The 60,948-nt window shown below is 43.5% G+C and overlaps 3 protein-coding genes across 3 annotated transcripts in view; 1 reads left to right on the top strand and 2 right to left on the bottom strand.

Annotated features, from left to right (window-relative positions):
- Positions 1-721: 721 nt before the first annotated feature.
- On the bottom strand, positions 722-16,391 carry wfs1a (Wolfram syndrome 1a (wolframin)). The gene is made up of 12 exons (XM_015954188.3): positions 16,264-16,391; positions 15,619-16,008; positions 13,000-13,079; positions 8,166-8,310; positions 7,897-8,070; positions 7,739-7,816; positions 7,524-7,660; positions 6,997-7,110; positions 6,657-6,902; positions 5,198-5,476; positions 4,607-4,770; positions 722-4,520 (listed from the first exon to the last, which is right to left on the bottom strand). The coding sequence occupies exons 2-12, from the start codon at positions 16,001-16,003 to the stop codon at positions 3,329-3,331; spliced, it is 2,994 nt and encodes a 997-aa protein (XP_015809674.3). The 5' UTR covers positions 16,004-16,008; positions 16,264-16,391; the 3' UTR covers positions 722-3,328.
- Positions 16,392-18,438: 2,047 nt separating this feature from the next.
- crmp1 (collapsin response mediator protein 1) lies at positions 18,439-30,391 on the top strand. The gene is made up of 14 exons (XM_015954190.3): positions 18,439-18,841; positions 21,220-21,308; positions 21,389-21,573; positions 21,682-21,846; positions 22,232-22,293; positions 22,392-22,472; positions 23,706-23,774; positions 23,869-23,989; positions 24,080-24,236; positions 26,874-27,015; positions 27,086-27,256; positions 29,318-29,497; positions 29,912-30,077; positions 30,159-30,391. Exons 1-14 carry the CDS (start codon positions 18,494-18,496, stop codon positions 30,248-30,250), a joined length of 2,028 nt encoding a protein of 675 aa, XP_015809676.3. The 5' UTR covers positions 18,439-18,493; the 3' UTR covers positions 30,251-30,391.
- A 21,980-nt stretch (positions 30,392-52,371) lies between these two features.
- The window catches only part of pcdh7a (protocadherin 7a), a 75,333-nt gene continuing 66,756 nt past the window's right edge, over positions 52,372-60,948 (bottom strand). The window contains exons 4-5 of the mRNA XM_070553421.1: positions 58,745-58,946; positions 52,372-53,111 (exon numbers count right to left, since the gene is read on the bottom strand). Coding sequence (XP_070409522.1) covers positions 52,573-53,111; positions 58,745-58,946 — 741 coding nt within the window. The 3' untranslated portion in view covers positions 52,372-52,572. The remainder of the gene's footprint in view (positions 53,112-58,744; positions 58,947-60,948) is intronic.

Genomic DNA, 60,948 nt, shown 5'->3' with positions numbered 1-60,948 from the left:
ATTACCCCGACGCATGCAGACAAACTGACATTTTATTCTACGCACATCGCAGATGTAGCTAAATCACCCAAGAAAATATTTCCTTCTGAACATCTGAGCTGGACAATGCTCAGCGCAGCTCGCTGTCAGCGCGCACGTAAGGTGAGCTGAAGATGTGGAGAGGGGCTTGGAGCACGTCGCAGAACCAGAGCGCATGCAGGAAGATTCCTCCGACTGAAGAGAGACTTGTCACTTAGAAAATGTTCCCTGATTATGAAACTTTGGCTGAATAGTGCTTGTTCATGTCTCCAATGTGGCGACACATCCAGGAGCCGTCTGAGGAGAATCCCAGAATCTCACATCCTTGTCAGCTCAGAACACGCATATGATTACGCACAAGCGTGACCCGTCAACCCGGTCTCACAGTAAGACCGGGTTGGACCTGTTCAGGTTTACGCAGACAATCTTTACATTTAGAATTAGCATAGAGATGTAAAATTAATGCAGTAAAATATAAAGCATTTTATTTAAATATCCATTCATTATTTTACAAGCACAGAGAGCCGCATCAGATGGATGGAAGAGCCGCATGCGGCTCCAGAGCCGCGGATTGCCGACCCCTGGCCTAGATGCTTTTTTACAAACTCAATATCAGCATGGATTCATTTTTATATGTAGTTATAATTTCTAATATAATACACTGGACTAAATGATAGATTCAAACTGATCAGGAAAGTATTAAATCAATAGAATAAAATAGACTTTATTGATCCCACAGTTGGGAAATTCACTTGTTCCAACAGCACAAACAATTAGAGAGTAATTTGAAGAAAAATAATAGCAAAAGTAAACATATAAACATAAGCAGTAAGCTATTATTGTAACCTTCAATCACTAAATGCCACAAATAAAAGCAGATGTTCTTTCTGAAGGAAGTATTTAGGGTTTAGTTAAAAAGTAAAGTGGTGTGGATTACAAATGCACTCAACAGCCAATTCTTCATTTGTTTCTGTCTGTTTTCGTGTTGTTGATTCAACCAGAGATCTGTATTAGATTTTTATTTTGGTATTTTCATTTGGAGTGAAAAATGTTCTGAAAACAACGGAGAGAGGAAGATTAAAATGTACAAATGAACTCAGTAACTCATAGAGATTCCACACCAAAGAAAATAGAAAACATGAACAACCATGCATATTTAAACTCCTGATGGTTAAGGACTACTTCTGAAACACACACAGTCCTTTAAACTATTCTCTTTATTAATAAACACATCACCTGTTGATCTACACTCACTGATCACTCTGTTAGGAACGCCCGTTGGGCTGCTTAATGCAAAGATCTAATAGACCAATCAAATGACGGCAGCTCACAGCATTCAGGCATCTAGTCGTTTTAAGGATGGCTTGCTGAAGATTGAACTGAGCATCAGAATAAAGAGGAAGGAGATGTTGAACATGACATAGTAGATAACACGAGGCAGGTTGGTCTGAGTATTTCAGAAACTGTGGATCTGCCGGGATTTTGAACCACGATCATCTCTAGGGTTAACAGAGAATGATCTGAAAACGACAAATATTCTGTAAGCAGCAGTTGTAGGATTGAAAACCTACTGCTGGTGTCAAAGATCAGAGCACAGTGGACAGATGGGTTCTTTCAGACAGAAAGACAACAGCAGCTCATAATAACCATTGGTTCCAACAGGATCTCAGGACCACGGCGAGTTGAGCCATGAAGCAGATGGACTCCTGCAGTAGAAAACCACACCAGATGTCACTCCTGTCAGCTAGGAAGTGGAAACCTAGGCAACAACCTTTCTTGGTCTGATGAGTCTGGATTTCAGCTGCAACATTAAGATGGTCGGGTCAGAATACGGCGTCACCAGCACGAAAGCATGATACAATCCATAAAGAAGATGTTCTGGTTCACATTGGACACCTTAGTCCAGGGATATTCAATTCCAGTCCCGGAGGGCCGGTGTCCAGCACGTTTTAGCGGTTTCTCTGCTCCAACACACTTGATTCAGTAGTTGAATCACATGTGCAGAAGCCTGCTAATCACCTGCATATTGAAACCAGGTGAGTAGAAACAGATTTGAACTGAATACTCCTGCCTTAGTCCCACCTGTGCCTGGTTTCACCAGCTCTGTGGCCTGTGAGTGTCTGCCCTGAGGCGGGAGATCGTGGATTCAAATCCATGGCCGGGTCATACCAAAGACTTTTAAAATGGGACCCAATGCCTCCTCGTTTGACACTCAGTATTAAGCTTGGTTTATGCTTGACGCGTCCGCGAGGTCCGCACGGCTCCGCGCGGCGAAATTGCGTCATTTTAACAACCACGCCCCTCCACCGCGCCTCCGCACGGCCCAAAATTTCCGCAACGCGCACCTAGGAAAATTTCTAACCACGAGGACGGTCGGACGCGGAAAAACATGGCGGACCAGCAAGAACTAGTATGGCAGAGGTTCGTAAATACAGACATTTGTATGATTCAGCTCTCAGAGATCACCGTGATCAACATGTTGTTAATAATTCTTGGAGAGAAATAGCTCGCACTGTCGGAAAAGACGAGGACGCTGTTAAAAATGCTGAAATACCATGTTGTAAACAAACATTTTTACTTCTACTATGGTGTAGTGTTGGATGCATGCCGTAGAGCTCCATGCTGCCCCCTACAGTTTGGGAGAATATTGGCTCACCGCAGAGACAAGCCGCATGAACCATAAACGCTGCGAGTTGTGAAGCGCGTTCCATCCGCGAGCCGCACCACCAAGCGGAAAGTGAATGCGTCAAGCATAAACCAAGCTTTAAGGAGTTTGACCACCAAACAGTTCCTGAACGCAGCTGTCTGCAGCTCACTGCTCCCCCGGGGGATGGGTCAAATGCAGAGAAAAGACGAGACCTGAGTATTGTTGCCGACCATGTCCGTCCCCTTGTGACCACACGGACCTATCTTCTGATGCTAAGCACCCCATCACAAAGCTCAGATCATCTCTAACAGAACATGACCATGAGTTTACCAACATCCTCCACAGTCACCAGCTATCAATCAGAACCTTTGGGATGTGGTGGAACAAGAAATGCACATCATGGATGTAACTGTGTGATGTCATCATGTCAACGTTGACCAGAACTGCTGAGGAATGTTTGTTGGATCTTTGAAATGAAGAATTAAAGCATTTATGAAGGTAGAAGAGGATTCAACCCAGTCCCAGGTGGGTGTGTCAAATAAAGTGGCCCATGAGTGTTTATCAGATCGATTTGTAAACCAAACTTTAAATGAAATGGGTAGCATTATAAAAACATCACAATAAAAGTGTCCAACGTTCTGAAGTGATCCCATCTTGTTTTTCTCAGGCAGGGATTTTTGCTGAAAGAAACGGTGAAAAGAAAAAGTCAAACGCAAACTTCAGGGCTCTCATTGTGTTGCGCCTCCAGTCTCTTTCAATTTTCACCTGCCGCCCTCCAGTCAGCCTAGAAGAATCACAATCTAGACAGTGAATAGCCTTGAGCTCAAAAGTAGGAGCTTTGGCTCCTAAACGACCTTCCAGTTTAGTACAAAACTCCACTTTGTTACCAGGCCTCAGGTTTAGCAGGACCTGTCTGAACTCATGGCTGGCCATCAGGATTATGTCCCTGGCTGCATCTTCTGCTGCTGCACGTCCATCTTGGACGATGCCGACTGTCACCTCGAATCGGTAGCTGTCGAAACGCTTGACATGGCAGGAGTGTTTGGCCAAAGCCTTGACCTGACACAGCTCTTCCTCCTCCTGCATTCTGAGCAGCTCGGGAAGAGAAACCGAGTCAGGAGACGAGCCGTTTACCACTTCTGAGTTTGGGAGGTTTGCCAGCGTGACGTTCTTTGCCTCACACTTTGGATACGTTTCACCGTACAGGCAGCGCAGCCAGTCCCCCATGAACACTGGCAAAATGTTTATGATGGACTGGGCTCCGTTCTCTGTCTCGGCTATGCGGGCGTGTTTAAATTGTCCCACCCAGGTGACTCTGTGTCCATGCAGGTGGCTGCAAAAGATCTGAGTCTGGGCCATGCCTTTGGTTTCCCAGGCAGGAGGCCCACAGGCCTGGCTGTACTGGCTCCAGGTCAGCGTGGAGTTGTACACTTTCTGCCCTTCTGCGTGATACACGTACACCGAGAACAGCAGGATCACCATGGAGATGCAGAGTAAGATGAACTTGACTGGACCCCACTGTGTGAAAGAGCGAAAAACATCCAGGATGGACATGCTGTACCGCGTCCAGAGCCGCAGAGTGACAGGGATGGCACAGATGGCCAAGGTGACGATCATCTTGGTCAGCTCTAGCCCAAGGAACCACTTAAAGAGCTGGATGAAGAGCATGGTGGCGAGGCCGAAAGCCAGGACGGGCAACGCAAACAAGAAGAGAAAGTACGCCACACAAGTCCGGATTAATCCCACGGCAGAGGAGTTTTGGAGGAGGACCACGGAAAACTCACACCACATGAAGCACACCAGATAGGGAATCAGGAAGCAGTACGTCCCCCGGAAACCTCGGGTTGTTGCCATGCTGAGGAGAAGGAAAATCAACTTTAACACTGAGTATTTAACTTAAAATGTAAAAATCCAACATGATGATATAAAAACTCTGCTCACCTGAAGAACAGGTAGAACAGGTAAACATAGAGGAGGCAGGGTAGACTGAGCGTTAGAACCACAGACTCTCCGAGCGGCAGAGTGGTGAAGGTCCGTCCCAGGAAACGAAGTGCCGTCATATTCCCTGGCAGGAGCTGGGTCAGGCTGCACAGATTTGAGGCAACCTGAACAGAAACCAAGATAAATATTGTTTCATCTCACAATCAAAAAACAAGATAATATTCACGTCAAACTTTTGTGATCTATTTTGAGAATGTATGTGTAGCTGTAGGACATATTTGGGCTATCTAGTCTTCTTCAAAGTCCTCAGTTAGAGACAAAGTTGTTACCATTCTCTAGGATTGATAAGCTAACTGCTAGTGTGATCCAGCCAAGAGCAAATTGTGTTGCTGATCTCTTAAAACAGCTCCAATTCCCAAAATGTCCTTGTTCTTCCTGCAAAATATTGTTTTATAATGGTCATTTGTACATAATTTTCTGCTTATTTATGGTATTTGTTTACTCTTACAATACTTTTAATTGTGCCAGGCTGATGCATGATTGCAGAAGTACCCCTGTGGTACTTTGACCAAATAAACCTATAGCTGTCACCTCTATGAACATTGCTCGGCGTGCATATGCTGCAGCAGCTGGGCTCAGGCTGTGGTAGCTAACAGCCGTGAAGAAGATGGCCACAGTGGAGAGCTCAGAACAGGGAATCCACTTCTTATCAGCCACGGGGAAGGAGAAGATGACAAAAAAGACAGAAAGGATAAAATATAGATATTGCTCTAGGTTGTTGTAGCCAAAGTTGGTCTCCGCCTGCTCCACATCAAGGCCAGGTTCAAAACGAGACAGCAGAGACGTCAGGGCTCGGAAGTTCTCCCAAGTCTGGGAAAAGGGAAGAAAATTGTTCTTCGGTCACAACTATGGCGGTGACTGCAATCAGATAAATGATCAACAGGCAAAAAGTGTTTTCTCATCAAAATCAGCTCAAAGAGAATTATGGCATGAGTCATGTAATCCTTTAATGAATGATTGGTCTTTAAAGGTGTGGTTCACTGAAAAACTATTTTTAACTCATTCACTGCCAATGACGACTAAAGTGGTCATTTGCATTTTTTTTACTGTTTGAGCATCGGAACGAGCCCCCGCGCTGAGAGAACAAACATCTCAGCCCTGAAGCCGATCTTCATCTGCGTACATCACACGTCACATGATCAGGAAGCAACACATCCATGTGTTTGGAGATCGTTTTGGGCCATTCCTGAAAAAAAAAAAAAAAGAGGCGCGAACCGGAAAAGCGTCTGCCGATCACAATTCGACAACGGATTATGAAAGAACGGATAACACTCGAAACACGCGGCTTCTTCCTGATGTAAGAGGTGAGTCTCCTCTTTGTTTTGGTTGTTTTGGCATCGACATCATGCTAGCGTGCAACGTTCTGTGACTCTTTAAAAAAACAGTAAAAACGGTGAGAAACGCTGGCAGCGAAGGCCGCTAGTGATCAGGAAACGGATGGCAGTGAATGAGTTAATGATTATTTGTGATTATTATCGGTCACTCTGAGTTTTCCATGCAGGCTGAAGATGAAAACAGTCTTCTACACCTATCTCATACAATAGCTTCTGATAGAAAATAAATGTTGAACTGCTAGGATTTGAAAATCCTCACATATCTATGTCACACTGTGAATTTGCATTCGTGGCCTCGCCCATCTTGGCTTGCGACCCACAGGAGGGCTTTCTTTTTTTGCAGCAACGAGAAAGAGCAGAAAGTTTCTTGGTGATACTGACTTTCAACATGGTTGAGCGCGTCCTCTTAGCCAATCAGAAGCAAGGTGTGTGCATATCATTAATAATTATGAGTAACCCGGCTGATTTCAGCCCACCTCTGCACCAGCTAACTTCTGCATCTCAGAACAGGAGCATCGTAGCTTTTTATTTGAATGACTCATAAGGTGTTGGTTTACACTAGAGAACACTGCAAATGCACTGAATAAACAAGTAAACCACACATTTAAGTTCAGTGAAGTAACAAAAAGAAAATAACAGAAAACTTTAAGATGAACCTTGCTGCTCTGGAAGATTCTCAGGGTGCAGATAATCATGGAGACGAAGGAGAGGTAGAAGACGAGCAGAGGGATCACAAAGGCAAACAGATCTATGGTCAGATTGCTAATGATGAAGAAGAAAATGAGTGCGTTGACGTGTTGCGTCGGGATGATGGTGCTCAACCACAGAACACCAGCCCGGGAGGTCCAGTCAACAAGGTGCTCCTTCATCTCAATGAGTGCATGCAGCGGGTACTGCAGCATCTGAAGCACAGAAAGGAACGTGAAGGTTACTTCAACAAATTCAGCCTGAATTCATCAAAAACACATGAGTGAGTCAAAATCTGAGTTTGAATACCATCAAGCCAGACTTCATGGCGCCAGTCTGCTTGGTGTCCAGCATCATCCCACTGCAACTAAAACTCCAAGGCTGTTTATGGAGCTTCCTGTTTCCTTTTGAGACAACCTCGGTCTTGTGCAAAACACAATCAGAAAAATGCTTCAAACCAAAACTCTGGTTGAAATCATTCCTACAGGTGAAACTCAAAAGTTAGAACAAGTCATTTATGTCAGTAATCCAACTAAAAAGGTGAAACTGAGATAGACTCATGACATGCAAAGCCAGACATCTGAAGCCTTTGTTTGTTATAATTATTATTTGTTATGATCGCTTACAGCTTATGAAAACACTAAAATCTCAGAAAATGAGAAAATTATGAAAAGGTTCAGTTTTCTAGACTCCAATCAGCTAATGAATCCAGAACACCTGCAAAGGGTTCCTGAGCCTTTAGATGGTCTCTCCGTCTAAGATGAATCACTTAGGCAGCATGTTCTAATTTTTCCAGGTTCATCTGTAGATCTGCCGTCTGGGTGTGTGTTTGTTACCTCCTTTCCACTGCCAGTTGGCACAGTTTCTATTTTGTCTGAGACCTGGTTGCTCTTTTGAGGCACAGGTGGGACGATACCTTCTGCGTACTTTTTCGTCATCTCAACAAAGTCATCCAGGTCCACCAGCTGATTAGCTGTGAGGACAGAAGTTCTTTTACAAAACATGATTGAAACAACTTTAAGTCATTGTCTTTCTTTTTCCTGATACCTACAATCATTGCTGACCATGCTCTCCAACACTTTCTGGGTTTGGCCTGAAGTAGGGACAGGAACTTTGTTTGCAGCGACTCCTAGTTGTGAGAAAATACCACAATATCTTCCCAATGACTTTGCCTAATGTTGGCCTGATGGGTTTGGGTTAGGGCCCTACCTGGCACGGCGTTGACCTGGCTGACGTTCTGCAGCATCTCAGACACAGCCACCTTCTTCTTCCTGTCTGGGTTGAGCCTCCAGTACATCATCATGGCTGCTTTCCGCACTGCCAGCTCAAACCTACTCTCAGTTGACAGCTTACGCACGTCCGCCTCATTCTCTGGAGTGATTCCTGGTGGGAGATGGCAGATGGTTATGCAGCTGTTTAAATAAAGACACAAAGGTGTGTGTGTGTGCGTGTGTGCGTAGGTGAATTTAGTGTTTAACCTTTTTTCTGGATCCAGCACTGCCGAAGCAGTCTCGCTGCAGTCCTTCTTCCCTGTTTAGCTGCTTTAATCAGCCAGTTAACAGCCTGGCTGTTGTTGACATCTGTATCCTTCTCATCAGCGAGAATCAGGTAGTGCTGACCAAGCTGAAAGGTTCAAGGTGGAACAATGGCTTCAGCTTTTAAAAGAAAGTTTACAGATGTTTTAAACAGCTGCATCAAGTGTAACATTTAAGAAGAAGCAAACCACAAAAATCCCATAGAGTCACCTCTTCACCACTCCACGAAAGACTGCATTAGAAAAATCAGAGTTAATCAGCCTAATGTTAGGAAGGTCTAGTCTATTATTAACTAGAAATTATAGCTTTAATCAACTCAGAAAACAACCAGAAACAAGTCAGACTGAACTTAAGACAAAGGTTCAAGGACAGATTAGATGACTGTAAACAACAGCTGCAAAGCCAAAGAACAAGGTGCCTTTTTAAACAAACCAAACTAAATTTGATCAATATTTCTAAAAAAAATAAACAAATACTGAATTAACATTTTTGAACCCTCCCCAAAAAACATATTCAGACAGAAATGACATGAAACCATACCATACCATACCATACCATACCATACCATACCATACCATACCATACCATAGCACACCATACCATACCACACCATACCATACCATACCATACCATACCATACCACACCATACCATACCATACCACACCATAGCATACCATACTACACCATACCATACCGTACCATACCATACCATAGCATACCATAGCATACCATACTACACCATACCATACCATACCATATCATACCATACCATACCATACCACACCATACCATACCACACCATAGCATACCATACTACACCATACCATACCGTACCATACCATACCATAGCATACCATACTACACCATACCATACCATACCATACCATACCATACCATACCATAGCATACCATACCATACCACACCATACCATACCATACCATACCATACCATACCATACAATACCATACCATACCATAGCATACCATATCATACCATACTACACCATACCATACCATACCAAACCATACCATACCATACCATACCATAGCATACCATAGCATACCATACTACACCATACCATACCATACCATACCATACCGTACCGTACCGTACCGTACCATACCATACCATACCATACCATACCATACCATTGTCATGATCCACCCCGGCCTCCCTGACTGTGTCTCTCCTGCCTTGATTACCCTTATTGTTCTCACCTGTCCCTCATTACTCTGCCCATGTGTTCCTGATTCCCTTGTGTATTTATACCTCCCTCCTTGTTGCTGTCTTCATCGGATCATTGTCGTTTTGTGCATGTTAGTTTGTCCTGTCGCTCCCAGTCTACAATTAAACAATTTTTTTTATTTTTTCATCCGTTGCCTGCTCTTCTGCCTCCTGAAACCCACCACCACACATGGTCTGCCACCTCCACCCGCAGAACATGACAACCATAGCATACCATACTACACCATACCATACCATACCATACCATACTACACCATAGCATACCATACCATACCATACCATACCATACCATACCATACCATACCATACCATACTACACCATACCACACCATACCATACCATACCATACCATACCATACCATACCATACCATACCATACCATACCATACCAAGTTTATTTATAAAGCACATTTAAAAACAGCATGACAGCTGACCAAAGTGCTGTACAGTAGTAATAAAAAGGAAAAACCCCAGATAAAAACAAGATAAAAATCATATAGGAGATAAACGGAATAACCTAAAAATTTAAAAGAAACATACTAGAGTAAAAAAAGACAGAGTCAATAAAAACACAAAAACACTACAAACTTGGTCATTGATCAAAAGTTAAATGATAGAAGTAGGCCTTCAGTACAGACTTGAATCAACCCAGTGACGGGGCCTGTCGAACACTAAGGGGGAGAGCATTCCAAAGTTTAGGAGCAGCGAACGCAAAGGCCCGCTCCCCTCGAGATTTATATTTCATTTTTGGGATGCACAAAAGCAAGTGATCTGCCGATCTCAGGTTTCTGGTTGGAGCATAAGGCTTAAGTATTTCTGACAGATAAGCAGGGGCTTGACCATTTAGGGTATTGTAAACAAAGGTTAAGACCTTAAACTGGATACGATATTTAACAGGCTGCCAGTGCAAGTGTGCTTGGACAGGTGAAATGTGACAACGTCTAGAGGTGTTTGTCAGGAACCTAGCCACCGCATTCTGTACTCTCTGAAGATGCTCAATTGCTGAGACACTGACACCAATAAGAACTGAGTTGGCATAGTCCAAACGTGAGGTGACAAAGGTGTGAACAACAGACTCCAGATGTGGTCGTTTGACTATTGACTTTAAACGTGAGATGCGACATAGTTGAAAAAAAAAACAAGACCTGACTGTAGCGTTAATTTGTAAACTCATTGACAGATCAGAGTCAAGTTTCACTCCCAGACTGGTTACACACGTTTTCAAATTTAAAAACAGTAGAGGGAAGTCACCAGGTGCATGCTTTGGATTTATTGGATTAAAGAAAATGGCGTCGGTCTTGTTTTCGTTAAGGCAAAGGAAGTTCTCTGACAGCCAGCCTTTATCTGCAGTAATACAGTCGACGAGATGGCGAGTTGAGTCAGGTTTACTTAAAGCCAAATAAATCTGGCAGTCGTCAGCGTAAAGGTGATAACTTTATTCCAAGGTTTGCTAAAATCATCCCCAATGGCAATAAGTAAATCGAGAACAGGAGTGGCCCCAGAATCGAACCCTGAGGCACACCCCAGCGAAGTGGCGTAGATGGAGAGGAAAAGTTGTCAATGTGAACACTAAATTGCCTATCTGACAAATAGGACCTGAACCAGTGAAGTGGGGTCCCTTTCACCCCCACCCACAACTCCAGCCTCCTAAGTAGGATGTCATGGTCCACTGTGTCGAAGGCAGCAGAGAGGTCCAGGAGTAACAGAAGGACATGGGAACCAGTATCAGTTGCCACCAGGATATAATTTGATACATGATGGTGTGCAGTTTCTGTGCTGTGGTGAGGCCTAAAACCAGACTGAAAGTGGTCAAGGAGGCTTTGATCTCCCAAGAAATTGGAATGTTGAGTGTGGACTACTTTCTCAATAATCTTGGATAAAGCGGGAGTTTGGAAATCAGATGATAATTAGGAAGATCAGTATGATCTAGGCCAGGTTTTTCCAGTAGTGGATGTATGACTGCCTTCTTAGAGGTGGTTGGAAACACTCCAGTCAAAAGGCTGTTGTTGACAATTTCCAGAATAAATGGCGCACAACCTCATTACATTTTTAGAACATTATGGTTATAATTTAGGTGTGAACAAGTGAACAAATGGAGCCATGTGTGATTTTATCCATAACTTGCAGGTTTTTTTTCCCTGATGACCTGTAGAAAGCAACTCTTCCCAGTCAGATTCTTGCCTCACCGGACTACAGAACCCATAATCCCACTGTGGCTGTCAGAGTTCCTGCTCTGACTAACTAACAGGGGCAGCTGAGGCCGAGCAGGCAGATCAAGTGTCTGTTTTCTAATCTTAACCATCGCCACATATCTTTCTCCTCACACAGCTATAAACAAACATCTCCTCGTCTTTGAACATGCGCTGCTTCAACGATACTTTTCCTTTTTTTATCTGCATGTAGACAAACATCATGAAATGTTCATGCATGGCAGATATTACCAAAAATATTAGGATTAACTAATGAAGACTGCCTTCCACTAGTGTGTGTGTGTGTGTGTGTGTGTGTGTGTGTGTGTGTGTGTGTGTGTGTGTGTGTGCTGGTTGTTTGTAGAATACCCACTAAAACAGAGCTCTTGTCTGACTGGATTGCTGATACTGATGTACCTTGTTCCAGTCTCTTCCAGCAAGTTAAAATAAACACCAAATGGTTCTAAGGATTCTTCTTCTTCTTCTTCTTCTTCTTCTTCTTCTTAGCAGTAACTTTCAGTATGATCAATGCCTCAAATGTAGCTATAAAATATTCAAAGATGAAAAAAGTAATTTTTTTTTCATGTATTTTTAACTTTTTATTAAAGAGCAAGTCACCCCTACAAGAAACTTACTTCACTCCCACTTCATGTTTGAAAAATGCAACAAATGCCGTTGCTTGGCAGACCGAGAGGGCGGAGCCGCTAACAAATACAGACACACACAGGCTCACAATGGCATTATGACATCATAATGTAACAGATGACATCATAGCATACCTCTTAGCCAATAGCGGTGGCAGATTTAAATACAAATACAGTGCAGAATTTTTCCCTGACGACGGCGCAACACTGACAGTTTTAGGCAGAATATTTGAATTTTAACCAAGATGCACTGAAGTGCCAAATTATTGACGACACATGTCTGTAGCATGATTAGACACTCCTTTATATAGTTTATCAGCAAAAAAAGTGATTGGGGGTGACTTGATCATTAATTTAATTTAATCTTTACATTTAGGGGGTCTGAACTTCAAAGGATTTAGATTACATGGATAATCACTTAAATATCAGAGGTGGTAGCTCTATTCATGCTGTATTTGTCTCTGATGACTGATAGTTATGAGTCAATCAAGCATTTGTTTATATTTAGTGTGAATTCTGCACATGTGGATTGTTTTCTTAATGGTTTATAAACATGGCTGGATTCTATGTGTCACACTGGAATCCTGCTGGGTCGACTTTCGCGCTGCAGAAAATAGAAACACACTCGCACCATGACTGAGTCAGCCAGCAGTACTCACAATGCCTAGAGCCAGTCAGGACACGTGATTCCACTCACCTGGGTCTGAGCCCTGGCGTCGCCCATGCTGGCCTTCTCCTCCAGCAGCTCCACACTTAGCTCTTCCTCTGGTTCCTCGTCTGATGAGATAAGACACTAAAATGAGCAAATGTCCTGAATGATCTCATTCAGTCCCTGTTTTTAAATTCATGGGTCCAGAAAACCCCCTTTTGTTGGGTCACCCCTCACCAGACACGCTTCTTATAACTTGTACAAGAGAGTTAAAGGTGAAAGAGATGTTTGAGTTTGGGAATTTAGTTTTGTTTCTGTTAAATGCTTCTTGGAAAATGAACATGAGCACATGGCCACAATCAAAATGATTCACATCAAGATTAACAGACGATGACGGCAGCTTTCTGAACCTCTGATCTTATGTGTCTTTGTGTTTAACCAACATGTTCTCAGCCACAAAACTAATGTCATGTTCACGATGTTCAACAAACATTACCAAAAAGTCCCTCAAGGTCACTGGTCTCCCCTCGGGATCCTCGAGGACCAACGTCCTGCATGATTCAATCACGTTCTTGCTTCGACCCTCATGATCCAATAATGACCTCTTTAGGCCTCAACCTTTGCAGGAGCCTGTTAAGCACCTGTTGGTTTGAATAGCTGTGTTGGAGCGTAGAAACACCAAAAATATGCAGCATGGTGGCTCTCAGGAACATTTGAATCAAGCTGAGTTTCAAACCAGCCATTTGAACGTGGAGATTTTTACTGAAAACCATAAATTCGGATTTTTTCTGGTTTGCAAATTTTCAGAAACCCAGAACAGAAGAATAGATTCAGCGAGACGCTTCAGCAGAAGGTATGTAGAGACTACAGCTTGACTATGGAACATGTAACAGCGAACCATCAGTCTGGGTAATCAGCACAGCTCTGACTACTGCACAGCATCACTGCCCATCATTTGTTTACTCATGCATTGTTTGTTCTTAATTCAATGTGCAATTGTTTGAAATGCAAATATGTGCTGCAACAGTCAGTATAAAGTTTCTCATGACGTGCTGTAATAACAAGCATCATTTTATACTTTATACATTTTATTTTTTTTATAAAGCTAGAATGGGGATTTGAATATATTCCCATACATTTCAAACATGATGTAAAAATTATGGAATCGGTACTCTATTCTAAACATTTGTTTGAGTTCAAAGGGTTTGGGGGGCTGGGCTTATAAGCTTATGCTTCTGCCTGCACCCATTCTTAGCATTGTGTAAGTTGTGTGTTTGCTTGTAAACCTGCAAATGTTTCTTTGTTATATTATATTGTACTATTGATTTTAATTTCTCATTTAATTTAATTTAATTTCTCATACTTAGATTTTCAGTTTTTTCAACATAACAAACAATTTTTCCTGGATAATATTTTTTGCAAGTGCAAATGCTGACCTGACCTCAACACCACTCACATCTTAAGCAATTAAGTGTTGTGTAGTTTTAGCTACATGGTTATTTTAATCCTTATGTTTAGGCCATGTCCTGCTGTTGTGTTACTCTCATTCAGAACTTTAGTTTCTCTTTACTCAGATCGACTCCAGTTTTCCCCACCTGCAGGTTGAATGTTTCCTGTGCCAGCAAACACGAATCGCCTAATGCTAGTTTCTACAGATTCCTGCTAAAGTTTCATCAAGGTTGCAGAAGCAAGAAAACCATTTTCTTGATGCCCTTCAGACCTTTTATGATGGAACAAAGTGAATTTTCCTGATTAGAGAAAAACAAAGGATCAATTCAAGCTTTCATTCGTTTCTCGTAGATGTGGATGCAGACGCATCGGCAAACAGTTTGAATGTTTATTAAGGTGTGTTCTTTTGCAGTCACAACACATCAACTCTAAACCTGTGATGTTCCTGAGCCGAGGTGAGTGACATCACCCCCATCTCACTCTATCTGACTGATCTTCCACAGGTGACAGCGGAGGGGGCCGCAGCTGCAGAACATCTCCAATCAGGGACGCGGGTATGAAAGGCGGATGGTGACACCTCATTACGCCGGATGATTGCTCCTGTATAGGTAGTCCCAGCCACTCGTTCTTGTTTTGTGAACTCGTCACTCGAATATAGGATATTTTGGATTATTGAACTTGGACCGCTCTGATTACTCTTTGGACTACCCTGAAATCTGGATGTCGTTTGTTCTCTCCAGAATCCCGTTCAACCTGCCTCAACTTGCTGTTTTACTGACTGGACATTCACACCACGTCCCATCCTCCTCCGCTGTGCCTGGTTGGATCCCTTCCGCTGTCTAACCTGTTTCCTGATCACCCCTGGACTGACTTGAGCTCACCTCGGCTTCCTCACCTCGTTCTCCCCGAACGTTTATGGACTCGAGCTACTGCTCACCCTCTCCACAGGACTTCCCTGTGCACCTTTTGTTCCAGTTAATAAATAAAGACTTTAATTTCATCCTACCTGCTCGTCGAGTCAGATTACTGCATGTCTTGGGTTAAACACATTCCACGAGACATGACAAAACCAGAGCAAAAAGGCTCAAATTGTTTCCCAGTCAGACGAAAACACTTCCTGAGTCAAACAGTTTTGCATTTCTTAGTTACATTTAAACCTAATAACTAATGGTTCAAGAAATAAAGTAGTCATTTCATTCAGAAGGAACATATTCTCACCCTCCTCTTCATCTATGGCACCCTCTTCCTCAGCCTTTCTAAGCCTTTCCTGGAGGATCACTCGCTTGGCCACAGAAGCAAAGGAGCGCTTTGTGGTAGCACCTCCAGAGACAGGAGAGGAGGAGACAGGGTGAGGGGTGCAGTCAGAGGAGGAAGGATTAACGGTGGCAAGTGTGGATGATGGAGAGGAGTCAGATGCTTGTCTGGGATTTGATGAAGATGTGGACCTTTCACTCTGGGGAGGTGCCGGAGAGTGGTTACTGGAGACGGGCGGAGAAGGAATCTGGCTCGGACGGGAAGCTGAAGGAGCCGAGCGTTCCTTCAGGAGGGAGCCTGACCCCTGAGTGGTGACAGTGGAGGGTGTTGACGGGAACATTTTCTCCATATCTCCTAAAATAAAAAAGAATCAGATTGATTAAATGAAATGTGACAAGCGGCCATTCGCTCTGAAATAACCGCAGGTCCAACTTCACGTCAGAGGAACAAGGAATGAGCCAATAAAACCCAAATCACTGATCAAAATGTGCCAGAAGTGCACATCTCAGCTACTGACATGCTAGTGAGCATAGAAGTGAAATAGTAGCACACCACACCAGCACTTAGATCAAAGAAAAACAAATGACCCATAAAACAAAGATGCCTTACTTGGTTGGATTTCTTCAGGACAGACCTTTAAATGCAGGATTTATGAGTTCATTTGGATCCCAGTCTGTGTCAGAAGGCTCCTCATAGCTAGAGACGCTTCTGCTTCTGCTGCCCTCACCCTCTGGTCTAAAAACAACTCCACCACTTCATAACCCACCCTCCTGAAATGGGATCTCCCTCATAGGGAGGGCTGACCGCCCATCATCACTGTGACTTAGCTAATTGGTAATTAGCTCCTATTTCATTTATTAATCTGTATCTAAAACTTAGTTATGGCTTTAATCATCTTTGAAATTATAATTACTTCAGTCCATACATGTCCAGAAATTCTGCCAATCACCAGGAAGTAAGCAAAAGAAGATAAGCCGTAAGTAACCTTTGTAATTACTAGGGATGTAAGAAAATATCGATATGGCAATATATCGTGATATTTTCCCAGCAATATTATATCGATATTCAAAAGCCGTGTATTGGAAATATCGATATGGCAATATATCGTGATATTTGTTCCTGCGATTATTACATCGATATTCAAAAGCCGTGTATCTAATTCCTGAAACAATTTACATGCAAACTTTTGTGTATTTTCTTTTCGTTTTGCGCAATTCAATCGCCACCCACTAGTTGGCAGCAGTGTGCAACGGGTTTTGTTTCCACCACTGAAATGTAAATCCCTCCATCATGGTTCAGATACCTCATGTTAAACATGTTACGCATCAGTTTGGACTGTTTATTGAACATTCTTACAATAAATTCAGTAAAAAAATTGCTTGTTACATCTGAATGTATCGCAATATATCGTGATATATCGTATCGCCAGAATTTCAAAAATACACATCCCTAGTAATTACTGTCCAATCAAGATGTGCTTTCCATCAGTTGCAGTTAAAGTCTGTAGCAAAAGTCTCTATTTAAGTAGATTATGTGGTTTCAGGTCAAACTCTGTTGGGCTGAACCTAATGGAGAGTGGCTGCTCCCAAATGGCACCAAAGGAGAACAGAGCTGAGCAGGGAAGATGAGGTTGGCTGCAACAAGACCCAAACTCGTGGTTTGGCACCGTGCAGCAGTTTCTGGCTGATTTAATGCAATAAAGGAAGGAAGCACCCCGCCATGCGCTGGCCACTGAGTTCTGGTGATTGTGTCGATGAAAACCAAGCGGGTTAGGTCACTGCTTTCCGTTGCCAAATCATCACAGTTGTTTTGGAGAGATTGTTGGTTTAAGTTAGACTTTTAATTGTAATGCGCACCAAAAGGTTGGTGATGTGAATTGTAAGTCAAAAGTCTCTTTGTAGGTTTAGATATAAGAGATCAACCACTCATCACAACGTTTATTTTCTATAAGAACTACTATAGAGACAAAAGAAAATGGTCATTTTTCATAATCTTGCTGAAAACATGAAGCACCAAACACACACAGGCAGCTTTACTTCTGGCCTGAACTTTGATGCAGAAAAGAGAAACAAGTACAGATCATTTTAAAAATCACATTTTACCTCAGAAACACATCAGTTTATCTTTCAACTGCTGTAGAGAAACACGTTCATTTGAAAAGGGATGATGAACGATTAAAACATTTATTGTAACACAAATGTGTCACTCAGCTAAAACATCACCAATCTAAAGGTTTCTGCTTTTATTAATCACCAGGGATTAGATTATTTTAGAGATTTGCTGAGATTCTCATGAGATTGTTGCTCCGATAAAGAAAAAACATCCACTGCATTTCCTCACATTCCTTTTTCACATTCCAGAAATGTCCCTTCCGACTGCAAGATGCACCTTAAAAAACTGAGAATTTTTTTTTCTAATCTCCGTGTTTTATTTTTTCTTTAATTTAATGCATCACACACTCCTGCCATCTAACAGCTCCGATGGGACCGTCAAGTAGCATCTTTCACCATTGGACCCAGTAAGCACAGGTGTCCCCCTTTCCCTCCAGATGTGAGCTGACATGGAGCTTTAATCCTCTGAAGGAACGCCTGCCCCCCACCCCACCCCCACATTAACAACAGAAACGCTTTTTGCTGTCTGCTGCACTGGTTGTTGCATCACAGATGCATGAACAGGAAGACTATTAGGTTTGCTTAAAGAGGTTTTGTTTGCAGAATCCAGTTGAGTGCGCGCGCGCACCTGGAGAGGCGGGACCCGGTTTGACAGAAAAAAATAAATAAATAAAAACAATCCGAACAGAACCGCCCCCATCTCTCCAGACAGGAGGGAAGGCACCAAAATGTCTGACTGCAGGAGGCAGTGGAACCGGGAGGATGAGCTCCCGGTTTATCTGGCGGGGCCGATCAGCAGCGGGCCGAACCAGCGCAAAAGCTACGGCATGTTCAGCTCCGTGGAGGGTGCGTTCGACAGCAAGACCATAGACTTCGATAGCTACGCGGTGGGGAGGAAAGGGAGCCGCACCCCGAGAAGCAGGAGTCGGGAGAGGATCCTGGACTCCGGCGACCCTGTAGAGAAGACGCCCGGTGATGCCCGGGAGGGGTCACAGACCAACTCCACCGGAGAGATTGACGGTACTGGAACCGGTGCTGAGGTCCAATTTGCAGAAGAGGAAAATCTACCTGGAAAGGTAGGAAGGACGAATTCAGTTTTCTTTTACCCTGAGTCGGCCTAACGCTCCTTACAGCATCAGACACACTGGTTCACTTTCAGAAAATCATTTATTTGTTTAGAAGCCAATAAATTATCTCATGTCACCACGTTTGGACACAGGCGTCTCCCTGCCATCAGCTGGTTATTGTAAAACAAATGCTCAGTTTGCATGAATAAACAACTGCGTGCTGCGATGCAGTTTGTTTATTTTAACATTCAGCGCGCGCCGACGTAGCAAATCTATCAAAACATGCAGAAATCTGACGCCTCAGATTTCTGTGGTGCTGAAATGAACAGCGACCGTTGTCTCGTTCGCATGCGAGGTGCTCGTGTGCACGCGCACGCTTGTCTTTTTCTCCCCCCTTAAGTGCATTTGCATGCAGGCTCTTTTTACGGCAAGCCGATAGTGTAACAATTGTAACGTCACCAACCTGTCCCGTGAAAAAATGGCAAACAGGCAAAGAAAAATACAAACAATAGAAAAAATTTAATCATAAAAGCAAACCAGCATCAGTAAATCTGCACGAGAATGGAATATTTTAAACCAGTAAGAGAGTTTGAAATGCCCCGAGAGGCTGCATTTTGTCTATATGCAGAGTTTTTATTTCACTGATCTGCAAAACTTAAAAATGAACAACTTTGGCCAGAACTTAGGTTTATTGTACACAACAGCATTATGTTTAGTCTCCACCGTAGATCTACATGTGAAAACATATGTTTATACAACTTTTATTTATGTACAGACATTTTATTTTCATCCTTGCAAAAAGTAAAAAACTTAACCCTTTGATGCATGAATTATGAAATCTTCAACCATGATTTTTTAAAACATTTTTTTCATTCATCTTTAGGTGTGAATGAAACACATTTCAACAAATATTTTTTGTAACATTTAATTTACAAATAATTTATTACATATCCACCTCAGTGGACAGCATGCATTCTGAACATGAAATATGTTGGTCTGACTAACTGAAGTCCAAATGGAGCGGCTCAAATGCAATAAAGTCTTCAACAGCTGCAGCTTACTAGCAAAAAAATAAATAACTATTTTGAGTACCTGTCCACTGTAGTGACCATTATGCATCAAAGGGTTAAACATCTTTCTACCTTTGTAAGTAAAATTCAGGTTTATTTCAAAACACCTTTTCAAGAGAAAAATTCTCCAAAATGCATTCCTACAGATTTAATCATTTGCAGACTCCTACCATGTTATTAATTATCAAATTAATACAGGTTTAACGTTTTATTGTTAGACAGTTGGAAAATTTTGCATTTTGCCACTTTCGGCTTGCCATATTTTCGCTTGATCTGTCACTTGAGGCGCGCCACATAAGCTGACGCAGCCGCACGGGGCGGCTTCATCCCGACACAAAAGCCAAGTTCAGGTTTAGATACCTCCAGAGACGAAAGGGCACCCAGAACGCCACACGGGCGCCTGAGTCATCTCAGCCTGGTTCAGAGTGGACAGCGGATGGAGCATGTCTGGAATCAGTTATCAGGGGAATGACTGCATCCCCCATCAGAGGGTGAGAGAGCGGGGTAAATCCCTGCTGCAGGGTGGAGACGGGATTAAACTCTTAGTGAGTGGCACAGAACAGAAGGCCTTTTCCTGTCAGCTTCTTCTTTGTGGATCTGCAGAGTAGGTGTCAGTCCTCAGACTGTGTGTAGACACCTTTGGGTCACACATTCTTTATTTCTCTCTTCTGTAAATCAGTGAGGGATTAAACCCGTGCGTTACTGTCACAGCGGGGTTAGCACCAAAAACGCTCACGGCATGCTGGCATACATTCTTTCATTCTAACATGGCATCTTTCCTCATGGTTGAGCAGACTGTCATCGTGTGGAGCTGATCACTGGTTGCCATGGGAACCTTGCATCTTCTCAGAAGCTGTTGCCAGGCATCCTGGGTGCAAGGGTGTGGATTAGAAGCTTCATCCTGGATGTGACTTTAGAACAGAAAGAGAACTTTGTTGAGATCAACTCGATGGGGTACTCTTTGTGGCGTGAGGCATGAAAAAGGGGCCTCATAATAAAACACATTTATTTAGACTTGAACTGTGTAATCCAATTAATGGTGTTAAAATTAAAATTCAAAGTCAGTTTTAAGCATTCAAAGTTAAAATTAAACATATAAAGTCACATCTAGATTTAAATGTAGCTGCAAATGTGGTTTTTAAAATGATATTTATCTAAAACTCAAAATCAGACTTCCTTTAAATGGCAGTGTCCCACCAAAATAAAAGCATGCTTGTGTGATTGTGTCAATACTGCTTTAGTTTGTGGATTGCTAAACAGATTATGCAATATGCCAAAATGTCAGTACTCCCCCCATGTGCTCCTCCCCTCCTGCAGGATGGAAGGTTGCTGATCAAAGGAGGCCGAGTCGTCAATGATGATCAGTCATTCTATGCAGATGTCTTCATCGAGGACGGCCTCATCATGTGCGTATCGTGATTATTATTTATGTCAAGATCAGGCCTCACTTTCAGCTCTTTCTTCTCACTGCATGTTTCCCCACCAGGCAGGTGGGGGAGAACCTGGTTGCTCCAGCTGGTGTCAAGGTGATCGAGGCCAACGGCCGCATGATAATTCCCGGGGGGATCGACGTTAACACATGCCTGATGAAGCCGTATCTCGACACGCAGCCTGTTGACGACTTCCTGCAGGGCACCAAGGCAGCTCTTGCTGGAGGCACCACCATGATCAGTGAGTGAAAACACCTGAAGCATCTGCAGCTCATTCCAGATGCAGCAATCATGCACACCACGGTTCCAAAACGTGGCTGAGTCGTTTCTCTTTTTTTGGACCTTTCAGTTGATCATGTGACCCCTCAGCCAGAGGGCAGCCTGCTGGAGGCGTTTGAGCGCTGGCAGGAGGCTGCAGATAAAAAGGCTTGCTGTGACTACTCTCTTCATGTAGACATCCCCAAGTGGAATGAAACCGTTAAAGATGAGCTGGAAATGCTGGTGCAGGATAAAGGTACGTATCTTTTTGTTTTTAGTGCTGTAACATTTCAGAAATGTGCGTTGGAGACCTATCTAGGGAACACAAGTGAGAGATTTAGACACTTTAGTGCTGAATCCTCTTACAGTCATGACTCAGAGGACATCTATTGTCACCATAATGCTGCTGCGGCAGCAGAGCACAACATTTGCATGTAATCTTTTTTAAAGTAAAGTAAACAAAACGAAGAAAATTACCAGACCAAGCTGCTGCTTGTGAGGCCTTTTTCTGCAGCTGGGCTGGGCTGTGCAACTTGGCTCAAGCGTCAGTGACAGACATGCACTAGACATTACCTTCCATTTAAACTGTCTCAGTGAGTCTTGCCTCTGACGGCACCCTATCATCATTTTCCCATTTTCAGGTGTCAACTCCTTCCAAGTGTTCATGGCCTACAATGACCTTTATCAGATGACAGACTCTGAGGTTGGCACTAGTATAAAAATCTCCCTCACATCACTGTTTTCCCCATGAATCATCCACTCTGTGGTCCTCTAACGCTACATCTTCTTCTACCGTTGCAGCTGTACGCGGCTCTCTCTTTCCTGAAGGAGCTGGGTGCCGTGGTGTTGGTTCACGCTGAAAACGGAGACCTGGTAGCAAAGGTAAGCTTTAAATCTCTCCTCAAGCTGCACAGCAGCTGAGAAATCTTCTCATTACACAACTCGCCATCTCTCAAATAGACCGACTGAAGATTAATGTTGCTGCCGCAGACCCAGAGCACATAACCGTGCACCTGTTTTATTAATGATGATGATGATGTGATGGTGATTAAGATGGAGAATGGTGAGGACAGAGGCAGCGGCGACAACAAGTGTCAGATCTGGTCATGGCAAAGACTGTTGAGATTAAAGGATATTAATATGTCAAAAATATAGATGAGTGTGAGAATAAATCAGGATAATTAATAATGATCTGAACACTGATGACTAATAATGAGTTAGTGGTGAAGTAGGGAGATGGAGATGGAAAAGCCCGGTTATCCAGTGGAGACGGTGCTCACTGGGCAGAAACATGTCACAAGTACAATCTTTCTTGACTGACACAATGTGAGATTTTCTGTTTGCCTTGAACAAATCACACATCTACAGTGGTTCCTAAAGCTGGGGTCAGGACTCATTACCTCGATAATATCGAGGTTATCCGAGGATCTCCAGAGTTTAAAGTAAACCCTGTTCAGCACCACTGTTGTAAAAGCTAAAAAAGAACAAAAAATTAGAGTACTTCCGTTTTTTGTTTGTGTGTGTGTGTGTGTGTGTGTGTGTGTGTGTGTGTGTGTGTGTGTGTGTGTGTGTGTGCGTGCGTGTGTGTGTGTGTGTGTGTGTGTGTGTGTGTGTGTGTGTGTGTGTGTGTGTGTGTGTGCGTGCGTGCGTGTGTGTGTGTGTGTGTCTGCTCTGTCTTCTCGATCCCCAGTGAGTCGTGGAGGATGGCTGCTTATACTGAGCCAGGATTCTCTGGAGGTTTCTTCCTGTTAAAAGGGAGTTTTCCTCTCCACTGTCGCTACATGCTTGCTTAGTATGAGGATTGCTGTATAGTCACTGACACTAGTCAGTGACTTGATGCAATTTGCTGGGTTCCTTATATAGGAAACATTATTTCTGATTGGCTTAATGAACTGACCTGAATTAGAATGTTTATTATGTGAAGTGCCTTGAGATGACTCTTGTCGTGATTTGGCGCTACATAAATAAACTTGAATTGAATTGAATTGAAAATTATAGGGCAGGACTTAGGGTCACATTGTCATTTTGTGGGTCAGAAACTGAAAACCACTGCACTACATCATGCTGTACGATGCTGAAAATGACTGTAGATTAATTCTAAAATGTTTGTTTTAGGAGCAGAGAAAAATCCTCGGAATGGGAATCACAGGCCCTGAAGGGCACCCTCTGAGTCACCCTGAAGAGGTGACTTTAATCACACTCCCCTCTGCAGCTTAATATCATAAAAATACAATTTTATTTTTAATGACCTTCTTGTTTTATTCCTTTTTTCACACAGCTGGAGGCTGAAGCGGTTTTCCGTGCCATCACTCTCGGAAACCGTGTCAACTGTCCTGTCTACATCACGAAGGTGATGAGCAAGAGTGCAGCCGACACCATCGCTCAGGCCCGGAGGAAAGGTGAACCCTGACCTCTTCTTCCACTTAACTTCATCGCTCTTATTTCTCAGTTATTTTCATCAGAATCTGTCCAACTGTCCCTCCACACAGGCTCTGTGGTTTTTGGGGAGCCAATCACAGCTAGCCTGGCCACGGACGGCTCTCACTATTGGAGCAAAAACTGGGCCAAGGCAGCAGCTTATGTGACCTCTCCACCTCTGAGTCCTGATCCCACAACCCTGGATCACCTTCACACGCTGCTGGCCTGGTAACGCTCGAGGTTTCTTCATGTTTCATAACAACGTACAAAAAAACAACTTCTTACACGGTACAGTAGAAGCATTTAAAACATAAATCACATTTTTAGATGAATTCTTTGTGAACACAACCCACAGCGCTTAATTGAACTTTAACCCCAGAACATACATAGTTATGAGGAAATTACCTAAGTGACAGGATAGGAGACACCAGCAGGGATCTGTTTACTTTTATACATACATTATATTCATACCACACACAGCAGCTAGTGTGTAGTGATGTGTCGGTCGTGAACGAACCGCCTCTAAGAGCCGGCTCTTTGAAGTGAACGACGGGAGCCGTCCCCTCCCCTCCCCCCTCCCCCCCTGCCTTGGTGAAAGCTACAGGCGATTGGTCAACATGTGTAACTGCGTGTCCAGACTGTCCACACACAGAGCAGTAGGGGCGGGGAAGAGGGAGGATCAGACTCAGACACACAGCAGAGCACACGTGGGAGGAGGGAGACGAGAGGGAATGAGGAGGAGGAAAAAGGCGAGCGAAAGGGAGGAGAGTGCGACGAAGACGGTGAGAAAATGAGCGCCAGCAGTCGGAAAGTGGAGATTTCTAGCATTATTTTGGTTATAAATGTACTCTACGCAACAGAAAATCTGAGGAGCCACTTGGGAGCCGAAAGAACCGGCTCTCTAAAAAGAGCCGGAATTCCCATCACTACTAGTGTGATGCAGAATAAAAATCTGATCAGTGAAAAGGACAAACGGAGGAAAAGTGAAAGTGGACGTTTGAAGGTAGTTTGACCTCTGCAGCGAAGGACAACACATCTGTTATGACCTCCCCTCCTCAACTCCCGCTGAACGAGGGGCCAGATTTCATGACTTGCACATGTTTAAAGCTCGATTCTGCCGAGTTAAGGCTAAAACCTCAATTTTTCATATTTTTACACAAACCAGATCTGCAGGGTGTCTTTCACATCCGTCAGGTTTATGGATGGATTTTAAAGTTTCAGATCGAGCTTTTCCTTTTGCTCTGCAGTTGAGATGTTTTGTATTTCCTGAAAAACGTTTTGCATGACTCTGAAAATGTGCAGCCTTCACTTTGAACTTAAAAAAAAAAAGATTAAAAATGTACAAAAGGAAGAGAAATGTTCAAAAAGACAAGGACTTTAGTAACAACATTTTATCAGGTAAATTAATGAAAAGTAAAACTAATCTTTATGAAAATGACAAATAATAACACTCAAAGATGGCTACAGCTCGGTCTGTTATACAGATGTGGAGCTGAACTAAGATGTGCTTTTAGCTGAAAGTCTTTCGCATCACAAGCTGTGAATAATAAAGATCAGGCATGAACTGCAGATACTGATTTCATTATTTAAAATATATGACCCAAACCATTTTAACTACCATCCTTTTTCACCTCTAGATGGTTTTACTTATCTCTGACTCATAGCAGACTTCTGATTCTGAAACAAGTCCAGATGTGTAAACGATTGTGTCGGATTAGGATTAATTAGGATGTAACTGTGTTAAGGTTAGGAGCAACACACACACACACACACACACACACACACACACACACACACACACACACACACACACACACACACACACACACACACACACACACACACACACACACACACACACACACACACACACACACCAGCAACTTCCAGCTGCACACTTTCAAAGTGCCCTCGATTCCATAAATAGCACATGGACCTAGAGTAACTCATCATCTGCTGTCTTGGCTACCAAGCGTCTCCCTCCTCCTCCTCCTCTTCCTCTTTGTCCTCCTCTCTGCTTAGCCACACTTGATCCACAACTGCAGCTTCTCATGCTGCTCTGAGGGTTTAACACCGCTGTTTTCCTCCAGCGTCCTCTGAAATGACAGAGTTATTTTCAGGTTCCTATTGAGAGATGTGAACACTTTATTACGCTGGCTCATTATTGCTATAATAAGCAATCGCTTTGCGTTAGGATGATGATCATACAGCCGAGAATAATCACTATGATCAATGAGTAAATTACAGGCCTCACACCAAAGATTATGATAAACACTCTTCTCTTGTACAGTAAGAGGTAGAATGGGTGTGTGTGTGTGTTGCTGGTGTTTTAATAATGCAGTGCATATGTATGTATTAACAGAGGCTCTAGACAGCAGCACTGCAGCTGTGTTGCACCATTCTGACACTTTCAGCTGACTGGTTTTAAACACCAAACCTCCTCATGATGTGCACATTAAATTACAGGCTCACTGAGGACACCTAGTGGCTGATTTATCAATAACAAAAACCCTTTTAACCCAGGCGTGTCCAATCCTGGTCCTCGAGGGCCGGTATCCAGCACGTTTTCGTTTTAACCTGCTTCAACACACCTGATTTCAATCAGCAGGTGATTAACAGGCTTCTGCAGAGCCTGATGAGCTGCTGCACAGGTGATTCCACCAGCTAATCAAGCGTGTTGAAGCAGAAAAACCACAAAACCTGCTGGTTACCGGCCCTCCAGGACCAGGATTGGACACCCCTGCTTTAACCAAATGATCAGCATGAAAACTTTTTTTTTTTAGTTTGGTTCCTGATTTTGCCTCCTGCTGTGGACATTTCACATTGATCATCAAATACTTGAGTCACTGTGTTTCGTGTCCACAGCGGGGACCTCCAGGTGGTGGGCAGCTCTCACTGTGCGTACAGCACCTCCCAGAAGGCGATCGGTAGAGATGACTTCACACTGATCCCAGAAGGAGTCAACGGAGTGGAGGAGAGGATGGGTTTTGTGTGGGACAAGGCTGTGGTAAGGAGGGTTCCTGACAGTGTGGCTGTGAGTTTGTAACAGAGTTAATATCGACTTCTATGACACTCAGGCCATGGGGAAGATGGATGAGAACCAGTTTGTTGCAGTCACATCAACCAACGCTGCGAAGATCTTTAACCTGTACCCACGTAAGGGACGCATTGCTGCAGGCTCCGACGCTGACATCGTCATCTGGGACCCTGACAGTGTCAAAACCATCACAGCGAAACTCCAGCAGTCGGTGAGAACTTGGGAAGAAAAAGGGAGATGGATGGAGGACAGTCAGGAAGAAGAGTGCTAACCCTAACCAATCATCCATCCATCCATCCATCCATCCATCCAACCATTTTCATCCACTTATCCGGAGTCGGGTCACGGGGGCAGCAGCCTAAGGCGAGAGGCCCAGACTTCCCTCTCCCCAGCCACTTGGGCCAGCTCCTCCAGGGTAATCCCAAGGCGTTCCCTGGCCAGGTGAGAGACATTGTCCCTCCACCGTGTCCTGGGTCTACCTTTAGGCCTCCTACTGGTTGGACGTGCCCAGAAAACCTCACCAGGGAGGCGTCCAGGAGGCATCCTGACCAGATGCCCAAGACACCTCAACTGGCTCCTCTCGATGTGGAGGAGCAGCGGGTCTACTCCGAGCCCCTCCCGAATGACCGAGCTTCTCACCCTATCTCTAAGGGAGAGCCCAGCCACTCTTCGGAGAAAAGTCATTTCGGCCGTTTGTATCCGCGATCTCATTCTTTAGGTCACTACCCAAAGCTCATGACCATAGGTGAGGGTAGGAACGTAGATCGGCCGGTAAATCGAGAGCTTCACCTTCTGACTCAGCTCTCTCTTCACCACGACAGACCGGTACAACGCCCGCATCACTGCAGATGCAGCACCAATCCACCTATCGATCTCACGCTCCAGTTTTCCCTCACTCGTGAACAAGATCCCGAGATACTTAAACTCCTCCACTTGGGGCAGGACCTCCTCCCTGACTCGGAGAAGGCATTCTACCCTTTTCTGAATCAAGACTATGGTCTCAGATTTAGAGGAGCTGATTCTCAAGCCCGACTTACTGCCGGCAATGCGGACCAAGCTCTGACACCGGTCATACAGGGACCTAACAGCCCGTATCAGAGGGCCTGGTACCCCATACTCCCGGAGTACCCCCACAGGGTCCCCTGAGGGACGCGGTCAAACGCCTTCTCCAAATCCACAAAACACATGTAGACTGGTTGGGCAAATTCCCACGCACCCTCCAGCATCCCCCTAAGGGTATAGAGCTGGTCCAGTGTTCCACGGCCAGGACGAAAACCACATTGCTCCTCCTGAATTTGAGGTTCAACAATCCGACGGACCCTCCTCTCCAGAACCTCTGAATAGACCTTACCAGGAAGGCTCAGGAGTGTGATCTCCCTGTAGTTGGAACACACCCTGCAGTCCCCCTTTTTAAATAAGCAATCAATCAAAAGAATAAGAGTAGAAGCTCTGAAGATGCTGACAGTACAGAAAGTGGAAAATGACACTGTCTGCCTTCGATGAGCTGCTGGGCAGTGGGTCTATGTGACCAGTGCTGGGATATACCATGTATATAGCAAAGTCAGTGTTGCCATGGCAACGACCTGAATGAAGATCTTTAGGATCTGCATAAGGATTTACCTTAATTGTAGCTCTCTGTGACCCACAGTAGTGGTCTTGTTACAATAATTACACAGAGTGTTGTGTATTTGGAGCAGGCAGCCACTAATGTCGTTCACGTTTCTGTTTACATTGCTCATCGGAATAAACGGAGCATTCGTTAATCTCCAAGGACACGGCGATTGTTCAGCTTTAACGTAGAAGAGATCTGGTTACTCCTTCAGTTCAGACGGCTGCTTCTGAGGAGGACTGTCGTCCACACAGCTCGTTAGCTAATTCAAACATGGATCTGGAAGCTTTATGCTAAACACTGATAGCTTTGAGATATTTTTTTTTTTGTTCATCTGCACAAAGATATCTTAGATGATCTAAAGTTGTAAGATCTCAATCCCTAGGTTTTATTTAGTTAGCTAAAATCGCAGAGATCCACTTCTGGATGATGGCTGGAGACGGGGCTCTTGTCCTCCAGCTTGTGTGGATCTGTGCAGTTACCCGGATGTAAACAAAAACTTCCTGAACGGGGGAACTCTGGATTGCCCCTTTAAGTCCTAGTCCCTCCATACCTCTTCACCATTGACCATCCTTCAGTCTTACCCGTACCAAAATCGAGCTCTCTTTGTTCATCTTGCTTGATCTCTCTTTTCTTCCCGAATGTTTCCCCTTTTCCACACAGGCTGCAGAATACAACATCTTTGAAGGTCTGGAATGCCGTGGTGGCCCAGCGCTTGTGTTGAGCCAAGGTCAGATAGTTTACGAAGGAGGCAAGCTGCAAGTCCAGCAGGGAACCGGTCGGTTTATTCCACGCAAACCCTTCCCAGACTTTGCTTACCAACGCGTCAAATTCAGAAATCAGGTACGGAGCGTTTGTTTAAATAATCCATTTCAACATGACAAACGGAATGTTCACAAACCAAAACTTTACTTTTGTTCAGTGTTGTTGTCAAATATACGGTGAATCATCAACCACATGCATGTAGTATCTCTTTTAGTCTTGCAGCCACTCAGTCTGCTTTGGTGATTTCCCACCAAAGTTTTTAGAGACAAAAAAACTGGATGAAATGTGAAGATTAGGTTTTTCCCCCTGTTGATTCTCACTAACGTGTCCAAGGGAAAATCTCAGTATTCCGTTTGTTTCCCCTACACAGAAAATCCATTTTTATTGTTTTTTAAAAAGGTACAGTTCTTATCCAGGTTCAATCTGAGACTAAAAATCTAAACAAAAATTAAACATTTATTCACTTGCGTGTCCTTTGGATCTGTGATCCAGGTGAAGAATAGTCAGGGTGTCACTCGTGGGATGTATGACGGCCCTGTGTATGAAGTCCCCTCTATGCCCAAGTACATCACTCCTTCTCCGTCTGCCAAAACCTCGCCCACCTCTCACCAACCGCCACCGATTCGCAACCTGCACCAGTCCAACTTCAGCCTTTCAGGTTGTGAAATGGGTAAACTTTGCCACTCTTAACATTACGGTTCTGATGACTGGTCTAATATGTCTTTTACTTTATTCTCAGGTGCTCAGATTGACGACAACGTCCCTCGTAGGTCTGGCCACCGCATCGTAGCGCCCCCTGGTGGCCGCTCCAACATCACCAGCCTTGGTTAAACAGCGCACATCTGGCCGCGGTGTAGTTTTACCGTTTTGAGTGTGCTCGACTGTACGAGAGGCATAATTGAAGACCTTTGTATGTTTTGGTAGTTATGCTCTCTTTATGATCAGATTAGGCACATTCATGCTTTTAGAAGAAAAATGTGATTAACAATCAACAAACTGATTCAAAACAATCAAACTCCTCTCATCCAAAGTGTTTCATCAGATTGTTTTGTTCTTCCTCTTAAGCGTGACCTTCTTCTTCCTCACCTCCCACTGCTGAGTCTGCTCAGACACGGTGCTACTTTTCTGCCACCTGGTGGACAGCTGAAGGAAGAACACCTCAGCTGACTAATAGAGCAGTGACATTTATTGCATGGAAAAGTTTTAAACATTTGCACTATTTGTGGAGAGCATCTAAATCTGCACTTTGAACCACGTCTGTATTCAACAGCACAAAAATATGTGTACGCTTTTAGTGATAACGACATTCCCTGTGCACCACCTGCTCTAAAACACATAAATCCATATAGATATTTCTGTATATGCAATAAAAATAGTTGGATTTCTTCCACCTGATGTATGCACATGTGTCTCCTTTAAAATGTGACAGCAGGTCAGCAGATGGATAAACTGATGTAACAGGCTTTCACAGACTGCAGTGTTGTATATTTGTGTTGCCAGAAATGCATCTGGCATCCCCCTCCCAACTTTAGGTTTATCTTTTAATGATCTTTTGTTTTTTTTACCATTATTTTGTTACCTTTAGTGTTGCTGGTGTGCTTTTATTCTGGTGTCTCCGGTGGAATTGTCAATAAAGACTTGACTGTTGTCAGAAAACACAGAAAATCCAACTTCTATGTGGTTTTTTTTTCTTATAACTTTAGTTTTTAATTCATCTTACGTTGTCACTTTGAAGAAACGTAATGAAATACTAAGGCCTAGTCCACATGTAGCCAAGTTTAAAAAAAAAAACGAATATCCGCCCCTCCAAAAACTTGCATCCACACCACCTCATTTTAATAAAATACTCTGTCCACACGTACCCAGATAAATACGTTGTAAAGGACATGCCAGGCCTGTAGGCGGCAGTACTTCCCCCGTTCCTAACTTCGTCCTTCGTCTGTGGTCTTCCGCAAGGAGCAGTAGTTCCGCTTGCAAAAACAAACAAGCAAAAAGCGCTTGGACAATTGATAAAGCGAGCGCAGCTCTGAGGGCATCCATGCTGTCGGCTAGTGTAAACACAGGTCGCACACGTGATGTCAGCATTTTTTTGTCGCAGAAAGTGACGTTGCAGACCTCAAAACTCCGGTTTTGTCTGTCCACACGCAGACACCCAAAACGGAGAAAACGCAGATCTTCACTTTGGCCGGAGTTTTTAAAAAGATCCGTTTTCGTGTGAAAAACTCCGTTTTCGTGTGGATGACAGGCCAAAACGTAGAAAAATATCTACGTTTTGGCAGATCCCCGGCTACGAGTGGACAGGGCCTAAGATTTCTTTAGGCTTCTAATATCCTCTACCCTCACAAAATCCCAACTCCATGTCTCCATGCATAAAACTATATTGCTGGCCTTTCAAAAACAACAAAATAAACCACAACCAGGTAAAAGAACCCCTAAAACGAGTTAATAACCACCACACAACCCCTGTCCCTGTCAGCGGGGTGACTGAACTCTTCTCCTCAACACTTTGATCTGCAGAAACGTCTCATTTAATAACCTGGGAGACCGTGTTTGTTATCGATTTCTATCTCCTCTGGAGGATGAAGACTTGTGTTCACTGAACTTCAATCAAACTGTATTTCTGCAGCCCAAGGTTCATAAACCAGTAGAATACAAAACCATAAATACACAAACAAAACAACCTTCTTCTCTATAGTGTTCATCAAGAGGATGCTGTTTGGGAGGACTCCTTCAAGTGGAGCGCCGCTTTCTTCCAAACCTTCCCGCCAGAATCGTTCTAGCTGCTGCGGTTGGCGTGGGAGCGTCAGTGCAACTATTTCAAAATTATTTTGTTGAATTCATTAAAGTATTTGAAAAGAACACCCCAACAGCTTGGTCAGCAGTGGGTCACAAACCACTAACTCACAATGAAACCAGCATCCTACTAGATTACAGAGAATTTTAGAGAGAACTTAAAACACTGAAATATTAGTAAGAAAAGTCAGTATCATCTTCACTGGGAATAAAAAATATGAATGTGTGCATCTGAAGTCATTTCCATGGTGGTAAAGTTTTTACAAATGAAGTATAATTTAAATGAGCAACAGTCCTAAACACAGACCCACAGAGAAACCCATTTAACTGCGTTGTGATGCAGAGAGAATGTTTTATTGATGAGGAAACTGCAGCTCTTCATCACATGAAATGGTCCACCTGTGATGCTCGTATGATCTCTGAACAAGCCCCGTGCGAACATCTGCAGGAGTAATTTCTGCTTTCCTCTGGTGGCAAATCATTGTGTAGCAACATCATCCAAGTAAAGACGGCAGCAAATTTAAAGTCCCTTCCCTCACGTATCACTGATTTAAGGGATGGTTAAGAGGACACACTCTGATAGCTGCCATGTAATACTGTGAAAAACAGACCTGGATCAAGAGAAAAAAGGAAATAAATAAAAACAGAATGTACTTGCTGGGCTGCTTCAGAGCTCTTGTGAAAGACAGGAAGTTTGTGGTCACGCAGTGGCTCGTAGTGTGTTTTAGAAATATTTTGAGACTTTTATTGTTTTCTAAACTATATTACTGGTTTAAATCCAAATTCTTAAATGGATTTACTGAAGTCCTCTAACCCCCCCCCCCCTCCCCCCCCCAGGTCCTCCTCATGATTTAACTAGAGAAAACCAGTAACCGTCTGTGTAAAGACCAAGTTCACTGAGGAAGGGACAAGACGTTCGAATATCAGGAAATAAGACCTCAGAACCTGTGTTTTCTGCTCAGCTGTCTTCTGGCTAATTTCTATTTTAAACAGTGTATCAGTGTAGGGTTGGAAACATAATAGTGGCAAGTGTAGCTAAAAAAGAAGAAAAAAAGTTACTGCCATGCTGAGGTGAACCTGTCCGGTGCACCAACCACTGGGCTGTTGAGACACCTAAGACTTGTAGCCTGAAGGTTGGTTTATGCTTGCGAGGTCTGCACGGCTCCGCGCGGAAAAGTTGCGTCATTTTGCGTCATTTTAACAACCACGCCCCTCCACCGCGCCTCCGCACGGCCCAGAATTTCCGCAACGCGCACCTCGGAAAATTTCTAACCACACGGGCGGTCGGACGCGGAAAAACATGGCGGACCGGCAAGAACTAGTATGGCAGAGGTTGGTAAATACAGACGTTTGTATGATTCAGCTCTCAGAGATCACCGTGATCAACATGTTGTTAATAATTCTTGGAGAGAAATAACTCGCACTGTCGGAAAAGACGAGGACGCTGTTAAAAATGCTGGAATGCCATGTTGTAAACAGTCATTTCTACTTCTACTATGGTGTAGTGTTGGATGCATGCCGTAGAGCTCCATGCTGCCCCCTACAGTTTGGGAGAATATTGGCTCACCACAGAGACAAGCCGCATGAACCATAAACGCTGCGAGTTGTGAAGCGTGTTCCATCCGCGAGCCGCATCAACAAGCGGAAAGTAAATGCGTCAAGCATAAACCAAGCTTTAGCTGGCCCTTGTGTGGTTTCATGGCAGTGTTTCATCAGCAAAGCATACGCAATTTGTCAGAATATTCAGGTTTTGGAACCGATGCCAGACTCGATTCAGGTGGAGGTCTGGTGGCGCCAGAGGGCTACTTTCTCCTTGATGCAGGAAAAATCTTTACATGGACCAAATAGAAGCTGAAGCAAGAAAATGCATGAAAGCAGCCAAAAACGGGTTTGAGGGTATTCTCAAGAGGACATATCACAGGGTAAAAAGCTCCAAACAGTGGATTTGTGTCCTGTGTGTCTCAGGCCCTGCCCACACGTAGCCGGGGATCTGCCAAAACGTAGATATTTTTCTACGTTTTGGCCTGTCATCCACACGAAAATGGAGTTTTTTCACACGAAAACGGATCTTTTTAAAAACTCCGGCCAAAGTGAAGATCTGTGTTTTCTCCGTTTTGGGTGTCTGCGTGTGGACAGACAAAAGTGGAGTTTTAAGGTCCGCAACGTCACTTTCCGCGACAAAAAATGCTGACATCACGTGTGCGACCTGTGTTTACACTAGCCGACAGCATGGATGCCCTCAGAGCTGCGCTCGCTTTATCAATTGTCCAAGCGCTTTTTGCTTGTTTGTTTTTGCAAGCGGAATTACTGCTCCTTGCGGAAGACCACAGACGAAGGACGAGGTTAAGAACGGGGGAAGTACTGCCGCCCTACAGGTCTGGCATGTCCTTAACAACGTATTTATCCGGGTACGTGTGGACAGAGTTTTCTTTTTAAAACGAGGTGGTGTGGATGCAAGTTTTTGGAGGGGCGGATATTCGTTTTAAAAAAACCCAGCTACATGTGGACTAGGCCTGAGAGACCAGAGACCTGTCCAGGGTGTCCAGCACATCTTCATGCCCAGTGACCTATGCAGATGTTTAATGCAGATGCTGAATCCCAACACACAGAGGCCAGCTTCTTTATAAAGGAACAAACATGACTCAAACTTTATAAAAGAGGTTTATGTGAAAGTTTTGTCATCGCCAGCTGGATATAAAGACAACAGCAGAGCTATAGAGACATCCTGGTGTGACAGAGTGTAATGTACTTTTTAGTGCAGAATGGCTTCTGTCTGACCGCTCTACCATAAAGGCCTAATTAGCAGAGTGTTCCCATCTCAACAAAGGGATCCTGAAACTCCTTTATGACGGCCATTGCAGCTCACCAAAGCCGTTTCTCATCCTGTTGTTCAGGTCGGCTGAGCTGCCAGATCGAAGAAATCTGTTCCCAAACTTTTTCCACTTGAGAACTGCAGATGCCATGGTGTTCTCCACCACTTTTAATGATGCACAGTTTTAACTTTTATCCTTTTGCAGATCAGTGACCCTGCAGGAGTCCTGTCTGAGCCGCGCAGGTGTCATTCCTAATGATGCAAATAAACTCATTCAGGCAGCGGTTGATTCCAGCCTGGCCATAGAAACTCCTGAAGAACCACCGACAGAATCAGGATGCAGCACGGCTCACTGGAGAGCGTTTCACATAAGGTCTCTTAATACTGAGGCATCCATGTAACTTAAACAAAAACATTTTTTTCTGTATACTCTGGATTCAACCTGGAACTGAATTAGTTTTTATAGAAAGGTTGAAATTTGAAAAAATATGAATACAAACAAGGGAAGGAGATTTCCATTGATTTCATTTTACATATTAATTCAGAATCTATTCAAGGCCTAGTCCACACGTAGCCGGTTTTTTTAAAAACGAATATCCGCCCCTCCAAAAACCTGCATCCACACCACCTCGTTTAAAACAAAACTCTGTCCACACGTACCCGGATAAATACGTTGTTAAGGACATGCCAGACCTGTAGGCGGCAGTACTTCCCCCGTTCTTAACCTCGTCCTTCGTCTGTGGTCTTCTGCAAGGAGCAGTAATTCTGCTTGCAAAAACAAACAAGCAAAAAGCGCTTGGACAATTGATAAAGCGAGCGCAGCTCTGAGGGCATCCATGCTGTCGGCTAGTGTAAACACAGGTCGCACACGTGATGTCAGCATTTTTTTTGTCGCGGAAAGTGACGTTGCGGACCTTAAAACTCCGCTTTTGTCTGTCCACACGCAGACACCCAAAACGGAGAAAACGCAGATCTTCACTTTGGCCGGAGTTTTTAAAAAGATCCGTTTTCGTGTGAAAAGACTCCGTTTTCGTGTGGATGACAGGCCAAAACGTAGAAAAATATCCACGTTTTGGCAGATCCCCGGCTACGTGTGGACAGGGCCCAAGTCTCACCTTGTCATGATCTGCCCCTGCCCTTGATTAGTCCCTATTGGTTTCACCTGCCCCTTGTTACCTGCCCATGTGTTCCTGATTCTCCCCAGTGTATTTATACCTCCCGTCTCGTATGCCCTGTGACAGATCATTGTGGTTTGTTTGTCATCGTTGTCTCGTGCTGTTCGTTCCCGCTCTACCATTAAATATTTATTTTTACTTTATCCATGCCTGCCTTTTTTTGCCTCCTGGTCAGCTCCACCACACATGGTCCGCCTCCAACTACACCTCAACGTGACACACCTTCAGCCAGCAGCTCTTTGGGAAAAATCTCGTAGCTAAAATGTTATTTTGTAAAAAGGGATTTTTTTTCACAGATTCAACTAAAATAGTTTGAACATTTTTTGTGACAAACCGCGAGCGATTTAAAGGTAGAATATGGAACACAAACACTAAAGCAGCATCTAGAGTGAGGATGTTGCAACAATAGAACCACGTTTCCAGCCGGATACCAGGTTTGCTGCTGATACAGGAAATATTTAATATGGGTCCATCTGTTGTGGTTTCACCTAAACTTCCCCTGGTTTTAGATCCTTCATGGTCGCTCTTCTTCTGAGGAGTATAACGACATCTTCTGTGCTCAGAAGCAGCAGCTTGACTTGCAGAGCCCTCCATTTAACACTGTGTCAGCCTTGTGCCGAGCACAGTTTGGCAACCCGCAATAGTGCCCTCCATTGGCTGGTAGAGGAAGACATAAACTCAGTGTCATGTCCATCACAAGCCCCCATAATTTGGGTCTGAAAATGAAGCCAATCCGGAAGTACCAAAAATTGCAGTTCCACCCTCATCCACTAGGGGCTGGTGTCAGAAGCGAGCAAATCCTCATTGACTCCCATGTTAAAAATACCAATTTCACAGCAGAAATAAGCATGTTTACAGCCTGGTACCAAAACATGTTTTAGGTTTAAATGATCTAGTTTAGACTCATGACAACTCTGAGGGGGGTGAATTTTTTTGTCACTCTTCTGTTTAAGTGTATTAAAAGCCTTAAATTCTGTATAATTAATGAGCATCAGACACACGTGACCACAGAGCTAGCTCCGTGGAAAGGCCTCAGTCTGAGCCTCGGCCTCGCCTGAAAACTGTTACGCCATTTTCATTCTCTCAACTTAGACCATTAGTTGTAGCATTTGTGTATTCTTTTTTGGATATTATTTGTGCAATTGTTGGACAAAATGACTTGCTGTGGCATTAATTGCACTAATAGAGCATCCAAGGAGTCTCCACTTCATTTTTTTTTGGTAAGTAAAATTATATTTATGTATTTTAGGTCACTGCCGAGCTGAGCTTAGATTTTAACATGTACTGTTTAACCATGAAATGTAAATGTAATAGGGTAAAACCCAGTGCATTTAACATAATGCTGCACTTTAGAAAATGGGTTGAAATATAACATGTTGGTGGAGCTGGGTTCCGACTATCGGTATGGTCCCCTCCCCTCAGTGGCAGCTCGGCGCATCTCTGATCACAGCGGCGCTTGTCTGCTGCGCAGGCTTCCGGCTTGTGGAGGTCTCGGAGACCTCTGTGGTCCACCCGGTTTTACCCAGCGGTCAGCCCGGCGTATCTCTGACTCAGAAGCTCTGGTGTTGTGCACAGTTAACTCCGGTTGCAGCCAGGCAGCTACCTCCATTAGCTTAGCTCCCACCTCCGGGTTAGCTTTGGGCTAGCTTGTAGCTACGTCGCTTCAGTTCGACGGGTGTCATCATTTGATCCCAGCCTTGCAGCCCCACCCTCAGCTCCACCTCTTTTCTCTTTTGTGGAATTGTCTGGGCTTGACGGAACCTGTGACACGGTCAAAATGGCGGTGGTGGCTACCTCCCATTTTGGCTTAAAAACTTATTATTGGAGCCTATGGAAAAAAATTGTCCAGTATATATGTCGACGGTCCATCAAAATACATGTTTGATGATTTCTTAATTAAAATAAATCTTTTAAAGGAAATACTGTACACCTCTAAATGCCCAGCGGAGGTATTTATTTTAAAATTTAGCTTTTATTAAATTGTTCCACATTCAATCTTAAATGATTTTATTTAGTTTTCCTAAGTTATCTGTTATGAATAAACAAAACGCTGGCTCAGCTGTTAAGAAATGGTTTAAAACTGAATTATAGATACTTGAAGGAAAAAACTCAAATCTGGTCACAGACCGGACTGAAAATAAGTAAACAGCACCCAAAATGACATGTTTTCACAGATTTTGTTGCTTATTGTGTTTGTATTTTAATTGTTATTGTTTGCAAATCCTCAAAGTGACATGCATGCACTAAATCATGTCTTACAAATCTACTCCAAACACCCTAAATAAATCCTTTATTTTCTCCACAGACGGTGTTCAGACTGTGCGTGAAGCTCTGACTTCCAGTCCGATGAATTCTGACATCCCCTCCTCAGGAGCCAGCAGAGACCTGCATCCTGCCACCATCTGCTCCCAGAACCGCCCAAACGAAGGGAAACTGCTGCTTTGGCGGATAAATTAAATGGAATAATGTTTTTTTTTGCACCAGGTCGTGAGAAAGTTGAGAATCAACATTGGTTAATGAAGGCTTAACACATGATAACTCCTCCCATCCTTTGAAACTACAAACTAGCTGCTTTTTGAAGACAACATCGTCTGAAGGCACCGAGTGAACTGGTGATGTTTGGTCTCCAGCTGAGCAACATCTGAGCAGCATCTGAACACTGTTTCAAAAACAGGATCTATTCAAATTCTCTGTATTCAGATTAAAAAGCTTTAGCCGTGCTTCATGATTTTTGGCAGTGCAACATGTTAAGATGTCTTTAGATCTTTAGACAAAAAATGTTTGTTCATTTTATTATTCTTACTAAAATCTCATATATAAAAAAAATTTGAATGGTCTGTATTTAGTCACATTTTTCTAATTAATCATAAACCAAATGAATAATCTCTTTACACTGAATACAATTATCTTACATTTTATCACGAGTTTAACTAAAATGTGTTTTTTTTCTGTTTTAATTGAGATGAGCCAAACAATCCTAGAGGAACCCAGTCAGGTTCTACCACTCCTGTACTCCAGGTGGGGTCCATATTGAGCTGTGGTATTTAATTTATTTAATTGTTGTTTTTCAAGCAACAAATGTAGCCAGATTTCCTCTAAACAAAGTTTTTTTTAAATCAGAAGATGTAAAGATGTTTATTTGTTAACTCTTGACTAATCTCATTCATTGGAATCCATAGACCCTTTTACTGTTTGTAAACAATATGACGTCAGCGAGAACGCGCGCGCAGCTTGGCAACAGAGGATGGCGTTGTGTCAGGCTTTATCAAGCTACGCTGCGGGGTTATCACCGGCAAATCTTGAATGTTATATTATTAAACTCACTTTAACGAATGGCAACAGACTCCCGGATCCCTGTGGCATTACGGAATGGGTGGAAGATGTAGGTGCGTGGCCAGATATCCTGTGGCCCGATATATATACGTTTTTAGTGGAGAGGCCCAGTAAGTACACACGTGAGAAGCTACGGGCATACAAATCGTTAGATGCATACAACTATGTTGTCTGTGGCCACGTACAGAAAGTAAAATATCACGACATAGACTCTGAGTTTTGCGTCTTGAAGGCAGAAGTCCTTCCTAGCCAAAGACAAGGACACAAGACTGCTATGTACGAGGCTTGGGTCATAGTAAACAAACCAGAGAACTACGTCTTCACAGCCAACTGTACCTGCATGGCAGGGTGAGTGTAGCATAGGTTTCTTTTTTTAGCGTGCTCAGAGTACAATCGTGTTAATGTTAGAGAAATACAGTTAGATATAATAACACTGAACATCATGAATAGCAAGCATTTCTAAATATTAAATATATCTGTAATGGGAAGGTGTAAACATTACCTGTCCATCTTTGCATGGGGGTTTGGACTTCGCTTTGTGTACGTAATCACAGAAGGCACAAAATCAGGACTCGAGGAGTCCAATGACACCTCGCCTGTAAATAAATAGACTGCTTAAAAGCAAACCAGCAAACGCAACTTACTTTATTTAATAGAACACATGTTAACCAGATAGAGGAGGAGCAATGTGGTTTTCGTACTGGCCGTGGAACTGTGGACCAGCTCTATACCCTTGCAAGGGTGATGGAGGGGGCATGGGAGTTTGCCCAACCAATCCACATGTGCTTTGTGGATTTGGAGAAGGCTTATGACCGTGTCCCCAGGGGCACCCTGTGGGGGACGCTCCAGGAGTATGGGGTGGGTGGCTTTCTGTTAAGGGCCATTCAGTCCCTTTACCAGAGGAGCGTGAGTTTGGTCCGCATAGCCGGTAGTAAGTCGGACCTGTTCCCAGTGAGGGTTGGACTCCGCCAGGGCTGCCCTTTGTCACCGGTTCTGTTCATCACTTTTATGGACAGAATTTCTAGACGCAGCCGTGGTGTGGAGTGTGTCGAGTTTGGTGGCAGGAGAATCTCGTCTCTGCTTTTTGCGGATGATGTGGTCCTCCTAGCTTCATCCAGCTCTGACCTTCAGCTCTTGCTGGGTAGGTTCGCGGCCGAATGTGAAGCGGCTGGGATGAGGATCAGCACCTCCAAATCTGAGACCATGGTTCTCGACCGGAAAAGGGTGGCTTGCCACCTCCGGGTCGGGGGAGTGGTCCTACCTCAAGTGGAGGAGTTTAAGTATCTCGGGGTCTTGTTCACGAGTGAGGGTAGGAGGGATCGGGAGATCGACAGGCGGATTGGTTTGGCGTCTGCAGTGATGCGGACGCTGAGCCGATCTGTCGTGGGGAAGAGGGAGCTGAGCCAGAAAGCCAGGCTCTCGATTTACCGGTCGATCTACGTCCCAATCCTCACCTATGGTCATGAGCTTTGGGTAATGACCGAAAGAACGAGATCGCGGATACAAGCGGCCGAAATGAGTTTCCTCCGTAGGGTGGCCGGGCTCAGCCTTAGAGATAGGGTGAGGAGCTCGGACATTCGGGAGGGACTCGGAGTAGAACCGCTGCTCCTCCGGATCGAAAGGAGCCAGTTGAGGTTGTTTGGGCATCTGGTCAGGATGCCTCCTGGACGCCTCCCCGGGGAGGTGTTTCGGGCATGTCCTGCTGGCAGAAGGCCCCCGGGTCGACCCAGGACACGTTGGAGAGGTTACATCTCCAATCTGGTCCGGGAACTCCTTGGGGTCCTGCCGGAGGAGCTGGTGGACAAGGCCGGGGAGAGGACGGCCTGGAGCTCCCTAATTGGGATGCTGCCCCCGCGACCCGGACCCGGATAAGCGGAGGAAGACGAAGACGAAGACGAAGACATGTTAACCAGCTTTCTGGTGTAATCTTAGTACATAATTACCTTACCTGATATAAAATGGGCGCTACAAACTCGAGCACTTCGGATCGTGTTTTCAGTCCAGTTTTCATCAACCCTTTTGATGGCCTGCAGCCACAGACGCCTCCGATTTTGTTGAAATGGATGTGCTCCCTTCGGAATTCTGTAAAGTTTCAGTCCACTGCTTGAAGAGAAGCGATTCTGGCATCCATACACGCAGCATCCCGACATTTTTATGTGCTCAGAACTTCAAAACAAAGGGTTTAAAACGCAGTTTTAGTATCGAGTGTGAATGAGGAAGCCCTCACTCTCGTTGCCAGGCTGAGCGCGCAACTTTTGATGACGTAGGTAGTAAAAGGGTCTATTTATTTCCTTGATAGACCAAATCAGTTCAGTCATATGTGTTTAATAAAAATGACAAAATTCTAATTGGCAAAAAACTTACAAATTTCCTCATCATGTTATCTTCTTGAAACGCTGGAGCCATCAAGTTACCAACATTCAGGTGTTGAATTTCATGAACAGACTGTGTCCAATTTTTACCGTCATATTTTTTTTATTAATAGTTTACCTGCGTAATCACAGCATTCATGCATACTGAAGGATCTCCTTTTACATGCTGAAAGTGCATTTAATAAAATATTAAATATTCATTCTTCCAAAGGTGACAGATCATTTGCTGCTGTGGCCCCAGACTCTGGACCTCTCTCACCCTGAACCTGAGATCAGTGGACTCCTTTAAAAAGCAGCTGAAGACTCACCTGTTCAGGCTGGCTTTGGCATGACCTTCGTCACCCCCTCTCCTCTTGTCCTGCCTTTCCTAGGATCCACTGATTTCCCTCTTTCCTATTCATTTTCTATCTCCCGTCCTCACGTGTTATTTATTTATTATTAGATTCAGAATTGTTATTTTTTGTCATTTGAAACATATTTTTAATCATAAAAAAATCTTTTTTATACTTTAATACTTTTGTTTTGTGAAGTGCCTCATGAGTTTTATCTCTTTTCTTTCTTTCTTTCTTTCTTTCTTTCTTTCTTTCTTTCTTTCTTTCTTTCTTTCTTTGTTTTTTCTCTTTTTCTTCTTTTTCTTTTTTTCTCTTTTTCTTTTTTCAGTTTTTCTTTTTTCTTTCTCTCTTTCTTTTTTCTCTTTTTTTCTTTCTCTTTTTCTTTCTTTCTTTATCAAATGCAAACCTGAAAAGACATAAAGATGTCAGAAATATCATACAAAAACCTAGATGCTGAATCAGCACATTAAAACAGTGTCCTGGAAAAATCAAATGATAGAAAACATTCATCTGATTTCATTGAACTTGAAGGCTTTTGTCTCCTGTTTTGTTTCAAACGCTACAGACATGAAATATGTTCATCTGGCTGCTGGGATTCTGTGTTCTTTACAGGAATTTCTTTGAAACAGCAACTACAAAGAACCTGAACTGGTTCCTGTATTAAATATACTGAACTGGATTTCAGATGTGATAAAGACTGATGTGCCTTACATGCGTTAAAGTAATGTGATGTTCAAGTCTCTAGAAGATAATTTTGGGGGAAAAAAATTCATAAGAATTTAAATGTTCATCCTTTGCTTAGAAAAACTTCTCTGCTTCAGTATTTTTAGATGTTTTTGTCGATGTCTCTATGGTTACTGAACTATTATCACAAGCTTTTCTCTCTAAACGTTCAAATGCTTCCATCACAATTACAGTAAGTTTATGTAAATAGTCCCTATTCAAAATGCTGGCTCTTCTTTTGCAAACCTTTGTAATCAATCAATCATCAATCAATCAATCAATCAATCAATCAATCAATCAATCAATGATACTTCATTAATCCCAGAGGGAAATTAGAGTTTCAGTACACACAATTCTGAGATCAGACAGACATAGGCATAGACACATGACAAGAATTTGTGACTGTGATCATTCGCAACCCGAGCCGCGCTACCTTAATAGAGATCAGAGGGTTTACATGAGGATTGGTTCAGGTGGAGGAAAAAAAGGCACTTCAGAGTTACCCTCCACAAGAAGGGCAGCTTTGCTATGCAAAAAACAACTCAGACAGAAATGCAACAAACTTCAGACGTCACACAACATAAGTGTCCACTAGGTGGGGAGGTAGGGTTGGGGACTCTCCTCACATCAGTGCATGCAGCCGCGATGAGCAGCGCTCGCCACCTCCGTTTGGACAGGGGAGGGAGGTAATTGGGTTAGAAAGCACAGTGACTCCTGGAAACGGTTCCACGGCCTTCACCGGTCTCAGTCCCGCCCAGGCTGGGATAGGGAGGCAGAGTTGCCATGGCGACAGCAGCATTCCACATTTCTTCTGAGGGGGAGTTTACACTTCAGCCTCACAGGCTCAAGGGCACCCTATTCAGATAAGAGCTTGTTTTGGGGCCAGACAGAGATAATTTCCTCTCTGTCTTAAAGTTCAGTTGATCTCCAACCCCTCCAAATCTCACTCAGACAACGACTGGTCCAAATCCTGATGAAGGTAGCTAATTTGTGCATTATCAGTCCAATGAGTTAGTCAGGATTGGCAGCTTGTGCTTGTTCACCTGGACAAAAGTTCTCATTCAGATGAAGATCTGGACAGTTTTATGGGCATGCACCTCAAATTTGACCGCTTTGTTTCCCGAGAAGCTGACACTGGCCTCCTGGTTCCGTCATGCTGGAAAAGACATTGTTGAATAAACATTGTTGGATGGTTGGAGGCGTTCCTCTGGGAGGGTGTTACTATTCTTTATTCACGGATGTGTTTCAAACTTGAACTGTGAGTGAGACTCCGTTGGCCGAGTAGCAACACCACATAGGATCACAGGATGCTTTGGATAAAGAACTCATGGGAGCAATCACCTTTTCTTCCGTTAAAGCGTTGAAACATTCAGAGAGTGGATTCATCAGAAAACATGACATTTCCAAGTAAGCTCTTTCCTATTGAAGCCTCAATCCCACAGCAGGACATCAATTTCAGAGATGCTCCTGGTACTGCTGGACTTTCTGGGGCACCCATGAAGTTCTTCCAAGGTGTACAGCGGGACTCCCAGAAATTCTTCATAAAGGGACCAGATGGGACCAGTGAAGATTTATGGTGGTGGCCATGCTCCCCCATTGCCACTCCTTGGAGGTGCCACTGGGAGTGTATGCAAGGCTCCATCATTACTACAGAGGAAGCAAATGTTGCGATGAATATTTGTGTCATTCTTTAATGTTCTGACCACAGCTGAAGATGTGTTTTCAATCCAAAGCACTGCTGTCCCAGCTACCGGTGTTCCTTTAATCCTTTAATCAAAAATCATGTTGCATCTGTTTCTCCTGCTCTTATATTATGAGCTCTGATGGCACAACTTTGATAATCTCCAGCTGAGGTAACTAAGATGAGATGAAAAGACATAAATGAAGACCTATGGAGAAACATCATCTGTCATCATGACATACGGGTGAGGGAGAGTGTTCACAGCCTTGTGTGTCAGAGGAACGCGCTTCTGACAGAATGCTTTAGTTTTAACACGTTATTCTCTCATGTTGAATGGTTCTCTGGTTTTGGGAGGAGCTAACTGATCAGAGATCTGCAGCCGTTCTCTAATCAGATCAGCGCAGGATGCTGCAACATGATACATCTGTCACTCAAAAGAAAGGCAACGAGATCATCTGACCGTTCCTGAGACCATTTCATTTCCTGGACAGTTCATGTGCAGCTTAACACCCTGGATCTTCTTTACCAATAACTCCTTGTTGTTTAAATCAATAAAACCCTTGTCTGCCATTCCTACCCCTTCAGTTCAACTCACACTTCAAAATAGCCAATGTCGTTTTATCAATCGCTCGTCTGTTTACTCAGTGAAATGCTGTGATTGATCTAAAAGCCTTTTGCTAAACACAAGTCAGTTCACATGAAACCTGCAGCTTTTGTTGTTTCCAACAAGGTTGCTAATTTCTTTATTTTTCTGTGGGCATTAATGATTTTTCTTTTATCTGTCTTTTTCTGGATTTATTGTTTCCTTCAGAAAACATCAATCCTACCTGGGAGGATATTGCCTCTGCTGCTCTCAGTAGTTCATCCTTTGCTGTTTTTTCCTTTTCTTTCTAATTTTCAGATGAAACTCATGCCGACATTTTAATTAGCAATTGCACTAATTAAACATGCATTGGAATAAGTGTTTGGCTTTCAAACTGACATTCTAACTGGACCTAAACTCAGATGTGAAATTGTTATAAAACACCAACCAGAAGAACAAAATGTAGCAGAAGATTTTCTCAAACAGCATCATTAATTCGACCTGTGACATGAATACTAATTGGTATTTGTTAGAAAAATCTAATTAGAAAGGTGCGTTGGAAGTGCATCAAACAATAGGACTGTGACCAGCCGAGACAAACGTCTTGCATCGTGAGAGCTGTAACTCTTCCTCACGTAGGTGATTCTCCAAATACTATTACCTAGGTATTACCCAAGAGTTCTGATTGTAAATATGTTTTTATCCCCCCATCATATCATATGCTGCTACAAACCCATATTCTTTTACACAATACTTTAATCACTTTTGTGAATCGCCTGCACCGACGGCTTAATTACTTACTCACAAGGATGCAGTCATGTATTTAATTATTGAGATATGCGATTGTTTGTTTTGCACTATCCTACATGGTACTACTGAATATCTTTTTATTTTTTGAATGAATATATTGTATATCATATTTCTATTTCACCTGTTCCTTTGTCTCTCCGACTGCTTTGAGCATGTACATGACACAAGAATTTCCCTCGGGATAAATAAAGTTGTTCTTATTCTTATTATTCTTATTCTTAAACACAGGAACGTCTTCCTGGAAGTTATGAAACTGAACATCATGAATGATGATTAGGACAGGTTTGATCTGCTGGTTGAATTTGTTTCTGCACAAAAATAACAGAAAAACCTGCAATTTCACCACGAATCTGAGCAAACTTTGATTTTTCTGGTTGATCTAAACATAAAAAAATCCACATCCTACTTTGATGTTTTTCACTTTTTTCACAATCACATCCTTTCCCTCTAGCGTTTTTTCCTGTGCAGCTGAGAAACTGTGTGCTGGAAGCTTACGTCGCATGACCACATGGTGTCACTGTTGCATGCTTTACAAGCAAAACATTCATTGCGGAACATTTTCCCCACCTTTTTTTTTATTTTTTGACATTTTAGAGTCCTTCACACTAATCTCTGCAGCAGTTAACACCTATGAAATATTTTTAGATAAGTCTTAAGTCCAAATTGCTTCTGCATTTGAAAGGTTTTCACAGAGCAGGGTGGAGTTCAGCACATTAACCTTTCAAAGATTAAGATGATGGACATCTTGGTGCTGTATCTCAGATGTGTCGGCCTGTTGCAAAATTACATTACAGCCTTACATTAAGATGAGAAGTCACGCTTCAAAGAGGAGCGACGCTTTAGTGGTTCGGAAACTGATCTGAAGTTAAACTTTTTGGCTTTTGGTTGATCTTCAGAAAAGATGACAGAACAAAATCTTAGTTTTTTACGCATCAAAAGACCAAAGTTTTCACAGAACTGAGAATTTTCTCTCTTGAAGGAAGACTGTTAGCTATAATGGGCTCGGGTGCATGGTAAACTCAGTTTTAGTCAATAATTATTTAGAAACACATATTCAGTCATTTTCCTATAACTGACTTGTGCCTTTGCAGGATCGTCATGGGGATCGGATGCTTATCTCTAGAGGTCACTGGGTGAGAGGTGCAGAATACATCACAGGACCAAACCATCATTCAAATACACACGCTGATGAATTTTGGTCCTCTTCTTACTACAATAGAACAATAGAGCCAATTAGAAGAAAATGGAAATATAGTTCAATATTCAAGTGGACATTTACGTAAAAAGTGAACAAAATGCTATTTCAATAACTAACATGCTATTTTTAAATGAAAAGGATAATAAAAAGGACACTGGAGTGGTGGGTGTGTATGGGGAGTGTGAGTGGGTGGATGACGTGCGTTCCTGTGTTTCTTTAGGTTGGATTTGTTGATGTGTGGGCATGAGGGTGGGAGAGTGTGACTGTGTTTGTTTGTGACTGTCTGTCGGGTAGGGTCTCGGACTCCTCCCCTCTCCTGGGACATTTTTGGCCTCACCCCCCCCCCCCCCCCCCCCCGCCACATTTCCTATTGGTTAGTGGTGCAGCTCTCATACAGATGGGTGTTGTGGCAGCTGTCCGCTTGCTCCTGGTAGCTGCCGGCCTGGACCCTCTGTCTCAGTTGGGCCTCCACTGGGGTCTGAGGTCTGAGCTCAGCCTGCCCTGGAGTGGGTGGCTGTGGGCGGGGCCTTGCAGTTATAATCTCCTGGGACTCTGGCACAGCTGCTTACCCGGTAAGATCCTCTGTGCCTCTTGGAGGGAGGTGGTGGTTGTTCCTGCGGCGGTCTCCCTGAGGCCGTCCTACTCTAGAGGGACTTCCGGATGTCTGGGGCTTGGATCTCCTCCATCTTCTACTGGTCTGGGGGGGCAGGTCTGTGGTCCCTCACACTCACTACTGGATACTCCTGTAGAGAAACCTTACATACACAAGCGGATGTACGCACACATGTACTCACACGGTGCTCTCACAAGTATGGACTTGGACGTTTTTGATTTATTACCTAGGGCTGTGGTTGGCACTAAATGCACCATGAATTAATGGCTACTGTGTGCTTTGCAGCAAAAATTGTTACTGTTATAAATCCTCATGTTGTTTGGTGCAGTGATATTTTGGTCTGATGTAATTTAGGATGTCCCTTTCTCGCTCTCTCTTGGTACAGATGCAGATTCTTGTAAAGCCGTTATTGTTTATTATTGTGAACTCCCCCCAAACTCTCCCTGTCCTCTCCCCCTTTCTCTTTCATTTCCATTGCCGTGTCCTTCTGGATTAAAAGCAACAACAACAAAAAAATTCTAAATAATAATAATAATAATGAAAACTGTATTTGCACGCATGTCACCTACAATGTTTTTGTACAAATGAATGTGACTGGCGCTGTCATCGTTCTCGGGTCGAGGTGAGTCCTCCTCCTCAATTAACTATCTTTGGGGTTCTGTGTTCCACAGGTGAGGAGCGGAGGGGCACCAGCTGTGCCGAGTTAATCATTTGGAGCTCAGGTTTAAAAGGAGGATGGAGACACCACTCGAAGCCGGATGATTACTTCAGTTATGGTAACGCCTGCCACTTGTATTCGTTTGCTCCTAGTAGTTTGCTCTCGCGTGTTGGATTGTTTGGATTTTGGACCTTGGACAGTTATTTGGATTACGATTTTGAACTTGCTCCTCAAACCCGGTTCTGTTTGCCCTCCTTAGGATTTTCACCACACCTTCACTATTCAGCTAAAGAACTACGGATCTTCATTCCACGTCCCATCCTCCTCCTCAGCTCCTGGATCTCCCCTCTCTGCTGCCTCACCTCACGCCCGGCTGGGTCTCCACTCTCATCCACCTCTGCTCTCCACCACGGCTCGCTGAGCTAGGACGTTGGACTTATCGCCCACGGCATTACTCACTGGTTTTCCAGTGCTCCTTTAGTTCTCGTTTGTGAATAAAATACTTTTATTTCTTACCTTCTGACTCCCGTGCTGATTCTGCGTCTTGGGTTAAACGCCTTCCCCCAGTCATGACAGGCGCCAGTCTCTAGGAAGCTGAACGTTTTTTATAGGCTTTAACTTCCATATTACACTCCCAGTTTCTAGTATTTGTCAAAAACCAAAACATGCTAAAAAAAATTCAACCTTCATGCAAAAGCTGCCGATCATAACCTGTTAGCTCCAAACCATGCCATAAGAACAAGAATGAACAAGTGGAAACTTTGATTGTTTGAAGTTTTTAATGCCAAAGTCAAACTTTACATGATTCATTTTCATACCAAACCTTTCATTTGCTCCTCTTCATCTTCATCAAAGCAAATGCAATCAGTTCATTATGTAATTACAGGAAGGGAGCCGCTAAAAGAAAAATGTAAACAAAACAAAATAAGCAAGAAACAAAAGAAAAACAAAAAACAAACAAAACAAAACAAAATAAGCAAGAAACAAAAAAAAAGCAAGAAACAAAAACAAACAAAACAAAACAAAAAAGCAAGAAACAAAAAAAAAACAAAAACAAAAAAAACAACAAAAAAGCAAGAAACAAAAACAAACAAAAAAAAGACAAACAAAAAAAAACCAGAGCCAGTCCCCTTTATGAAGAAACAAAACAAAAGAAATAAAACATTATTTTTTTTAAATGTTTTTTCTTTTTCTTCTCGAGTGCAGAGTTGAACCTTAAGCATGCCGTAGTCTGTTACAGTTTTCAGTAGTCTGCTCTACAGTGTAGTTTTATATGTACAAGGCGAGGACAAACACAGAGGAGAGCAGCAGGGACATGATGTCCACTCAAGTGTCTCTTTGTAAAAATGTCTTAATTAGTGGATCTGAAAGCGGACACTGTTTCCCCTCTTTGTTTTTGCAGCAGACTAAAAGATTTTCATGTTTAAACGTGCAGTATAAAAGAGAAATTCATGTACATCAAGTCCCCTTAAATCCAGATTTGAGGGTTTGAAAGGTGCCATCGTGGTCCTGCCATATAACAGCAGTTTGAAAAGATATGTGCCGCTGTAAAGAGGCGGGGCTGCTTCAAGAGTCGTTCTGAACAAAACTTCACAGGTTCTCCTTGCTCTTCTTCATGACAAAACTGTTTTTTCTTTTTCCTCCCAGAGAATGTGTCTTTGTGTCTCTCAGAGAGCAAGATGCTTCAGCAAGTCTGGCAGAAGAGAGAAATTCCACAAAGCTTACTCATTTTTTTGGTACATCCTCATTACAGTCCATCAAAAACAGAGCTCAGCGAACAGCCATGGTGAAAGATACTGGAGACTAAGGGAGTAAACACATCAGTGGGCTCAAAGCTTAGGATTGTTCACAGAGTAGTAGAGTTTAAAGTATATACAGGTTTACAAGGTGTGATTACACAAATAGAGCATCTCTCAGCCTGATTACCCCCTCTCTAAAGGTGAGGAGGCGTCATGATTACTACTTCTTTTCCTCTCATCCGTCAGCCAAGCAGCCGCAGCAGTGAGAGCAGGTTAAACACTACTGCGCACCTGAGCTGGCCGCTTGCTCGTTATTCCCACCATCCTAACAAGGACGCCTCTTTACTCGGGTCTGATTCAAAACAACCAGATGAAAACACGAGACGCGCTTGCTGGCAGTTTGCCGTGGAGTTACACTTGCCCATCCAGACGTTAATGAGATCAGTGCAGATCAAGAACGGAGACGAGAGAGGAGAAAGGAAACTCATTAAGACCGCAGGGACGACCTAACCCTATTATCCCTATCGCACCGCTGAGCCACACACGCGCACCGACGGTAGGAATTAAGATGCGTTGGCCTCGATCCACGCCCACTCTTCAGCACAATGCAGCGGAGTGTGTCTGAAGTCGTGTAGCAGTCGCTGGTGGGAAGGGCGAATGTGAAGGAGTCTTGTTATCACCGCGCTTCAGTTTGGGCGTGCTCAGGTCGGCGCTGCACGGTGAAACGAGTGGCAGCAGAACGCTAAGCTTCTGCAACAATGTGTGTGTTTTTTATTAAGTTGCAGCCTCTGGCACTCCACTGAAGCTAATTCCCCATCCTTCATCTCTGTCTCCTTTCCCTCGCGCCACTCCACTACAAACTTATCCAAATAGTCATGCTGCTCCAAAAAGCATGATGTTTTTCTTTAAAAACAAGAGCGAAAACAAGTTTGCATTATCTTCCTATCATGCAGTCTATTTTCCTTCCTTTTCGCTGAGAGATTTGAAAGATTTCATTTTTAACATACATTATGCAGAAAATCTCCTTCGCCCAACATTTCCTATGAACCCTTAAAGTGGATGTCACTGAAATTCTCTTTAATGTTGCCCTACAGATCTGTCAGAGAGGTGGGTAATTATTTAAATACATTTCATGTTTAAATGCTGGCTGGAGAAGGAGCAGGCAAAATGTTACAGCTAGTTTAATAAGGCAGCATGTCATCAAACAAAACACACACACACACACACACACACACACACACACACACACACACACACACACACACACACACACACACACACACACACACACACACACAGATGAACCGAGCATCTTAACAGGCGTTTTGAGTGTAGCTTGTGTGTATTGATGTGTGCAGAAGTTTTCATGGATGCAGGTTGTGTGCTGAGTCTCCGCTGCATGAGTTAGCGTTAACATGCTAATGTTTGTGTGTTTGCATGCTTCCAGGTGTGTGTGTGTGTGTGTGTGTGTGTGTGTGTGTGTGTGTGTGTAATCATAAAAGCACTGTTAGTGTGTAATGATCTCTGTCTGCTCCGAAAACGATCACAGCTGCATTTATCAAATACACACATACGATATATACATACAGACTGGGTCTAAAGGGAAAATGACAAACGTACACCGCTGCACATGGAAGAATATTCCGGCACTGGTGAAACTCAATGAGAACCTTGTAAATAGTAGTATCTTATCGCTGTATATGAGTCTTTGAGTTTGAGTCACGTTGTTTGAAGGACAAACTTCCCACGTTATGATTTAGGCATTCTCCTGAAACTGGTTAACGTTCCCCCGCCTCTGTTAGGATACAGTTAGAAAGTTTGACTGAATTAGATCCAAACTGCTCATCAGAATCCGTTTGCATCAGCAGAAAGAAACCTCAGCAGTTTTTCTTTGCAGATGATTTACCGCCGTTGCCTCAGATGCGCCCAGAGCATCGCTTTCAGTCTTCTTCACATAAATAGCTCTACGGTCAAAGGGTCGGGCATGCACTGGAGTCGATATAAAAAGAAGAAAAGATTGTTCTCCTCCATTTAGATTCACAGTCTGTGCCTGTAGGTAGCTTTTGGTAGTTGTACAAAAAAATGTTTTTCAGAAAGTGCTCTCAGTCCGAGAGATCCAAAGAGCGTTGCCCAAGTTTGAGTTGCCTACGACTATTACTCAGAATCTAAAAGTTAACAGTTTGATGATCACTTTTGGAATTCATCCTATTTGATATTTTCACATCTCCACAGGCCAACGGCCCATCATGCTGATGACTCGCCAGTTCAGTTTCAACTCTCTTTTTCCAACAAAGGAAGGAGGTGTTGGTGGATTGCTCCACCAAGGGGCCGTCACAGGTAGACCTCACGGCGTGACAAAGTCAGGCAGGACGTCGTCTTGTAGTCCCCTCCTGTTCGCGCCAGTGGTATGACCTCTGGGGGGTTCTGGCCTTCTCCTCCCTCCTCCTCCGGCTGGCGCCGCCCGAGGCTGGCCCCGCTGAAGGTGTCGTAGGAAGCTGAAGTCATTTTACGATTCAGAAGGTTGCGGTTGTGATCGCCCATGTTTCTGTTGCGGTCTCCACGACCCAGTGTGCCAAGAGGGTCTCCGTTGACTAAAGGTAACCTCTGACCTTCTCCGCTGACCACCGCGCCTGGTTCTGAGCTCCCCGCACTGCCAGCGCTCTCGCTGTCACTCTCACGGTCGTTACCACGGAGATTGTTGTTGTCATCTCCCGGGGCGAAGGTTGAGAGTCGGGGAGGGTCACTACCATGCCGCTGGCGCTGCCGTGGTGACGGGCGGACGGGCATCCAACATGTATCCGAGTGGCCAAACTCATCACACTCTCTGGTGCACTTTCCTGTCAGAGTAACATCTGGCAGCTGTCTGGCATCTGGATACGAGAAAAAGACAAACGGGCGACAAAAACACAAAATTTATATTTTTGTTCTAATTTTGTTTACGTGTATTTTTGCAATTTTACTACTGGAACCAGAATCCCACACAGAGAACGTGAAAATGCCACAGCTAGACTCGAGTTAAAGAAAGCGCCCCCTGAGGAGATAAGCCCTAGCACAAGCTAAGCTCAAAGTCAAACGAGAGAGAAAGAAAATGACGATAAAAACAAACAGATTCGACTATTATTATTAATGGAAGGATGCTCGAAGAGAACATGAAAGAAAAAGAAAATGCTGCTGGTGCAAAATGAAAATCGCTGACGTCTAAAGAATGCTAAAACAAAGCAGCCAGCTGTGCTCAGCATTACATGAAAGGTGAAAGGTGAGGTCAAGCCCAACAAGCACTAATGCAACGGGGGAATGCAATTATTACCAATTTGAATCTTAAATTCTTCATGTGCAAGGCGGAGATCACATGTTTAAAATCTGCTGTGTCCCACGGGTGCTCACCGAAGAACTGAGCAAGGGCATCGGTGACTGAATGCTGATTTTCACCGATTCTTTAAACCAGTCTGGGTCCGACCCAAACAGCATCCTAAATAATCTGGACAAGTAATGGCACATGATTTACTTTCAGCTAGGCTCACAGGCACTAATATTATAAAAGCTCTTCACTTGACTTCCTGAACTCTTGACCTTTTCTACAAGTCAGATTAAGACCTTTGGATTTCCAGTTTGGGAACCATTGATTTAAACCACTGGGATCAACACATGCAAGTAAAACCGAGTCAAGAAAAACAAAAGCTGTCAGTTAACACAAATGGTGTAAGAACGACAATGCATGCAAATTTTGACAAATGAAACATTTTAATACACATTATTGTTATTTGTTTTTCCTCATCCTTGGTGTAGCGTGAGTGTGTGTTAAAGGTCTGTGAAGCACAAAGCTTCCACTAAAGATTTCTACTATCTCCCGCTGAAGACATGTTTTATTAGACACTGAAACAACTTGCAGGCATTTACGCCTTTTCTTTGGTTTTTATGGATTTGTCCAAAATAAACAAACATTTCTGAACAAGGCTGAAGAGAAGTCTTACTTCTTCAATAATCTTGTTATTTATCCAAAACAGGAGAAGCTAATGTGAAATGTATCTGCTGACTGTTTAAATAATTAAGTCGTACTTTTCTAGTGTTGGGCAAGTTACTTCAGAACTGTAATGCATTATTTATTACTTGTTACCCTCATTTTAAAGTAATTCATTACATTACAATTTTACTGATTTTAAAATGTAAGGCATTACACTCCTTTTGCATTACTTTAAGTTACTTTCACCAAAACAACTTCAATATGAATCTGGTAATCGAACGCTCAGTGAGCTCATGACATATATGTGGAAGGTGATGTGGTGTCTGAGCTAGGATTGCTGTTAAAAACAGTCAGATATAATAACAGGGCTTTAAAATGATTGTTTATTAAATAAAAGCAACAACAATCTGTACTCTCAGCACGCTGCCATCTTATATTAACTGAGCAGGGAGTGAGGTGGTGGGGGCTCCAAGCCTATATTTGCCTTGGTCCCCAAATGCCTTGATACGGCCCTGGATGTGGGACTGACTTCTGGGGTGATCTGATTCTATCACAGGTATAAATATTAAATGCTTATATATTATTGCTTTTCACTGGTAAAAATGTGTTTTGGGGATAAATCTACCTACTTTTTATCTTTTCAAGCACTTTGTTTTGTTTTCTTGATTTTATTTGAATCATTTCCGGCCCTTTCTCTCTCTAACCTTCCTGCATGCTGCATGTTTTCTCTGTCTTCCAGAAAAACTGTTTCCTAGATTTCCTACTTTCTAACTAATCAGCCAAAGGGATCTACCGAACGCAAAATTAATCTGCGCTGCGCTCCAGCAGCAATGAGTTGAAATCACCGGGGCACAGATTATGAACTCAGCTGAAAAGTACATGAAGTACCAGAGAATATGGGCTGATATAAACGATCGCAAACAGATTACTTTGTTTTGGTGGAGCGGTTTTGTGAATATAACAGCGGCCGCGCGCAGGACACAGCTGGAGTATTTGAGCCATTACCTCTGCGTCCTCTCTGCTCATAGAATGCCCGCAAAGCTGAGTCCATAAATGACGTCATATATGTGGATACTGGATCTTTTTTCAGGCTTCCTGCAATTACAATTTTTAGGAAACCCACATCTTGATTCTGGGTTTAAAAATGCGTTGTAATTACCACGTTACTGACAATTGTACCGAGTAAATATTACCGTTTTCTTTCCCTGTAATGCCTTACATTACCACATTACAGCAAAAAAGCAATGCATTACAGTAATTAATTACTTTTGTACCGCGTTACTCTCAACACTGTACTTTTCTATTTACATTTACATGAGAAGTGATTACGGTACATAAGCAATACAAAGCCTTCATGCTTCTGCCTTACGTGCATGTTTCCTTCCTGCTGCTGCTGAACTCTTGAAGATGCTGAAGTTAGATTCACTCTAACACGTTTAAAACTGGCTGCACCCATATTTGGAGTGTGCACAAATATTCATCATTATGCAGCGAAGCAGCATCATATCTCCCTCCTCAGCCTGCAGGATGGGTACTAATTTCATTTGCTATATTTTTTCACAAAAGGAGCATTCTTGGAAAAAACTCGCTTAAGGAGACCAAAATGCTAACAAATGTATGTGTCTGTTGAAAAGAGAAGTTCCTTCTGCTCGTGTTTGATGATTGTGTGTGTGTGTGTGCGTGTGTGTGCGTGTGTGTGTGGTAGACTTGCCTCACTGCAAAAACAAAACAAACATTACCAGAATAATGCTTTGCTGTGGTCAATAGATATGTACTTGGGCACAGTGGACATTAGCTAATGCTGCCTTTGTGTTGAGCCTAATGCCTCTATTGATGAATTAAGTCAAGGTGCACTTCATTGTGATCATCATTGGTTTTTTGCAATCACATTTTGAGGTAATTCATTAAGCACATGAGCTCTCAGATGGAGGGCTCAGATGGAAGCCCCCCCCCCCCCCCCCCCCCCCACCACCACCACCACCACACACACACACACATCACAAAGCTGGTGAAATCAGCTAAATACCCGGGCCTGCATGTGTTCACTGACCTTAAATGAGCCACTAACACAGCTTGCATAATTAAAAAGGCTCACTTTTATTAAGCGGTTCATCAGTCCAGAGTACATCCGCACACAAGCTTTGTGGCCTGCCACTATTTTGACACATTCCAGTCCCTGTGACTTCCTTCCAACAGAGTCCTCCTTTGCCTTCTTATATTATAGCAGCAGTAAACAGCACCCTAACCCTAACTGGTTTCAGTGGTTTTTGAGCCAGAAATGTGAGCAACATACATTGGACAGCACTCTCTTGCCCTCTGCTGACACAAAACGGTGGCTTGGGTAGGTGTTGGTAGCTAATGTAAAGGCTAGCTGTTAGCCTCATCAGACTACCAACTCTCAAGAAGAATCTATATTTTTTAGGGCATCATGGTGGAGTCTGCCAGTAAGGTGAAGTAAAGAGCTAAAACCAGAGCGAACATTGGCGTGGCCTACACTCTAACGCCGGGGACTCACCGGCCGCGGAAGCGCCGCGAAAATGGGACCGCCTTCATTCGGCGCCCTTGTTAAGCTATTCTATAGACCACATGGGCCGCCGAAGCGCCGCGAATCGCCTCGCGCCGCCGCTCCAGCCCGCGCCGTGCAGCGATCATTTCGGCGTCGGCTCTATTTTTTTCGCGAGCCGCGGGTGAATCGAGTCAATTCTGGCAGGAAGTCAAACCTAGACATAAGAGGCAGGCCGGTAAAGTTAACAAAATAAAGCATTTCAAAATAAAATTCCGCAATAGTCAAATGTGTTCATAATCAGACACTGCAGAAAAACCACACGAACACATACACACATACACACACATCGAACTTGTGTGCGTGTGTGACCACGTGAAGGGGGGTGTGGTTTTGGGTGTCTTTTCACCGGAGCAAACAGGACAGAGAGGCAGAAAGTCTGAGGCAAGCAGTTAAGATGGATGACTTTAAATTAATTATGGAAGTTGAGAAACACAAGGAGCTGTACGACCCCCGAAAAACACGATTATTTACGTACCCATGTCGGAAGAAACTGCTAGGATACAGCTGCAGAATTGGAGCGGGTTCCAAGAGATTCAACTGGCAGAAACAACTGGTTCATACCATAGGTACACACACACACACACACACACACACACACACACACACACACACACACACACACACACACACACACACACACACACACACACACACACACACACACACACACACACACATACACACACACACACACACACACACACACACACACACACACACACACACACACACACACACACACACTCAAACGTAGAGGAAAAGAGCTGAGAAAAGGCAGAGAGGAAATGGAGGACACCAAGTGTTTAAAAGAAAAACTACAGCTGAGCCGAGGCGCGCCTCCACTGGGGCGCGTCTGATCTGAACTGAGGAGCGGCGAGCAGCGGCCGAATTTCGTGAGCGATTCGCTTCTCGGCACTTCCGCGGTGCTTCCGTGGCCGGTGTGTCCCCGGCATCAGAATCACGGACTGATGGTGACCTGACTTTTGATACTGGACTAGTGCGTAGTTATATATTGTTTGGTATAACAGGAGGGCACTAAGTTCAACCTCTGTTCATTGCCACTGGCCTGAGAAACAGAAGACATTCTCCCGTGCCTCCAGCATATTCTTGAATGAATTTGATTAAGCTTAGACTTACATGTTGCAAAAGTAATATGATGATCTTGTAATCACATCTGCTTCTTAACTGTGACCACTGAATCCATTTACCATCTGCTATTTTGGAAATCTCCTTTTCATAAATCTCCACCAGTATCATCAAATTTAATCACAGCATGCACGTTATCATGCATGATCGTTGTAGCCCAAAAGCTGTGTGTTCAAATCCTTCTTTCATCTGACCGTGACCAAAAACCTATTACGCTTTTAAAATTTCCTAAGCTTTCAAACACTGATGAACAAAACAAACTTTCTGGGAGCACTCTGAACACCCTGGAGGAATCCTGTTTGAACAGACACGGTCACCTCCCGTGCTGCTGCCGGGTACGACCCGCGTGCGGTGGAGAGATGAACAAAAGGATTCCTTGTTGTGACGAGGAGGCTCAAGGCCACGGGCACAAGAGTCTGTCACACATGAGCCTTTCTAAAAAAATCTCTTCACATAATACACCGAGTCCTTGACCACAAATTCTTTTGTGTGCAGGAAAAATGATAACTGCTTTACAGAGTAAAACAAGTTTCCATTATGAAAGCAGTAAAAACTCCTGAGACCTTGACAGCAAGTCAGGGTTCCACTAACAGTTTTTCTCTTGTTCACTTTGTGTGTGTGTGTGTGTGTGTGTGTGTGTGTGTGTGTGTGTGTGTGTGTGTGTGAGTGTGTGTGTGTGTGTGTGTGTCATTATAGACATCCTTAATGCTTTAGCAGCATAAGCTACATGCAGCCTTGAGAAGGGAAACACTTCAGTAATTGTATTTAGTGGTTTGTGAGGTTCAGTTAACAGACTGGTTGAATATTAAACGGCATCCTATGCGGTGTACCGTTCTCCACGTGCTCCTCTTCGCCCACGCTGCCCTCCGGCGTGGTTCTCTCGTAGCCCTCCTCGGGAAGCGGCAGCACTCCGAGTCGTGGCCCAGACGAACTCTTGCTGCTCGGCGTCTCGGAATCTTCTAGGCCGCTGTCATAGCAACCGACATCCTGGGGTTGGCTCATGACCGAGAAGGTCACTCGACGAAGGGTCCCCTGCAGAAGAAAAAAAACACACAAACACAATATGGGATTAATCATCCAGGACTCCTAATCTGAGATTCTAAATCTGAGGATTAGGGTGTTGGGCAAGGTCTGCAAAGACATATTGAGATTATCTGATGGTGTTGGTCTTGATTATGGGGTTTAGCTGCTACAGTGCAGGGTAATAGTCACCAACCAATCACAGTGGTGTTTCATAGTTTTCAGTTGTCTTTTAATCCTAGTTCAGATTAATTCTGCTGGACATGTGTGGTGTTTACAAACCTTGGGCCTGCTCAGAAAGACTTCTCATCTGGACTGGTGCCCAGTGAGAACAGCTGGGTAGTGCAGAGATCAGCCTCCATTACACTTTGTGTTCTACTAAAATAAGAGGTTTTGTACTGAAATGCATGTTTTCTTTGGTAATTTCACCACAGAGCTATCAAGAAATCTGTTTATGTAAACTTTTGGAAAACTTTGAGCAAAAACGTGGATACTTTTTTTTCTTGGTTTGCATTTTCTATTAATTTAGTACACCATAAAAAACGTAACAAAACTTTATTAGTAAAAAAAAAACGGGTTTCTGTCACGCTGAACTCTCTCAAACCGTCTGTCTTCCCTGTCCAAAATGCGTGCGTCGTTGCCTTGAGACACTGATGAATGCTGAGCCATCCTTTTGTGTGACTGCAGCTGTATTTCTCTGATGTGTGAACTGTCACGATCTGGGGATGTTTAGGACCAAAATACGCAGAAACCCAGGATGACACGAGGCAGAAGTTGAATAAAATAAATCCTTTATCTTAGGAGTAACCAAAAAATACAAAAGTAATCCAAAAGGCTGAGAGCCAAACAGTCCAAAAATCCAGATAGAGATCTGGAGATCCAAAAATGCAAGAGGCACGAGAAGACTTGACAGAATTACAACAATCAATGGACCGACAAGACACTGAGACAAGACAGGGCTTAAATACACAGGGAGGATGAGAGGGAGATGAGCTGCAGGTGCAGAGGCGGAGCTGGCCTAAATGGCGCCCTGTGCGAGATCCCCCTGTGACGCCCCCCCCCCCCACACACACACACACGAAAAAACATTACACCTACAACTTTGTTTCAAATTGCGTGGAGTGTATATATAACAACGTTTGCTAACTGAATACAACATCCAGCTCCTGGCCACCTTCTCACCACTTGTCAAAGTTCTACTGAAATAGACACACTTAACGCAACATGATGGCATCATCGACTTGTACAGTACAGATGTGCTGAAAGGCGAGAGTCTCAACTTTCAGCTAAAAAAAGACCGCTCTAGCTATTATAGTTTTTATTTTATGGCAGTTTACAGTTTAAACGGGATCATACTAGCAGGGCACCTCCAGCGGCCCGCTGCCGCTCCGTTTTTCATGGGGTAAATAATAGCTCATTTCCCGATTCCAAAAAGAAAGAATGGTCCTACCAGCTCGCCACTTCAATATGAAGAAGATCAGTTCAACATGGGGAAAAAACCTGACCTGTAGGCCAGAGAAATGTTCATTAGCACATCAAGTTCTATTCAGTTTACCGGTAAACATATCACGAATGTACAACAGGTCAATTATTAATCATCTTGGCTACGTAGCTCAATCTATGCATTCCAGTAGCGTTTGCTACAAACAAATACAAAAACAACAATAAAGGAAAACAACTGTCTGACAGACAGCATAGCCGAATTCAAGGCAACACATAACAATAATAATTCGATTGCTCTTGGTTTCAAGTTAAGCCCATTAAAGTGCTTAAGTAAATAAAAGTGTTTCAAAAACAGCGTTTTTGAACCGGAGTTCTGCTCGCGGTGGGAACTCCGCCGAACAAGGTCATTTTTTATAGCGAAAACGATCGACTGGTCACTGACAAGTAAAAGAGTGTTATTGGTAGATGTTAAGAACACTTACCGCTGAGGTAAAATGAGAGTATAAATGAATTGAGGGGAGAAAAACGCTTTGTTTTCCAACGCCGTTCTACAAGCAACAAGCTTATAGCC

This window comes from Nothobranchius furzeri, chromosome 7, assembly GCF_043380555.1.
Source record: "Nothobranchius furzeri strain GRZ-AD chromosome 7, NfurGRZ-RIMD1, whole genome shotgun sequence".
Classification (NCBI taxonomy): domain Eukaryota; kingdom Metazoa; phylum Chordata; class Actinopteri; order Cyprinodontiformes; family Nothobranchiidae; genus Nothobranchius; species Nothobranchius furzeri.
The sequence above is the reverse complement of the archived record's forward strand: the minus strand, read 5'-3'. Positions and strand labels throughout refer to the sequence as shown.

What these genes read in the sequence shown, in the direction of transcription:
- crmp1 (XM_015954190.3), top strand. Translation starts at nt 18,494, where the DNA reads ATGTCTGACTGCAGGAGGCAGTGGAACCGGGAGGATGAGCTCCCGGTT. An exon ending in AGGAAAATCTACCTGGAAAG is followed by an intron (nt 18,842 to 21,219) that starts GTAGGAAGGACG and finishes CCCCTCCTGCAG; the next exon opens with GATGGAAGGTTGCTGATCAA. An exon ending in CTCTGAGTCACCCTGAAGAG is followed by an intron (nt 23,775 to 23,868) that starts GTGACTTTAATC and finishes TTTTTCACACAG; the next exon opens with CTGGAGGCTGAAGCGGTTTT.
- wfs1a (XM_015954188.3), bottom strand. Translation starts at nt 16,003, where the DNA reads ATGGAGAAAATGTTCCCGTCAACACCCTCCACTGTCACCACTCAGGGG. An exon ending in GTGCTGGATCCAGAAAAAAG is followed by an intron (nt 8,071 to 8,165) that starts GTTAAACACTAA and finishes ATCTCCCACCAG; the next exon opens with GAATCACTCCAGAGAATGAG. An exon ending in CTGTTCTACCTGTTCTTCAG is followed by an intron (nt 4,521 to 4,606) that starts GTGAGCAGAGTT and finishes CCTTCTCCTCAG; the next exon opens with CATGGCAACAACCCGAGGTT.